This window comes from Nicotiana sylvestris, chromosome 6, assembly GCF_000393655.2.
Source record: "Nicotiana sylvestris chromosome 6, ASM39365v2, whole genome shotgun sequence".
Lineage (NCBI taxonomy): Eukaryota > Viridiplantae > Streptophyta > Magnoliopsida > Solanales > Solanaceae > Nicotiana > Nicotiana sylvestris.
Genome location: NC_091062.1, coordinates 185,288,365 through 185,360,453, shown reverse-complemented (window position 1 = coordinate 185,360,453; position 72,089 = coordinate 185,288,365). Strand labels below are relative to the sequence as shown.

The following is a 72,089-nucleotide window of genomic DNA, read 5'->3' as shown; positions in this document are numbered from 1 at the left end:
AACTGGTTCTGTTTCTTCCCAAAAGCATATTTTTTCCATAAAAAGTCTAGTTAATAGCCTATTTGGCCAAGCTTATTTTTGGCCAAAAGTGCCTTTTTTTGGCCAAAAGCACTTTTGGCCTCAATTTGAGGTGTTTGGCCAAGCTTCTGGAAGGAAAAAAAATGCTTTTGAGGAGAAGCAAAAGCAGTTTTGGAGAAGCAGACAAAAGTAGTTTTTTTCCAAAAGCACTTTTTTGAGAAGCACTTTTGAGAAAAATACACTTAGAAACAGTTTTTTAAAGCTTGGCCAAACACTAATTGTTGCTCAGAAGTGCTTTTCAAACTAATTAGCCAAACACAAACTGCTTCTCACCAAAAGTACTTTTGAGAAAAGCACTTCTCAAAATAAGCTGATTTTTGCAGCTTGGCCAAACGAGCTATAAACACCTTAACTTAAAAAAAAAAGTACTTTTAAAAAAGAAAAAGAAACTCTTGGCCTCTTGAGGAGGTTGGCCAAACACGACTTATATGTCTGGTGACAATTAACCGCCGGGGATTAAATTTACAATAACGAACCGTCGTAGTTGTTTGCTTTTATTTTGAGTCATCTGTATCAAGACACGTGGCAGATTATTATTGGCTTGTAAGAGATGAGAAGCAATCTAGGTAATCGATGTTGTGTGGCTAACTCGTGTCGTTGCATTAGCTTAATGTACGTGTCTGTGTAATGTTCTCATGTCTGAATCAAAGTAAGTCGAGTGTGTATGAAATACCAGTGAAAAAGCTGTCTCATTTCTGAGTGAGAACAGAAATGGCGACCATCACTGCTTGCACCGCGGCCTCTTCAGTAGCCCGTGTTGCTCTCGTGCACAATGGTTCTGTATCTCGCCCCTCCTCTGTTCTTGGTATGTTGATTTTTCACATATCGCTCTTAATCTTGATAATAAGAGTTTAACTGCTACAAAAGGGAAAGTTTCTTTTTGTTTAAGCTTTCTAGCTAGGATTCAGCAACTAATTTATGAAAAGAGTTTTAGTATAACTGGCAGGGGCCGAGCTAGGTGGACGGAAGGGTTCAGTCGAGCCCTTTTCGTCCGAAAATTACATTATATATATAATTTCCTTAGCTTATTCGCGTATTAAAAATCATGCTCTGCCACTAATAACTGGTGTAAGCTATATACGTATGATACTGCTGATAGAGTTGAGCGAAATTATTATCAAGGATCAGTAAGAAATCTCAAAATGGTATTTGATGTATATATATACTTTATTGCGCATTCTCAAAAGGTTAATGTGTAGAACTAGTCTCGTACCATTTGGTCATTCTCCTGATTTTGAATGGGAAGCGTATGAAATCAAAGATTGAGTGTGTTAGTTGACTCAAAATGAGTATATATAATTTTATCATATGTATACATATTAAATTCCTATTTTTAAGGTATACAGTCACACAGAGTTTTGAGCCAGGATTTCAAATTTATGGATTCGAGATTATAATCGTTTAAGCTATTGGATTCTAAATTATAACTTATATATATTCAATAAATTTTTAAGATAAATATAAGGTTTGAACTAAAGCTATTGGGTTTGGCTGAACCCTCTCGGGGCAGTACTCTAGCTCCGCTCTTGCAGTCAGAGCTCTCTATAACAACCATCATCTATAACAACACTTTACTATGATGGTCAATTTTCTTTGGAACCAATTTTCCATATTATGTTATAATATATGTTTTCTATAGTAGCACTTCACTATATCAATCAAAAAGGCAACGGAAAAAACGAGATTGTTATAAAAAGGTTTAACTGTACATAGCTCGAGTCAAAAAGTTTATTAACTGAACTAACAAATTACATCCTAAATGTAACAAACAACAACAACAACATACCTAATATAATCCCACAAGTGGAGTATGAGACATCTATATAACAACCGGCTCATAATTTCACAGGGTTGCCAGCCATGAGCAAGAATATGGGAAAGGTAAAATGTTCAATGGAAGGAAAATCAACAGGGCAAGAGAGTGAGGCAAAGTTAGGAATGGGTACATCTTTAATGGCAGCAGCATGTGCAGCAACAATGTCAAGTCCAGCAGCTATGGCTTTAGTGGATGAAAGAATGAGCACGGAAGGAACAGGGCTTCCATTTGGTTTGAGCAATAATCTTCTTGGTTGGATTCTTTTTGGTGTCTTTGGTTTGATTTGGTCTCTTTACACTGTTTACACTTCTAGCCTCGACGAGGATGAAGATTCTGGATTGTCTCTTTAATTTGAGCTTGTAATTAAGCAGTTCCCGCAATCCATCAATCCTTAATTCTTAATTGAGTGAATTTATGTAAAATTACTATGGTCACCAATTAATTAATTGTACATTGGTGCTGTATCAATTAATTTGTTCAATTGCTGGTAGTATATATATATTCCTTTTTTGCTAATTTACTTCATGTTGTTCTTAGCTCTTCCATGACATCTTCATTTTATTTGACGTAGTATTATTGTAGTTGATAGTTGATAGTTGATATTTGGCTATAATAAACAGCAAGTCAAATTGTCAATATGCCATACACAAGGTTTAGGCAGATAAAAAGAATCATTCATCAATATATAATATATAAGAACGTTTAAAAAAATTTCGCAACAACATCAACCATTAGCATTGGCGGATCTACATAGATGGTTAAGCACCCATTACCTAGGATTGGGGATTTGAAATTGTATGAAGTAGCAAAAATAGTAGATGGATGAGAGAGAACGAGAGAGAAGATAGCATCAGATGTGTTATTCTCATTAATTAAAAAATTGAATATTACAAGTGTATATTTATATAAGCTCCACCTGGCTAACTAACTTAGCCACTTTCTTCATTCCTATTGGTGGAGTCTAATAAGGGATAATACCAAAATGCCCTTATGTAACCCCTTTCTCAACACTCCCCCTCAAGCTAGGAGCTGTAAAAATGTTTAAAGTTCCAAGCTTGGAATTGAGATATTCATGATAAACTAGATTTGCTGCAATTTGCATAACTGCTTTGATATCACTGTACACACTAACAGGTTGTTTGACATTGATTTTCAGTTCTGTTAGTAGACCAACTAGCCAGATCAATTCTGCTAATGTTGAGGCAAGGCTCCTATATTCAGCTTCTGCTGAACTTCTGGAAACAGTTGTTTGTTTCTTTGATTTCCAAGAGACTAGAGATTCGCCAAGCTTAATTAAATAACCAGATATAGACTTTCTAGAATGAGGACAGGTTGCCCAGTCTGCATCGCAGTAGGCTGTAATTTCAGTACTGTTCTTACTAGATAATATAATTCCTTGTCCTGGTTGTTGTTTTAGATACCTCCCAATTCCGAGTGCTGCTTCCATATGATATCTTTTTGGTTTTTGTAAGAATTGACTCAATGTTTGAACATTGAATGCAATATCTGGTCGAGTCATTGTTAGATATAGCAATTTACCAATTAGCTTTTGATATGGATTCAGATCTGATAGTTCTTCGTCTCCATCAGCCACTTCTTTTCCTTTGTTTGTATGTTCATCATACTCCTTTGTTGTTAGCTTCATATTGAAATCAAGAGGAGTTATAGCAGGTTTGGCTGCTCCTAAACCTGTTTCTGAAATCAACTCTAAAGTGTATTTTCTTTGATGCATTAGGATTCTTTGACTAGACCTTGCAAACTCAATGCCTAAAAAATATTTAAGTTCACCCAAGTCTTTCATTTTGAACACCTGTTGTAAGCCAGCCTTAGTTTCTTTTATTAGTTTTAGGTTGTCTCCAGTAATGAGCATGTCATCAACATATACTAACACCATAGTGACACCTTCTGAGGTTTTCTTAAAAAACAAGGAGTGATCGTATTGACTTTGAACAAATTGAGCTTTTAACAAGGCCTCAGTGAGCTTTGCATTCTATTGCCTTGGTACTTGTTTTAATCCATACAAGGATTTAATCAGTTTACACTGTGGTCTTGTCTCCCCCTGACTGTTAAATCCTTGAGACAGTTCCATATATATTTCATCATGTAAATCCCCTTGAAGGAATGCATTATATACATTCATTTGATGTATATGTCACTGTTTAGTAGCAGCAATTGCTAACACAGTTCTAGCAGTTTTCATCTTTACTACTGGAAAGAATGTTTCTTGATGTTAGAAACCAAAGAAGTTCTATATTTCATATCTAGAAGAGAAGATTACAAGGCCTATTTATAATACTAATTCACTTAATCTATTAGTTGACATACACCTAATTACACCTACTATACAACTCATATACATGTGCTAGCTATGATGTAGTACATGTGCTACACAACTTGTATTACACCTACTATACAACTCATATACATGTGTTAACTATGATGTAGTACATGTGTATACATGTGCTAGACAACTTGTATGTCAACACTCCCCCTCAAGTTGGAGCATATATATTGATCATGCCCAACTTGTTACAGATATATTCAACTCGAGCTCCATTCAAAGCTTTTGTGAAAATGTCTCCCAATTGATCTCCAGTTCTAACATGACCTGTAGAGATGAGCTTTTGTTGAATCTTTTCACGAACAAAGTGACAATCTATTTCAATGTGCTTAGTCCTTTCGTGAAATACAAGATTAGAGGAGATATGAAGAGCAACTTGATTATCACACCACAACTTTACTGGCAATGTAGTTTGGAAGCCAACTTCACTTAATAATTGATGTACCCATACAACCTCACACAGAGATTGTGCCATAACTCTGTATTCTGCTTCCGCACTAGATCGAGATACAACATTTTGTTTCTTAATCTTCCACGAAATCAAGTTTCCACCAACAAAAACGCAATATCCTGTCGTGGATCTCCTATCGGCTTTTGACCTTGCCCAATCTGCATCTGTGAAACACTCAATGTTAGTTGTAAGCACGTGATTTTTTCCCTATGAAAGAATTACTCCCAAAAATTCAAAATAAAATGATTTTCCTTTGTGTGCAATTTTGAGAATTTTTGTGACATTTTGGATAATTATTTGTATTTTTCTGTGCATGTTTATTTGTTAAATTAATAAAAAATACAAAAATATGTCGCATTTGCATTTAGGATTTAAATCTACAACTAAGAATAATTAGGTTTGTTTTACAAGAATGAAAATTAAAAAAATATGCATCGTTTGCATTTTTAGCATTTAATGTCCAATTGTATAATTTTATGCTTAATTGTGTGTTAATTGTTATTGGGAGTTAATTTGCCCTTTCATGAATTAATTTAGTTCTATATGATAATTTAAGGATTTTAGAATTTAGTTTCAGTTTAAGAAAAAATAAAAGAAGAAAAGAGAGCAAAAAATATAAAGAAAATCAGAATTGGGCTCTTCTTCAAATTCAAGCCACAGGCCCAAAAAATACCCAACCTTCTCCACGACCCGGTCCATTTCAAACCGGGTCGACCCAGTTCATAACCCAAATACCCAACACCCCTCCTAATCTTCATTTCATTTCCTAAACCTAAAACTAAACCATCCGCCCCCTCTCTCTTCCCATCTTCTTCTCCAAAACTCCCAAAAAACCCTCCAATGGATGCCTCACCTTCACACACACGCACAACCCCTCCATCGACCACCCTTTACCAGTCGTCGAACCACAATAGCCATTCGTTCGTTGCTTCTGCTTCGTCTCCAAACGACCACCTTCTTCAGTCGACCACCAGCGTCCATCACCAAGACCACCCCCGGAAACGCAGCTGCTGTCTCACCGTTCTTCAGCTCAACCAGTCGCCCAGCCCGCACCCTCACGTCCATACACGACCAAACAAACGAGCCACCTCCCCTCCTTCTCTTCTCCGCCGAGCACCAGTTAACCCATGGTTGCTGCTTCCTCGTCGATCTCCAGCAGACCCAAACGTCTCACCTTCCATGCTGCCTCATCGAGCATCTGGTTCAAAACCAAACTCCATCGAGCTCCAGTCACAAGCTTCACCATGAGTGACCTCATGCCACAAAGATCCTCCATAAACGACTACCCTCGAGGTCCAACTCCTATGGCTGCCCCTTTGCTGCTTTGTCTTCTCCATGGCGAGCTCAGGCTCGTCCATGGACTGCCCTCCACCACCATGTCCCTTGAACCCACGGACATTCCAAACGACCACTCATCTTCACCTCATCGACGACCATGGCTACTGCCCGTCCAGTTGAGCAGCATTTGTTGCCATTGCTTCAAGCTCCAGCCATGAGCAAGCAAGCAGCGACAATCCAAGCTCAAGCTCAGTCCGTCAAGCTCCGGCTCAGCGACGCAGCAACAGTCAGGCCCGTCGTCGTTTTTCGTCGTCGAGTTATTTTGGTGCGATAATCGTTTCCGGACAGATTTGTTTTCATTCAAGTTCTTCGTCGTTTCGATCCGGTTAGTGGGTTTGAATTTCATTTTGTCCGTATTTTGTTTTGATATTCTCGGATATAAAATCGATGAATGTTTGATTCTTGTTTTGTTCGTGTTTATCGTTTTTGTTAACTGGTTTCAGTTTGTTTCATGTGTTTTTATTTATTTTTTTAAAAGAAATTGTTAGTTTAATTTTAATGTTATTAGATTCAAATTGAAATTTAATTAATTATTTCTTCAGTTTGTTTCATGTGTTTTTATGTATTTTTTTAGAAATTGTTAATGTTGTTAGATTCAAGTTGAAATTCAATTAATTATTTCTTCTTCGTTTAAATAATTTAGTTGTAATATAGAAATATGTTAGTTTGATCACTTGAATCATCCATCTTTGTTGATTAGTTTAGATTTAATTCGTGTTCATCTTTTGTTTGAAGTTCGTTTTTAATCCACTGATTTAATGTGAGTTCATGTTTTGGTTTTAATTTTTTGATTTAGTTTGAATCATGTATCTTTGTTGTTAATATTGTTGTCTCTTTGCTCGTTCAGTTGTGTCTAAGTTAACCAGGATTGGTTCCCAATATGGTTAACTTATTCCCATTAATTTGATGTTGTTCAATCTGTGTTCATGAGATTTGTTGTTTGAATTTGTTTAGAAATTGGTCATATTTGTTGTATTTTGGTTGAAATTGATTAGGTGAATTGGTTATAGCTGATGGGGGTAGATTGGTAAATTGCAGTACGTTCAGGGGTAAAATGGTAATTTCAGTAAGGTCGGAGGAGTATTTTGGAATTGAACATTTGAACAATTATTTAATCTGAGTGCTCTGTCCACTAGACATTAACAATATTAAAAAAATACATTGTGGGGGACAAGACATAAATTAGTGGGGAGATGATATAATTGTTTAATATAGTGGGAGACAAGACATAATGTAGTGGGGGGAAATAATGTAATTATTTAAGTTAAGCATGGGAGACAAGATATAATGGGGTGGGGTTGATATATTTATTTAATGTAGTGGGGGACAAAACATGTGGGCATGGGGGACAAGGGTTTAAAATAAAGAAGACATAGGGTAACGGGGAACAAAACATGCAATTAGGGGAATATTTCGGGTTGGGGGTTCAAGACAAGAGCCTTGTTATAAATAGAGTCATTTGACACATTTTAAAGGGGACATTTTTTTTAGGAGAGAACATTTTAGAAGGGACTTGGACTTGGACTGAGAGAGAAAAAAAGGAAGAGACTTTTAGAAGAAGAAAAAAGTTGAGAGAGTTGACTGAATTTTGAGAAAACTAGAATTTGAGAGCAAAATAGAAAGACAATTTGAACTTTTACTTGAATAATTTCCGTTTGTCTTTCCTTGAGTGTTATTCAAAATCAGTAAACTACTGCATCTTGTATCCGTCTCTCTTCTGCTTTGACTGCGATTGCATTTTTGTATTGCTGATTTTTCAATCTGTTACTGGGTTATTCTACTGGTCGTCACTGGTTTTGCTGTATTGCTGAACCTACTGTTGCTGTGTATTTACACTACTGCTGCTTCTACTGATCTTCATCTTCTTTCCTTGCTTTCCAAATACCAGGTACACAAACTGATACACTGGTTCATCTTGTAAGCTACTCGAAGCATGAATGCAAAAATGAGAAAGATTTGAAGTTGTAGTTTAATGTGGTCTTTTCTTTCTTTTATTGTCTGTATGTAGAACATTCTATGCGCTGCCCATGTAAACTCTTTAAACGACTCACTTTCGAAACTTAACTATAATAACTCGAAAGTATGTAAATAAAGTAGGACCTTTTCTTCATTTATTTTAGAGAAAAACGAAAAATTAAAAAATGTAGTCATTCTAAGATTATCCCTTTTTAAAAAAAAAAAAAATAATGAGACGAGCCTCGCCAAATAAAAATGCAAATTGCGGGGCCCTCAATAATTGGTCATAATAAATACTTAGAATTTGGGATGGACTGTTTAGTGAATTTCACTGCCTTCCCCAAAGATAATAACGTGTTAGACTCTTTAGGCGCGATTTAATTAATCTTACCTTCTTAAAACTCGGGTGTGCATTTCATGCGATCCAAATCCAAATCCCAAAACATTGAATAAAAATATGTTCCGGATTGCGGGTGAATTTCATGTGACGCAATCCAAAGACATGTTTTTAAACGATGTTCACATTCCTTTAAAAATATAATAAAAGCGGTAAAGAGTTAAAATTTGCACATGAGCTCATAATTGTGTAAAATCAGATAAACAAGCCGAATTTGACAGTTGAGCGACCGTGCTAGAACCATGAAACTCGGGAATGCCTAACACCTTCTCCCGGGTTAACAGAATTCTTTATCCGGATTTCTGGTTCGCGGACTGTAATACAAAGTCATTCTTTTCCTCGATTCGGGATTAAATTGGTGACTTGGGACACCCTAAATCTCCCAAGTGGCGACTCTGAAATAAATAAACAAATCCCATTTCGATTGTCCTTTAATTGGAAAAACTCTTTTACCCCTCGCGGGGGCGAAAAAAGGAGGTGTGACACCAGGTACACAAACTGATACACTGGTTCATCTTGTAAGCTACTCGAAGCATGAATGCAAAAATGAGAAAGATTTGAAGTTGTAGTTTAATGTAGTCTTTTCTTTCTTTTACTGTCTGTATGTAGAACATTCTATGCGCTGCCCATGTAAACTCTTTAAACGACTCACTTTCGAAACTTAACTATAATAACTCGAAAGTATGTAAATAAAGTAGGACCTTTTCTTCATTTATTTTAGAGAAAAACGAAAAAATAAAAAATGTAGTCATTCTAAGATTATCCCTTTTTAAAAAAAAAAATAATGAGACGAGCCTCGCCAAATAAAAATGCAAATTGCGGGGCCCTCAATAATTGCTTTAAAATTGCTTAGACTTCGGGATGGACCGTTTAGCAAAATTTCACGGCCCTACCCAAAGTAAATGATACGCTAGTCGCTTTAGGCACGCCTTTTAATAATTTAATTTTCTTAAAACTCGGGTGCACATTTATGTGACCCAAATCCAAATCTCAACAGAGTTGAAATGTGCCAACAACCACGGGTGCATTGATGTGACGTGGTTGGAGATGTATTTCCATGATGTTGCAATTCTTGAAAAAATATATAAATAATGACGAAAGCGGTTAAAAGTTAAAACTTGCACATTAGCTCATAATTGTATAAAATCAGATAAACAAGCCGAATATGACAGTTGAGCGACCGTGCTAGAACCACGGAACTCGGGAATGCCTAACACCTTCTCCCGGGTTAACAGAATTCCTTATCCGGATTTCTGGTTCGCGGACTGTAATACAAAGTCATTCTTTTCCTCGATTCGGGATTAAATTGGTGACTTGGGACACCCTAAATCTCCCAAGTGGCGACTCTGAAATAAATAAACAAATTCCGTTTCAATTGTCCTATAATTGGAAAAACTCCTTTACCATTTTACCCCTGAACTTACTGCAATTTACCAATCTACCCCCATCAGCTATAACCAATTCACCTAATCAATTTCAACCAAAATACAACAAATATGACCAATTTCTAAACAAATTCAAACAACAAATCTCATGAACACAGATTGAACAACATCAAATTAATGGGAATAAGCTAACCATATTGGGAACCAATCCTGGTTAACCTAGACACAACTGAACGAGCAAGGAGACAACAATATTAACAACAAAGATACATGATTCAAACTAAATCAAAAAATTAAAACCAATACATGAACTCACATTAAATCACTAGATTAAAAACGAACTTCAAACAAAAGATGAACACGAATTAAATCTAAACTAATCAACAAAGATGGATGATTCAAGTGATCAAACTAACATATTTCTATATTACAACTAATTCTTTAAACGAAGAAGAAATAATTAATTGAATTTCAACTTGAATCTAACAACATTAACAATTTCTAAAAAAATACATAAAAACACATGAAACAAACTGAAGAAATAATTAATTAAATTTCAATTTGAATCTAACAACATTAAAATTAAACTAACAATTTCTTTTAAAAAAATAAATAAAAACACATGAAACAAACTGAAACAAGTTAACAAAAACGATAAACACGAACAAAACAAGAATCAAACATTTACCGATTTTAGATCCGAGAATATCAAAACAAAATACGGACAAAATGAAATTCAAACCCACTAACCGGATTGAAACGACGAAGAACTTGAATGAAAACAAATCTGTCCGGAAACGATTATCGCACCAAAATAACTCGACGACGAAAAATGACGACGGGCCTGACTGTTGCTGCGTCGCTGAGCCGGAGCTTGACGGACTGAGCTTGAGATAGGATTGTCGCTGCTCGCTCGCTCATGGCTGGAGCTCGAAGCAATGGCAGCAAATGCTGCTCAACTGGATGGGCAGTAGCCATGGTCGTCGAGGAGGTGAAGATGAGTGGTCGTTTGGACTGTCCATGGGTTCAAGGGAGATGGTGATGGGGGGTAGTCCATGGACGAGCTTGAGCTCGCCATGGAGAAGACAAAGCAGCAAAGGGGCAGCCATGGGAGCTGGACCTCGAGGGTAGTCGTTCGTGGCGGATCTTTGTGGCATGAGGTCACTCATGGTGAAGCTTGTGACTGGAGCTCGATGGAGTTTGGTTTTGAACTAGATGCTCGACAAGGCAGCATGGAAGGTGAGACGTTTGGGTCTGCTGGAGATCGACGAGGAAGTAGCAGCCATGGGTTAACTGGTGCTTGGCGGAGAAGAGAAGGAGGGGAGGTGGCTGGTTTGTTTGGTCGTGTATGGACGTGAGGGTGCGGGTTGGGCGACTGGTTGAGCTGAAGAACGGCGAGATAGCAGCTGCGCTTCCAGGGGTGGTCTTGGCGATGGACGCTGGTGGTCGACTGAAGAAGGTGGTCGTTTGGAGACGAAGCAGAAGTAGAAGCAACGAACGGATGGCTATGGTGGTTCGACGACTGGTGAAGGGTGGTCGATGGAGGGGTTGTGCGTGTGTGTGAAGGTGAGGCAGCCATTGGAGGGTTTTTTGGGAGTTTTGGAGAAGAAGAGGGGAAGAGAGAGGGGGGATGGTTTAGTTTTAGGTTTAGGAAATGAAATGAAGATTAGGAGGGGTGTTGGGTATTTGGGTTATGGACTGGGTCGACCCGGTTTGAAATGGACCGGGTCATGGGGAAGGTTGGGTATTTTTTGGGTCTGTGGCTTGAATTTTAAGAAGAGCCCAATTCCGATTTTCTTTATATTTTTTGCTCTCTTTTCTTCTTTTATTTTTTCTTAAACTGAAACTAAATTCTAAAATCCTTAAATTATCATATAGAACTAAATTAATTCATAAAAGGGCAAATTAACTCCCAATAACAATTAACACACAATTAAGTAATAATTAAGTATAAAATTGTACAATTGGACATTAAATGCTAAAAATGCAAACGATGCATATTTTTGTAATTTTCATTCTTGTAAAACAAACCTAATTATTCCTAATTGTAGAATTAAATCCTAAATGCAAATGCGATATATTTTTGTATTTTTTTATTAGTTTAACAAATAAACATGCACAGAAAAATACAAATAATTATCCAAAATGTCACAAAAATTCTCAAAATTGCACACAAAGGTGGATCTCCTATCGGCTTTTGACCCTGCCCAATCTGCATCTGTGAAACACTCAATGTTAGTGTGTTCATTATTCTTATATACTAGACCCCGTCCTGGAGATCCCTTTAGATAACAAAGAATCTGCTCCAGAGCCGCCCAATGCCTGACTGTTGGGGAAGACATAAACTGACTCACAATGCTGACAGAGTATGCGATATCGGGACGAGTTACTATAAGATAGTTCAGTTTCCCAACCAATCTCCTATATTTCTCTGGATCTTCGAATAACTCACCGTCTTCTTTCACGAGTTGTGTGTTAGGAACCATTGGCATGATGCATGGTTTAGATCCCAACTTTCCAGTTTCAGCTAACAAGTCAAGAGTATATTTCCTTTGGGACAAGAAGATGCCTTTCTTGCTCCGTGTAACTTCAACTCCCAAAAAATACTTTAGTTGCCCTAAATCTTTCGTCTGAAATTGAGTGTGAAGGAAAGACTTTAGAGTTGAAATTCCTGTAATATCACTTCCAGTAATAACGATGTCATCAACATATACTACCAATAAAAGAATACCATCATCAGACTTTTTATAAAACACCGTATGATCGCAATTGCTTTTCTTCATCCCATATTCTAGAACAGCCTCACTAAATCTGCCAAACCAAGCACGAGGACTCTGTTTCAGCCCATAAAGAGATTTTTTAAGACGACATACCTTTCCACACTCCCCCTGAGCAACAAATCCAGGTGGTTGCTCCATATATACTTCTTCCTGAAGATCTCCATGTAGAAAAGCATTCTTTATATCAAGCTGATGCAGAGGCCAATCATAAGTAGCTGCCATGGAAATGAATAATCGAACAGAAGCTAACTTGGCGACCGGGGAAAAAGTATCCAAATAGTCGACTCCATAGGTCTGTGCATACCCTTTTGCAACAAGGCGTGCCTTAAGGCGAGCTACTGTCCCATCGGAGTTAAACTTAACAGCAAATACCCACTTACACCCAATAGCCTTTTTGTTAGTGGGCAGATCGGCCAACTCTCAAGTACCATTCTCATCTAAAGCCATCATCTCTTCTATCATTGCAGCATGCCAACCTGGGTGGGACAATGCTTCACGAACAGTTTTAGGTATCCTAGCAGAATCTAATGATGCAATAAACGAGTTAGAAGAAGTAGACAAATGGTCATAAGACACAAAAGAAGAAATAGGATAAGTACATTGTCGTGTACCTTTGCGAATGGCAATAGGAAGATCCAAACTAGGATCTGAAACACAGGAGGTTGGATCTACCGACGAAGCAGAAGTAGGTAAAAGATCGGGTTCTGAGGTTTGTTGTCGCCTGGTATACACACGAAGAACAGGTGGCTGCTCAGATGGTCGATCGAGGGAAACGGGTGACTGAGGAAGAGGTGTTGGAGAACTAACTGGATGTGTGACAGTGTAGACCAAAGTATCATCTTCTTCCTCATGACTGTTATAAACATATGAAGAAAAGAACGGATAATTTTCATAGAATGTGACATCGGCAGACACTAAGTACCTTTTGAGATCTGGAGAATAACACCGATAACCTTTCTGAAGACGTGGGTACCCTAAGAACACACACTTAAGGGCCTTTGGATCTAATTTAGTTACCTGTGGATGAACATCACGAACAAAACAAGTACAACCAAATATTTTGGGTTAAATAGGAAATAATGGCTTAGAGGAAAAAAGAATGTTGTAAGGAATATTACCATGAAGTACAAAAGATGGCATACGATTTATTAAAAAACAAGTTGTAGAGACGATATCAGCCCAAAAACATTTTGGCGCTTTCATTTGAAAGAGGAGTGCTCGGCCTACTTCAAGAAGATGTCTATTTTTTCGTTCTGCAACCCCATTTTGAGAAGGGGTGTCAACACAAGAAGATTGATGTAGAATACCATTTGTAGCCATATAATCTTTAAACAAATCCGAAAAATATTCTTTTGCATTGTCACTCCTTAAATTACGAACGGAAACATTAAAATGAGTTTTTATTTCAGCACAAAAAGCACAAAAAATTGAAAACAACTCCGAACGATTTTTCATTAAATATAACCAAGTAACACGAGAATGATCATCCACAAAGGTAACAAAATATCTAAAACCAGTTTTAGAGATAATAGGACATGGACCCCAAACATCGGTGTGAACTAACTCAAAAGGTAAGTCGACCCGTTTATTGACTCTAGAAACTTTAGGAAGGCGATGGTGTTTAGCAAACTGACATGACTCACAATCTAAAGAGGAAATACTCTGAAACTGAGGATATAACTTCTTCAAACTAGACAAGGATGGATGACCCAATCGACAGTGTACATCAAAGGGAGACAACACAGTTGAACAAGAAATGGATTTCGACACCTGTGATTCAAGAACATAGAGACCCCCAGACTCAGAACCTTTACCAATAATCTGCTTTGTCGTAAGATCCTGAAAAAGACAATAATTGGGAAAAAATGAGACATAACAATTTAGAGTACGCGTAAGTTTACTGACAGATATTAGATTGAAAGAGAAATCAGGCAAATTTAAGACGGAACTAAGGGAAAGAGAAGATGTTGGGTTAACAGTGCCAGACCCTAAAACATATGAGGTAGACCATCGACTAAAGTAACTGTGGAACATTGGGTATGTGACTGAAAAGTGGAAAAGAGTTTAGAGTTACCTGTCATATGATCTGTGGCACCAGAATCAATGACCCATTTAGATGACGAAGAGAGGAGACACTTAGTGATTTTACCTGACTCAGGGATAGTATTGATAGGAGGAGATGATGACTGAGATGGTGAAATAGTCTCGGAAGTGGCAATGTTGGCATACTGAGATCTTTTGTTCTTATTCTGAAGCTTCACACAATAACGTATGGTATGACCGAGCTCATGATAATAAAAACATTCAACTTCCCCTTGCTTTAGGTCTCGACTATCGCTACTCCGATTGCGATTACTATGACTCTTATTCTTTTGGACGCGGCTAAGCAGAGCACCACTATCGATCGTGGCTGTCGGACCTGGATGAGACTTTTCAGTATGAACACTCTTGTAAAGGCCTCTTTTAAGGAATATATAGCAGTCCCAGATAAAATCTGCGATTTGGCCCCTTCAAATTCAGGAGAAAAACCAGAAAGGAAACTCATGACCATCAGTTGTTCACGCTGAGCCTGTTGTACCTTCACATCTGGACTAAACGACAATATAACATTAAGCTCATCATACACCTTCTTAAACTCTGAGAAGTAAGTGGTGAGAGAGCGATCTTGCATGTATGGATGGTAAAATGTCTGGCACACATCATACATACGAGACAAGTTTCCTTTGCCAGAGTACAAAAAATCTAAATAATCTATTAGATCCTTCACATAATCACAATGAGAAACTAGATCATTTACCTCACTGTGCATCGAATTCTTGATTTGGAGAAACAATTTTGCATCCTCCTTTAACCAGACTGATTTAGTCTCATCCTTGGGTGGATCATCAACCAAGTGGTTCTCTTTGTCGATGCTCCGCAAATAGAGACGGATCGTCTTACTCCAATCCATGTAATTGGAACCCATGAACTTATTCTCCGTAATTTTGGACATAACCGGAATGACATCAACGGTAGGTTTCGTTTCAGTCATCTTGCACCCGAATAATAGCAGAATCAAATAGTCAAGAATAGTGCAGTGAAATTTGAACAGTTCAGTGAACAGTGATATTTGAATAGTACAGTGAACATTGAATAGTAATATTTGAATAGTGAACAATGCAGTGAACAGTGAACAATATAGTGAACAGTGCCGGAACAGTGATCTTGGAAAATGAAAGTTGTCAGGAAAAAAAAATTCTGACAGTACCACTTTGGTCGGAATAGTGAGTAGAAAAATCTGTAAAGAAGCGGCCGGGGCAAAAAATAGCCGGAAATAGTGAAATAGAATCAAAGCAGCGAAATACTGTTCTGAACAAAAATAATTCGAACGGGGAAAAAAAAAATTCCAACAACAAACTGATGAAAAAACTTCAATGCTCTGATACCATGTTAGAAACCAAAGAAGTTCTATATTTCATATCTAGAAGAGAAGATTACAAGGCCTATTTATAATACTAATTCACCTAATCTATTAGTTGTCATACACCTAATTACACCTACTATACAACTCATATACATGTGCTAGCTATGATGTAGTACATGTGTATACATGTGCTACACAACTTGTATTACACCTACTATACAACTCATATACATGTGCTAGCTATGATGTAGTACATGTGTATACATGTGCTAGACAACTTGTATGTCAACACTCCCCCTCAAGTTGGAGCATATATATTGATCATGCCCAACTTGTTACAGATATATTCAACTCGAGCTCCATTCAAAGCTTTTGTGAAAATGTCTCCCAATTGATCTCCAGTTCTAACATGACCTGTAGAGATGAGCTTTTGTTGAATCTTTTCACGAACAAAGTGACAATCTATTTCAATGTGCTTAGTCCTTTCGTGAAATACAGGATTAGAGGAGATATGAAGAGCAGCTTGATTATCACACCACAACTTTGCTGGCAATGTAGTTTGGAAGCCAACTTCACTTAATAGTTGATGTACCCATACAACCTCACACCAAAGAGGTGGTCTCTTGTCTCTACTTGATTTTCTCAATAAATTAGTCTGTTGTATATTAGTGACTTCTGAAGGTGAAATATCAGTAGTTAGCTTAGTTGACGTGTATTGTTGTAAGGCTCCATAAGTAGTGCATTGTATAGGCTCAATTATTAAACTTGAGGTTTGCTGATTTGAACCTTCCATGTTGTGAATGCCCTCAGCTTGTCCTATTTGAAAATTAGTATTCCCAGCTTCATTTGTTTGAACAATGTTATGATTCTCAATGTTGAATTGGTCGAATGTATCATCTGGTATTGACTGAAAGCTATTATTTGTGAACATAGGTAGACTTTGTCTTTGATTGAGAGTTTTGAATGAAAAACATCTTCTTTAAAGATAACATCTCTGCTAACAAAAAAGATTTTGTTATTCAAATCATAGAGTAAATATCCCGTTTGAGAAGTTGCATACCCCATATGTATAACTGCCTTGGATCTTGGCATTAATTTATCTTGTTCTTGCAATGTGTTTGCAAAATATAGGCATCATAGAACCCTAATATGTTTTAGAGAAGGCTTCTTTCCATATAACTTCTCATATGGTGACATGTTATCCAAGACAGAACTTGACATTCTATTAATCAAATAAGGTGCAGCCAACACACAGTATCCCCATAATTTTATAGGTATATGCCCTTGAAATCTAATTGCTCGTGTGACTTCTAAAAGATGTCTATGTTTTCTTTCCGCAACAACATTCTGTTGTGGCGTGTATGCTCGAGTAATCTGATGAACTATTCCAAAATTAGTAAATATTTTGTTGCAGTTTGTATTGCCAAATTCAGTACCATTGTCACTTATAGTGACTTTAATTGTTTTGTTGAACTGAGTTTTTACAAACACTATGAATTGTTGAAGAACAGTGCATACATCAGACTTGAGTTTGAGTAAAAACAACCATGTATTTCTGGAGAAATCATCTACCACGGTTAGAAAATACTTGTTGCCATCAAATGTAGGCACTTTATAGGGACCCCAAATGTCTACATGTATCAGATCAAAAGAAGCAGTAGACTTAATGCAACTAGTAGGAAAAGGCTGCCTTGTTTGTTTTGCACATGGGCATACAACATATCTATTTATTCTCTGCCTTGTTTGTTTTGGACATGGGCATACACCACATCTATTTATTCTTTCTGTTATAACCTCTACAGTAACAGGTAGTAAATTTCTAAGGACATTTGCTGATACATGTCCAAATCTTTTGTGCCACAACTCTATATCTTTTGCTGGTTTGATCTCATATGTAATTGCACCTTCAGTAGCTGCTAGAGTAATTTCACTAGAATTATTTCCTTCTGATTGACTTCTTAAAATGTACAACCCATCATTTTCTCTACTAATCACTTTCACCTTCCCAGTGAAGAGTTTCTGAAAAATGCAAAAATCAGGGAAGAAAGCTACTAAGCACCTCAATTCTTTTGTCAGTTAGATACTGAAAGAAGATTAAATTTGAACTCAGGGATAGAGAACACATTAGTTATTGTGTCTCTACTAGATATTGTACTGGCTCCAGTGTGAGTGACCTGAGTAATATTCCCATTAGGCATGAATACTCTTTTTGGATACTGAGTTTGTACTATAGTAGACTTATCCAACAAGCCTAAATCTGCTACCATATGGTTGGTAGCCCTAGTATCTATTATCCATTCTTTAAAATACTTAGTTGTACCTGCTACATTTGCACTATAAGTTTGTCCAGTATTGTTACTGTTTAGTAACTGAAGATTCTGTTCGTACTGCTCTTTGGTGAATGTATAGCTGGATAGCTGACTATTTTTTTTCCCACAAACTGATTTTCAACATCTATTAACCCAGAGAATTGTCCAAACATATCACCAGTGGCTTGACTGCTCTGCATATTGTCCTCATTTAGAACATTGTAGGCAGCTGCATTGTTGAATCTTGCATTTCCTGCATTTCCATTGTTTTGAGTTATAGACTCAGCCATTGAGTTATGAGCATTGTAATTCCCAACTCCCCCTCTCTTTCTGAGTTTAAACTTTGGTGAATATCCCACAGTCTTGTAACATTTTTCTTTGTTATGGCCTTTGAGTTTGCAAAGATCACATTGAACATTATAATTTTTCCTTGTTTTCTGATTGAACCTTTGATTTCCACTTGTTGTTGAGTACATAGCCACCTCATATTGATCAGATATATTTGTTGGATTTGCACCTAATAGCCCTGCTGAAGCTGCTAGTGTTTTCTGACTCTCATCGCTGATTATCATAGCATATGCCTGATTCACAGTAGGCATTGAACTCATTAACAATATTTGACTTCTTGCTTGACTATATAAGTCATTCAACCCCATCAAGAACTGAAACAACTTCAGTTTCTACAAATGTATTATAAAATCCCTCGATTTTTCACAATCACAACCCGGAGATGGGACCACTGCTTCAAATTCTTCCCATAAATCCTTTAATTTTGAAAAGTAAACAGAAACACACGCAGTTCCTTGACATAAGGTAGCAATTTCTTTGTGAAGATTAAAGGATCTTGCACCACCAATTTTATTAAATCTTTCAAACAGATCATTCCACACAGCCTATGCACTTGAAGCATACATAATTCCACCTAGTAACCCACTAGCCACAAAATTCATAATCCAAGAAAGAACAATTGCATTAACTCTTTCCCAATGATTCCATAATATTTCTGGGAACTTTTCTTTAGTACAAGAACCATCTACCAACCCCAACTTGTTCCTCCCCAACAGAGCTACCCTCATTGATCTAAACCAAATAGAGTAGTTTTCAATACCTGTCAATTGAAATAAGATGATTTGAATTCCACTAACATCTGCCGGAGATAGGAATAATGGGTGATTGTAATCTATTCCAGGCATTTGATTCACCCCTAATACAGGAGCCGGAGGAACTGGAGTTGTTGCATGTACCTCGTTTGTTTGATTTGAAGGAATGGCCATTATTGATCAAGAAGTTTAAGAATCAATTTAAAGAAGGAGACAGAGACAAAGAAAACAGTAAACTTAACTAATAAAGAAATGAATTGTAATGGATCGTAAGCTAGAATTTACTAGCTATGCTCTGATACCATGAAATTGTATGAAGTAGCAGAAGTAGTAGATGGACGAGAGAGAATGAGAGAGAAGATAGAAATAAGGAGGAAGAAGATAGTATCAGATGTGTTATTCTCATTAATTAGAAAAATTGAATATTACAAGTGTATATTTATATAAGCTCCACATGGCTAACTGACTTAACCGCCTTCTTTATTCCTATTGATGGAGTCTAATAAGGGAAAATACCAAAATGCCCTTATGTAACCCCTTTCTCAACAGGATTATAAAAATATTTGGATAAATATTGAGTGATCACTCATAACTAAACTCTTTTTCCTTCTTCTTTTGGAATTTTAATTGGCTAGCACACACGAATTTAAAATTTTAGATCCGCCACTAACCATTAGACTACGTAAGTAACAGTATAGTGTATACAATGCACAAGTCGTAGAGATAATTACAAATTTACAATCCCAAAAATAAAAAGTCTCTTGCGTGTTACGCACACATTCATAATTATTCTTTTTTGTTTCAAGTAGTGTAATTTTACTTAATTAATTAAATTATATCCTTATAAAACTTATTAATACTCCTATATAAGTATTGAATTCTAATATCATTCTCAACTCTATTCCTGGTTGGTTTTTTGATTTCAGGGCCATTTGAGGAGGGTATATTTTGGTTACCATCGCCTCACCGGTCTAATAAAATATATGACTGAAACAAAATAAAAGAAAATTATATTCTATTTTTCTAATTAATATGGTAATGTTTGGCCGAATACATAATTTAAGATATTAATTCAACTTATTTTAGAGTTATATAGGATCCGTTTGGCCAAAATAAACTTGAGTTTTATTTGGCAAACACATGTTTGGTCATAAATTTTGCCTATATTTTGACAAAATCTCAAATCCCAAAACTAGCTCAATAGCTGATTTTGTGCCAAATCCCTAATAATACACATGTTTTTCTAAAATAAAATTGGGAAATATGTTTTGAAAACATATGTCCAAACATATTTTCATTTTCATACCAAATTTCACCCAAATAAGATTTTTCAAAACAAACTTAGGAATCTATGGCCAAACGCTAGCATAGTGTACCTGGATAGGTTGTACAATAGTTTCCTTATATTGTGTAATTTTGCTTTAAAATTCACTTGTTTTTATATAGGAGGGTGTAAAATGATATAATTATCACATCTCACATAAGAGTACTTATTTAAGAGTTCCTGCACAAATTTATAAAAACTCTGAACCAGACCATTCTTTGTATTTAAGTTTTACCTTTGATAATCAAATTCTTTAACATTTATATATTTTGTTAGTGTTACTAGTAAATAAAAATTACAGTAATTACTAAAAAGAAAATTGGAGAGATTTCAGGCGCCAAAATGCACAAAAAGCCCGCGCCTTTCTCCCTCCATGCACTAAACACCCCCGCCCTTTATTTCAAGTTTTCAACTCATTTCTAACCTCATTTTCACCTACACATTTCACAGTTTCATTGTCGCCGGCGAAAAGTGGCGGATTCCAAATTTAGACACCATTATTTCTGATTTAAAAGCTGAAATATATATATATATATCTAACACTTCAATAACTGCAAGTTATTTTGGATCCGTCACTTGTTCTAAGCGCCGGCAAAGTACAAATGCAGGGTCGCCTACACCACCCCCACACCGCCACTCCTATCGCCGACGTTATCCTCCCTAAGCGAGGCAAAAAACGGGGTAGTTACACCTGTGGTCGTTGTGGTGTTCCTAAAAAAGGCCACGTTTGTAGTTTTCCTAAGGACCTTAATCCTATTAGTAATCCAAACCCTAATCTCACTCCTAGTCCTAGTTCTAATCCCAGTCCCGATCCTGAATCATTCCGTTTGCCTTCTCCACTCTCGGTCGTCCGTCCTCAGTCGCCGCCACCTCCTCCGCCGCCGCAGCAACGTCTTATACTCCCGCAACTCCGGCGAGCACTTTCATTCGATGACATTGATGTTACTGACTCATGTAAATCTGATGACGAGGAAGATGAGTTTTTTTTGGATCCGGATAATGAATCGGATGTAATCGGGTCCGGAAAGTTGCCGGGGTATTGTTTATGGGAGGTGTTTAAGAGATTGCCGCCTCCGGCGTTGCTAACGGCGGCTAGGGTTTGTAAAGGGTGGAGGGATACTTCTAGAAGGGTCTGGAAGTCTGCCGAGGAACTTAGACTTCGGGTTCCGGTGAAGGCCCAGATTGGACTTGTTGGATCGGTGTTGAAGAAGTGTCCTGGGCTTGTTAAGCTTTCTGTTACAATGGAAAGGTTGGTTCTTTCAAAAAAATGGAATGGCGGGTCGGATCTAGGATTTGTCAATCGGATCTAGGAATAATAATATAAAAGGACTAAACTTTTTCTATTTAACAAATGAAGTTTGATTGAACAATGAAAGTAAATACTAACAAAAAAAACTGTAATTTGTTTAACATTTGATAATTTGCAATGAAATTGCTGTATAATGTTATAACCTTGAATACAGAATTATTGTCAGTGTGTATAACTTAAATTCTTTTAAAATTTGTAATAAGTTTGGAATGCAAGTTTTGTGCGGTACTAGGTTAGATTTGAGTTAAATGATGTTGTGTAATACGTAGTAACAGAATGTACATTTGATTGATTATTACTGATGGTCTCTATTTTACAGTGATGTTGATGCTACCATGTTGGCATGCATTGCATTTTCCTGCCCGAAATTAGATTCGATAGAGATCTTCACATCTGGTACCTCAGTCAATCGGATCACGGGGTATGCTACTATGCTTTAGTTCTCTAATTTGCTATAAGTCTTGTGAGTTATACCCTTTGTTTTTGCCAATGGACATGTTTCTTGCGTAGTTAATCTTGTTCAATTGCAATATATTGAGTTCAATGAACTCGGTTTTGGGAGGAAAGGGGTATGCTAGGTTAAAAAACCTCGTCTGTAAATCATAGTTTCTGCAATCTTGGGAATTGATGCCATGAATTATTCATAAATGCCTTTTCTGCATAGTCACTTATTTGGTACCCCAATTGGAACGTTTGTTATTTTGTGATAACTAATCATTTAGTTAAAGTCCTCTAGCTGCATAGTGGGAGTGGCCTATCTAATATTTAGGTTCATGCAATATATAGTTGCTAAGGGGATGCAAATTGCATTCTCTATATATTTTATGAAAGCCATGCCATCTAATGCAGGGATGAGTTGGGTCGTTTTGTTGCTGACAAAAGATGTCTTACTAATCTCAAGATGGAAGGCTGCTCTAATCTTGGGGGTTTTACTCTTTGTTCAACCAGTCTCTCCACTCTTTGGCTTTCAGATCTCTATTGTCACTCTAAGATGGTAAATAGCGTATGATGTTATGGTACTTATTCTGGGCTGCAAACATATGCGTGATGTGTGTTCACCTCTCTAGGTCTTTAACTGCCCCAACTTGAAGGAAATTTCTGTGGATTTTTCTCGGCAAGAAAATGATACCACTGATCTAACTCTCATGGTGGATGGTCTTGGAAGGAGCTGTCCTAGACTCCAGAGCATTCACATTGCTTCCATCCGGCTTACAAATGCTGTTGTGCTTGCTTTAACAGCAGCAAATTTAAGGTTTGCAATGTTCATCCACTTGGATCTCTTATGACCTTCTTTTCTGAAAGGCACCTTGATTTTCCCTTGATAAAGCTTGTTAATAATTGTTTTACTACCTTGCACATCAGGGGGTTACAAATGCTTTCTCTTGTACTGGGGTCAGAAATAACTGATGCATCTGTTGCAGCTATTGCTTCAAGCTACTCAAGCCTAGAGTTGCTTGATTTAAGCGGGTAAGTTTTACTTCCCTGAGCCATTTTTGTGGTTCCTCCACACTGTGGGTGATAACAAGTAAATGAATGTCGGGTAATCGATACACTGGTTGAGTTTCCTTCTTTTGGTTATTTGCTTCCTGGTATGTCTGCAGATCCACAAAGAATAGTCAGCCCCTTAAACAAAACAAACTGGAGCTTAACAGCTTGTTTGGATTGTTGTTACATATCGTTTCATAATGTATCTATCATATTGTATTGTATTGTATTGTTTGATAAATACAACGTTTGGATTGATTGTATCGTTTGCTGTCGATTCATGATGTCACACACTAAAAATATGAAGAATAAACTTGCAACATTATTAAGAAAAAATAGAATACAAAGTAGAATTATTATATAAAAAAGTAGGTTAAATAATAAAATATGATTTTTCAATAATAAGGAAGGGCAAGATGATAGGAAAAAGCAAGGAAACTACGTCACCAAACCAAATCTGCCGTTTCATAAATTGACACTTTTCATTGTTATGAAACGATGAATTTAACTATACGATACAATAAGATTTAAGTAACAATTGAAACAAACATTGTATTAAAAGTAAATATACAATACAATATAATGGGTAACAACCATCCAAAGAAGCTGTTAGTTGATATACTGAAAGCTGTATCACCAACCAACATAGTGGTTGCAATTGAACCATAGTTGATGGTTGACTAGGATATCAATTTGCTTTTGTGGATCTAGGCAATAACAACAACATACCCAGTATATTCTCATAAGTTGGGTCAGGGGAGGGTAGTTTGTACCTAGACCTTACCTTTACCTTGTGTAGGTAGAGAGGCTATTTCCGATAGACCGTCGGCTCAGGTAAGCACAATATCAGCAGTAAAGAAATGCAATATAAAAAAGTGAACAAGTCATGGAAAGGAAACATATGCAATAGGATCTAGGGAAGTTAGTCTAACGTGAAATTTGGATATCATCTTAAAGTATACCTTCAGTAGACATGGTTATTGGTCCTATATTGCATTTGTTTCTTTTTTTCGGAAGCAACTAATTTATTTGAATGGAAATTGAGGGTAGTATTTTCTATTGCTTTTTTTGTTGTTGCAGGTCCAGCATTAGTGATAGTGGCATTGGAATGATATGCAATGTATTCCCAGAGACATTGTCTAAACTTCTCATTGCTGTTTGTCCAAATATCACTTCAAGTAAACATTCATATCTGCTTCCTTGATTATCCAACCCAGCAACCTGTTGCATGTTCACTAATTTGTTTGGAATTTGTGTTGGATTCTTTTAGGTGGCATTCAATTTGCTACAGCTCAGTTGCCTAATCTAGAGCTAATGGACTGTGGTATGACCATTTGTGATCCGAATCTAGACAGTACAACTCAGGAAAATAATGATCTCCAGTTACAAAGAACTTCAAACAGTAAAATGCACCTTATATATCAAAAACTGATTATTAAACATACCCGCTTGAAGAAACTCAGCTTATGGGGTTGCTCTGGATTAGATGTGAGATTCTTCAGTCAATAGCATCTAAGCTTTCCTTGTCTCCTTTCTGCTTTAGCTGACTGAAATTTTCATGCAGGCATTATATCTGAATTGTCCAGAACTTAAAGATTTGAACCTGAACTCTTGTATAAATCTGAATCCAGGTCTGTTTTTTTGATGTTCCTCTTAAGCCTTTGAGCTTTATGGAAAATAAAGCATTTTCGCTAGAATTGACTTTAATCATTTTTACCTTTCCTTACAGAAAGATTGTTACTCCAGTGCCCCAATCTGGAAAGTGTTCATGCATTAGGTTGCCAGGACATGTTGGTTGAAACCCTTCAGAATCAGGTAAACTAGTGGATATTTCCCACGTTCTGAACTTCATCTTAATTCTGCTTTATCCCCCCTGGATGTGTGTTAACAAAAGACATACAGAGGACAGGGAAAGATAGTCTCTATTAAGTCTCAAATTGGTATTTAATGAAAGCTGTTGAAATACAATAAGTTCCCAACAGAATTACAGTAAAATCTGAAAGAGAAACTTCCTAATAAACAGGAATTACTCAACCAACAGAATACATCCCTAAAGACTAGGTATCCACAAGACTACAACTGAAAAAAAAAACATGCCTAAAGACTAGGTATTCACAAGACCACAACTGAAAAATCGTAAGACTAGGTAAGTCCACAACTGATAAATCGTAAGAGTAGGCCCACGACTGAAGAATATCTAAAGTATCTTCTGCAATTAAAAAAAAAGCTGCTTCATCATCATGCCAACTCAGCATCTTGCATCAGCTCATCAAACTCACAGCTCATGAGTTATATTGCAACGGCCTTCTTTACCAGTATGCCGTTTGAACGTGGCCACATTCTTGGTGGCAGAGCAATTTCACTCTTTTCTTATTGGCAAGTCAGTTTGTTTCTTATGATTGTGTTCGACTCTTGCTATTTAGCAATCAAACCTCCTTTGTGTTCTCTTCAAGACACTTATTACTATGTTCCCTGCTTGTTATCTTTTGATGTCTTTCGGAATTGTGAACAAAAATTTCCGGGTGAAACGGAAACATTTGCATGAAATAGTGATCTAAAAGTAACCCTTGGCCTGGTGGCAATTGACTTGAGCCTTGGGGTTTACTCCCTTTCAAGGTGTCAAGCTCGAAATCCACTGGGTGCAAACAATTTTTGAGGGCCATCGGATTGGGTAAAACCTGAATTAACCATGGTGCACTTGCGGGAAACTCCTTGCCGAGGGCCTGTATACCCCTGGGATTAGTCGGACTCTTAGAGACTCGGACACCCGGTGCAAATAAAAAAAAAATAGTGATCTAAAAGTTTCTAGGGAAGTTAAACGAAGGGCACTTCGATTATATTTCTAGAATGTGTTTATTAACTCTGATTCCCCTTTTTGTTGCATGCAGGTTTGCAATGATTTTATAACTGCAGAAGATCATTTTCATTGCAAACGTCTTCCTGATGGCTCGAAAAGGATCATGGTTCCACATTTATTCAGTCCACAGGTAATACTAAGAAATGACTTACTGGATGCTATGTTCCTCATTTCATATATTATTTATCCGAATGGAACTAAAGACATCTGTTTAGTACTGTTCCCATTTCTATTCTAGTGAAATAATGGGTAGAAGCTTATTTCTCTTTTCAAATATCTATCAAAGAGGGTGACATGGTTTACTTGTTTTGCAGCCAATTGACGGGAAGAAAAAGAGGATTTCGAAGCGCCGCCGTTGTACTGTGCTTGTAAGTTAGTCTACAGTGCCTGTTTTCTGCTGCCATTGTTAGTTTATAACAATTTGTTGTATGAAGAGAAACAGGAGAAACTGCTCATTGTATTCCCTTTCTCAATAAACAAGTAACTCTATGAAACTTGTGGTAAAAAGACGTCACATATTGCGAAAACAAAAGACCAAAGTTTCCCCCACAATAAATCCATTGTTTAGTATCGTTTTGATATGGCAAATGTGGCATTTCTACTTTAGACTATCTTGTATCTAAACTTAAAGTGACTTTCTTTTGTTCTTTTTCTATTTTGAGTTCGAGTAAAATTAGTTGAAAAATTAGACCATTATTTAAATGTCCAATAATTTTTAATCTTTGAAGGGTCTCTCAGCAATGATGATGTGCATTCAATTGCTTCAAATCATTAACAGATTTTTCTATATATCTATACTTTAGTTAAAAGATAAATTGTTGGACGGTGGTTTAACTAATGGGATTGACAAGAAATTACTTCGACCAAATAACTAATCATGAAAATTATAGTTTTGGACTTAATTCACTTATTCAGCATAGAATTTCTTTTCTTTTTTCTTTCTCATGGAAACTAAAACGTTGCTGGAGTAAGTTCATTTTCATCTTGATATAAACAAGTAATCATAGAATGCTGCACCTTAAGCGTTTTTATGATTGAAAGATTCAAACCAATTCCTTAGAAGGGAGAAGTGTAGCAATAGCCACTTTTAAGCTTGCTATTTAAAATATATCTACGGTTTATAATGTATTTAAAGATTAGCTAACTCACTCAAACTTCAAAATAATAATTGTCCTGAATTTGGAAATTTAAGATTTATTGTCTTGAATTTTTGAGCTCTTAATTTGAAATTCACGACACTAGTCCTGGACTAATTTAAAATTTAGGAGATAAGATTCGAACTTCTAAACATAATTTTTGAACTTTAGAACACGATATCCTGAAGTTTGAATTTTGAAGTTTAAACTCTAAGACGCCTTGTCTTGAAGTTTGAACAAAATTGGCTAATTTTTAAATATATTGTAAATTGTGAATATATTTTAAATAATGTGCTTGGCTCTACCTGGCATTATTTCCGCTCTTTAGAATGGACCTTTAACAACATAGTGGACGTGTTTCGTGTAATAGTTGGCTCATTAATAAGAGTGGGTCCCTCAAACCAAAAGTTATGTCAATTAAAAAAAGATTTATATAAGTTACTTGGTATCTATTGCTGATACGAGGTGGTAGGTATTTTGTATAATTAGTCAAGTGCGCACAAGCTGGTTTGGTCACCACAATTATTAAAAAAAAGAATTGTACACACACAACTACAAGTTTGTTATGATAAATATCACATTATGATGGATGTTTACTCTTCTTTCATGATCTTCATCTCAAATGCTTAATGACATATTCAATGACATATTTTGTATGTTCAATGAAATATTCCATGACATATTTTCTTCATTTTTTATGCCTATATAAAGGCCTTGTAATAGATAGGAAAATACACACAATTGAAGAAGAAATAAGAATCTCTCTTCCTCTCTTTCTATCTATATCTCTTAGTTTGTTTTTCTTGTTCTATATTGTTATTTTGGGTTATATTTTATAACATGTTATCAGCACGAGGCTCTACCATCTCAAGAAGATCTTTGAGAAAATTAAGGTATAATTTTTCTCAAATTTGTATTTTTTTAAATGTCTGATATTATGAAAAGAAAGTTCGTTGCCCTTGAAATTTCGGGCAAGAACTATATGACATGAGTATTGGATGCTGAAATCCATTTAGATGCAATGGGTTTTGGAGACGCCATTAAAGATAAAGATAAAGCATCTACACAAGACTGTGCTAAGGCTTTGATTTTCTTGTGCCATCACCTTGATGAAGGGTTAAAAATTGAATATCTCACAGTGAAAGATCCATTTGTTTTGTGGAATGGTTTAAAGGAAAGATATGACAACTTAAAGTTGGTCACTCTTCCACAAGCACGATATGATTAGGCTCATCTTAGGCTTCAAGACTTTAAGTCTGTTTCTGAATATAATTCTGCTATGTTTAGAATTACTTCTAAATTGAAACTCTGTGGAGATAATATCAGTGACTATGATATGTTTGAAAAAACATTTACAACGTTTCATGCCTCCAATATGGTCTTGCAACAACAGTACCGAGAGAAAGGCTTCACAAAGTACTCTCAGTTGATTTCTCTTCTACTTGTGGCTGAACGAAACAATGAATTTGACATCACCCACTTGGATGTGACAGATTTTTTTTGAGTACCCTAATGAAAAAATAAACCACTTGATCGGTGATGGATCTGTGTTTAGAGATGATTTAGCAATTTAATTTTTATGCTTTTTTATTCGTAGTATGTAATGAATAAACATCTTGAAATTTTTATTGCACTCTATAATTCTTCTTATGTAGTTCTTAAGAATATTTTTATTTTCGAAATTTTATAAATTTCACAAACAATGAGTAATATCCTATTAATTAGTATTCTAGTCTCAATGATCTTTTAACGATTTTAACTTTCCTATACATTGCTTTAATTCTCTTTAAGAAAAGGTTTACAAGCACCCTGGAACAACTTTTGTTACTTTACCCTAAATTTTTTTTATGAGTATGTTCTTTTCTTACACGGATCAATTAAGTTTCATACAATGTGTAGGAAAATGCAAATAATTTATACGTGTAAATAAATTTGTTGTAGTTGTATTAGTCATATGTGTACTTGTATTATTTTTTTTGCGTAATTATTTGTATAATAATTAGAATTTGCCAGAAAATGCATTAAAGACTATTATTGAATTATTGGTTTAACTTTATTTCTTTTCCATTTTTCTCTAAAAATACTAATATTTATTCATATACTTCTTTTGTATGTCAAACTATGAGAAGCAAATATGGATATCTTTCAAAGCAAACTTGGATCAAAGTTCAATTATAAAAATATTTGCTTAATTGATTCATGTACGACACATACAATATTCAAAGAGAAGAAATATTTCTCTCATTTAAGTATGTGTAAGGCAGATATTACTACAATTTCTGGTAGTAGTAATCTAATTGAAGGCTCTGGAAGAGCTACTATAACTCTGCCTATGGGAACAATAATTATCATTGAGAATGCAATGTTCTCCTCCAAGTCCAAGAGGAACTTGTTGAGTTTTAAAGATATCCGCAAAAATGGATTTCATATTGAGACAATAGATGAGAATAATATGGAATATCTCATCGTTACCAAGAATGTCTCTGGCTAGAAAAGAATTATTGAGAAGTTCCTATCTTTATCTTGTGGCCTGTATTGGACAAAAATTAGTGCAATTGAGGCACATTCTACCTTAAACCAAAAGGTTACTGCTTACAATACTTTTGTACTTTGGCATGATCGATTGGGCCATCCTGGATCAATTATGATGAGACGAATCATAGAAAACTCAAATGGGCATCCATTAAAGAATTTGAAAATTCTTTTAAATAATGAATTTTCTTGCACTTCTTGTTATCAAAGCAAGTTAATTATAAGACCATCACCAACAAAGGTTGGAATTGAGTCCCCTGCGTTTTTAGAACGTATACAATGGGACATTTGTGGACCTATTCACCCACCTAATGGGTCGTTTAGATATTTTATGGTCTTAATAGATGCATCCTCTAGATGGTCTCATGTATGCCTATTGTCATCTCGCAACCTCGCGTTTGCAAAATTAATGACACAAATAATCTGATTACGGGCACAATTTTCCGATAATCCAATTAAGTCTATTAGACTTGATAATGCTGCTGAGTTTTCATCCCAAGCATTTAATGATTATTGCTTATCAATTGGGATAAAAGTGGAACATCCTGTAGCTCATGTTCACACTCAAAATGGCCTTGCAGAGTCTTTAATTAAACGTGTGCAATTGATAGCAAGACCGTTACTCATGAAAATGAAGTTGCCCACTTCTGTTTGGGGTAACACCATTTTACATGCAACAATGCTAATTCGTCTCAGACCGATAAATTATCACAAATATTCCCCGTTGCAATTAGTTTTGGGTCATGAACCTAATATATCTCATCTAAGAATTTTTGGATGCGCTGTATATGTGCATGTAGCACCCCCATATCGCACCAAGATGGGTCCCCAAAGAAGGTTAGGAATATATGTTGGGTTTGAATCACCCTCCATTATTCGTTACCTTGAAACATTACCGAGAGATTTGTTCACTGCTCGTTTTGCAGATTGTCGATTTGATGAAACATTTTCCCCAAAATTAGGGGGAGAAATTAGTGAAACAAAACGTGAAATTTTGTGGAAAAATACATCATTGTCTCATCTTGATCCACGTGCATCTATTTGTGACACAGAGGTGCAAAAGATTATCCATTTGCAGAAAATAGCAAATCAAATGCCAGATGCATTTACGGATTTGAAAAGGATAACAAAATCACATATCCCTGCAGAGAATGTTCCAATCCGTATTGATGTCCCTATTGGACAATCTTCTAGTGTCATAGCTAATGAGTCAAAAGCACGCCTAAAATGTGGCAGACCATTAGGTTCTAAGGATCGAAATCCTAGAAAAAGAAAAACAAATGATCAAGATGACACTACGAAAGAGTCTCATAAAGAAATTCACGATTTAACCAATCCTGAGATTCATGAGGAAATCAATGAGCCTGAGACTCAAGAAAATAAGGAACTATCAATAAATCCAATCGATATTGAGACAAATTTGAATCGAATGGATATAGTGGCAGATTACATCTTTGCATATAATGTTGCATCTAGCATTATGCAAGAAAGTGAGGATCTTGAACCTCAATCTGTTGGAGAATATCGACAAAGACTTGATTGACCAAAATGGCAAGAAGCAATCCAATTAGAGTTAAGTTCACTTGCAAAACGTGAAGTTTTTGGGCATGTAGTCCAAACACCTAATGGTGTTAAGCCTGTTGGCTACAAATGGGTCTTTGTACGCAAAAAGAATGAGAAAAATGAGGTACAAAGATATAAGGCACGCCTTGTTGCACAAGGATTTTCACAAAGGCCTGGTGTCGATTATGAAGAGACATATTCTCCTGTTATGGATGCTATAACATTCCGTTATCTCATTAGTTTTGCTGTCCATGAAAAGCTTGACATGCATTTAATGGATGTAGTTACAGCCTACCTTTACGGCTCACTTGATAATGAGATATACATGAAAATTTTCGAGGGATTTAAAATGCCTAACGCACAGAATTCAAATTCCCGGGAAACATTTTCAATCAAATTGCAAAGATCTTTGTATGGTCTAAAGCAATCAGGAAGAATGTGGTATAACCATCTTAGTGAGTATTATATAAATGATGCCATTTGTCCATGTGTTTTTATAAAGAAAACAACATCGGAATTTGTTTTACTTGCCGTATATATTGATGGCATAAACCTTATTGGAACTCCTACAGAACTCCAAAAGGCAACTGATTATTTAAAGAAGGAATTCGAGATGAAAGATCTCGGAAAGGCAAAATTATGTCTCGGTTTGCAAATTGAACATTTGACAAATGAGATTTTTGTTCATCAATCGGCCTACATTAAAAAGGTATTGAAATGGTTTTACATGGATGGAGCACATCCATTAAGTACTTCGATGATTGTTCGATCACTTGATGTGAATAAGGACCCGTTTCGACCTCAAGAAAAGAATGAAGAGCTTCTTGGTACTGAAGTACCATATCTTAGTGTAATTGGTGCACTAATGTATCTCGCTAACACTACAAGGCCTGACATAACTTTTTCGGTTAATGTCTTAGCAAGATATAGCTCTGCTCCTACAAGGAGATACTGGAATGGGATCAAACACATATTGCGATATCTAAAAGGGACTACCGACATGAGCTTATTTTATGGCAATGATTGCAATCCCGATCTTGTTGGTTATGCCGATGCTGGGTATTTATCTGACCCGCATAAGGCTCGATCTTAAACAGGTTATGTGTTTACATATGGCGGCACTGCCATATCTTGGCGATCGACTAAGCAATCAATCGTGACTACTTCTTCTAATCATGCTGAGATAATTGCTATTCATGAAGCAAGTCGAGAATGTATTTGGTTGAGGTCTATAATACATCTTATCCGAGACAAATGTAGTTTGAAGTGTGAAAAACTACCCACAATTTTGTATGAAGACAATGCAGCATGCATAGCCCAATTGAAGGGAGGATTCATAAAAGGAGATAGGACAAAACACATTTCCCCAAAGTTATTTTTTACACATGATCTTCAAAGAATGGTGATATCAATGTGCAACAAATTCGTTCAAGTGATAATATGGCTGATTTGTTCACCAAATCTCTACCAACATCAACCTTCAAGAAACTGGTGTACAAAATTGGGATGCGAAGACTCAAGGATGTGAGTTGATGCTCTCATCAGGGGAGTTAATACGCGTTGTACTCTTTTTCCCTTACAAGGTTTTGTCCCACTGGGTTTTCCTTGCAAGGTTTTTAACGAGGCAACCAAAAGGCGTATTTCTAAACATGTGTACTCTTTTTCCTTCACTAGGATTTTTTTTCATAGAGTTTTTTTTCCTAATAAGGTTTTAACGAGGCACATTATCTTTGGACATCCAAGGGGGAGTGTTATGATAAATATCACATTATGATGGATGTCTACTCTTCTTCCATGATCTTCATCTCAAATGCTTAATGACATATTCAATGACATATTTTGTATGTTCAATGACATATTCCATGACATATTTTCTTCACTTTTTATGCCTATATAAAGGCCTTGTAATAGATAGGAAAATACACATAATTGAAGAAGAAATAAGAATCTCTCTTCCTCTCTTTGTATCTATATCTCTTAATTTGTTTTGCTTGTTCTATATTGTTATTTTGGGTTATATTTTATAACAAAGTTCCAATTTTTACCTTTTTAATTATATAATTTTCATCTTTACTCAAATAAAATAGAATGCTTTGTGTCTGGGAAGTTTGATGTATGAATGGACATGAATATGAGGTGGAATATTGAAGAATAAGTGGATAAGAATAAACACAAGAACATGCTAATGGGCCATGGACTGACCCAAAGCCAACCCATACCTACAGACAAGAAAGTAAGTATTCAAATGGTACCAAAGTCCAGAACTCAATTACACGTGCGGCTAGGCCCACATCTCCCTATCGCTATTTAATACTTCATACGTGCGTGCCTTTTCGGATTCAACTCATTCCTTTTTCTTTTTGGGATTTAACTCATTCCACATGTCTTGTTCTGGTATAGGTTTTGTCATTTGTGACCCCGATTAATATAGATTCGTATTAAGTAAGACCGATTAAAGGAAGTATCGCTCGTTATGAGGATTTTTTTTCCCTTGAACTCGAGATTTCTGATCAAGGATAGAATTCTACTCATTCTACCGTAATCCTCGGTGGTATTTCACATGCATTGTTCTCTGCAAAGTTTTTTTCCTTTTGCTAGTTGCTACTCTTGTTTCGTTTGTCTTACAAATTATCATTCAAATTGCTCTAGTTTATTTTGTGGGAAGATTTTGTAAATATCTATTGGATTGAAATGAGATTAGTTAGTGAGGGTCATTCAGAATTTATATAATCGATTCAGGCTTACTTGAGATTGAAATTCAGTTAGTTGTTTTTTTTCATAGAAGATGCTTTATGTTGCTTTGAGAGCAATTAATATTTGCAATTGAGACTGTTTATACTGTCTGCCAATAGTTTACAAAATTTATCTCCATCTCTTTTGTCTGGTTTTTGTGTTAAGCAATTTTTTTTAGCAATATTGTAAAGATGAGCTGTCGTGGGTAGTAAGTAAACCTTTATTTTTAATTAGAAGTTTCGAATTAAAATTATGAGAATGTAGTCGCTTTTGATATGAAACACTTTTACCTTTAAAGTGAACTTCCCGATGAGCACAATTTTGTAAAGGAATAACCGACTTGTTTCTCGAGAAGAGAGGGGAAAATGCTCAATATCATATGATTTAATAGTTCACATAATCTTTTGCTATTTGAAGGAACTCTCCACTTCTATTGGTATTTTAAATTCAGTGTATGATTAACATAGTCTTGAAACTACTTATATACCGGTATAGGTCATATCATAATTTACAAGAATATTTTGTAATCTTTTTGGATATTAATTATTAATAAAGGTAATAGAATATATTTTTGGTTCTAAAGCAGATAACAGACTCTAGGTGAGAAACCAAAAAAAATTGGGTAAAGGTGTGGGGGTTCAATTATATACGAGCTAAAATTGGGTAAAGGGGTGGGGGTGGAGGGGGAGGGGGAGTTATATACGAGCTATTAGGGGTATACAAAGAAAATCGACAAATCGCACCAACCCAATAATCCGAGTTAAATCGAGAAAAAAACCCCGACTATAATTTGGTTTGATTTGGTTTGATGTTGGAAAAAAAACCCCGACCATAAGTGGTTTAGTTTGGTTTTAGATAAAGAAAGTCAAACCGAAACCAAGCTAAGCCGACATTACATATATAGAAATTTTAGATATATTTAATATATAAATATACTTATTGTGATGTAATTTATAAATATTTCTTAAATTTTTTTCATAATTTTATCTTTTAAGGTACTATTTCAAGGTTGAACTTAAAACTTTTGAATGTTCCAATAAGTTTTATAGCTATTAATATTAGTAACTTAAATAATGCTAACAAAAGCCCAAACCAAAATCAAATCAATAATAATGCTAACAAAAGACATTCAATTCAATACTACGAATGACAATGTATTGAATATCTATTTTTTATTTTGCAATAATTTAGATAAAAATGCATAACCTATTTTTATTTTTTATTTTGCATTTAGTGATGTAATTAATAGTTCCTTATTAGTCTACTTATTTTAGCATGATTTAGTACTTTTAGATTATATTTATTTTATTATGGCTTTTTAATTAGCAATATTTATATTACATAATTTTATTGTCTTTATTGTTGGATATTTTAGGATAATGCCATGACACATCTTATATTTTATATTATTTTCTTAGGAAACACCTTATATAGTTGTATCTTACTAGGATTAACGAAATATTTTGAGCACAAGTTATATGTTTTGTGCTACGAAGATTTTATCGGAAAATCCCCCGAAAAAACCCGAATAACCCTAGAAAAACCGAGATTGAAAAACACAAGTTTTATTGGTTTGGTTTGGTCTTTAGATTTAATAACCTGACACAATTAGTTTGATTTGGTTACAAAATTTGAACTAACCCGACCTATGTACACCCCTACCAGCTATCATACAGGTAATACTAATTAAGCATATATATATATACTAGTCTTAGGGTACGCGCTTTGCGCATGTACCCGTATCAATGAATATATAAGTTTTTAAGAATTCCGTAAAAATATAAACTAAAAGTTAAAAAAAAATTGAAAATGACAAATATTATTCCCAGTTAGATAGATCAATAAATAAAGATGCCATATACTACAAAAGTTTCAGATGCCTTATTTGTTATTTAAAAAGGACTTATCAGAATTTCAAAATTAAAATTCAATCTTTTGGTCTTTTAGAAATTTAGGATGAAAAAATTGGCGCTATACCTCCTAAAAATTGATAGTGATAATGTAAGGTTTAAAGAATAACTAATTTTGAATAATATTTTATAATAAATTACTCATATTTAGTATATATAAGAAATAGAGGATAAAATGTATTATAATATATATATATATATATATATATATATATGTCACCTATTGGACTGAATTTAAGAAAGGGAAAAAACAAATGGTAACTCATTTTTAATACATTTTATCCTCTACTATTTCGTCCTTATTGCTTTAAATTTGCATTGTTATCAATTTGACTCTTAGTTTAATATTATAATCAATTTTTTTTTTACTTTTTTCACCATTAATTTATGTACCTTAAGAGTTTTATCAACTTGAGTTTTTTTTTTACTTATACGATGAATTTAAAAATAGTTACATCGAATTATTTTGCTAATCAGTTAATTTAACGACTTAATTATTTGTTCTCAATATTTTGAATTCGCTCATCCCAAATTTATATACTTATTATAATTATAATTTTATTCAATAAAAATTCTACTTTCAAATAGTTAAATAGTATGTCAATTTTGAATTGTTGTGCTCCAGGAATCATTGTGCTTTTGACTCCTACAAAATTTTGCTAATGCATAATTTCTAAAGTTTCTAAAAGTAAGAAAATCGTATAGTTTAAGATAGCTTTAATAATAAGGGACTTCAAATAAGGAAATTCATATATGGTAAAAAGTTAAACAAATTTAATGTGTTAGATATTGGGATTTTCTACCTAAAAATTAGAAAAGCAACTTAAAATTATAAATTTATCTAACGTGAAATCTATTTTTAAAGGATAAAAAAGACAATTTCACTAAAGGGCTTTGTACTTTGCGCATATATCTCATATTAATTAGTATAAAACTTTACTAATCATATAAAAATTATTAAACTATGTACAATTGTTAAGTATCATTTCCAAAATATTTTTAGAATTTATATTGAATTAAAGGGTATGATAATTATGGATATTGAAATAATTTATATCAAATAATAATATCTATTAGAATGTGTATTTAAATTTTAGTACATAAAATTTATAGATTTGATTAAAAGGCAATGGACATACTATTATATAACCTGAGGATCAAACATGCTTTTTCATAAATAGTCTTTCTTTCTTTTTATTTTTTATTTTTGCTAAGATAATTAAGTCATATAAAATTAATTGATTTTAATTGTATTACCAGTTATAAATTTTTAATTGAGAAGGAGTGGCAACGAATTATCAGCTTTAGTTATAGTTCGTACTTAGTCTTTTTTTTACTAAGATAATTAAAATACATAGAATAAAAATATTAGCTAATTCAATATTTAAAAATAAATTGTAATATCCAACATTTAAAATATTAATGAAAATTATAATTATATCTATGCAATGCATATTTATGCTGATATATTTGTTTCTTATAATTTTATATATATTTATCACCAACAAATTTATTTTAATCTAATTTAGTCTAAAATAATTAATTAAAACTAATGAAAAAGAAAATATAGATAAAACACAACGTGTGCATGGAGAAAACATGAAGAGAAGCAATATTATCACTAAATTTGTAACGTGCACCATAAACTAATATAGTAACATTCTTTTATTAAGGTTATGTTAGTTCAAGTAAGAAATAATTTAGTAAGAAAATCTCGGTTGATTATAAAGTTCTAAATATTAAAAAGATTAACTTAGATTATAATTTTATCCAATATAAAATTTTATTCAAAGAACCCCAATAAATATCTGGATGCTCGAAATTTAACAGAAGAAGAAATTTAAACATATACAAAGGTTGAAAATAAACAGAGTTCATCAACATATTATGATAGATGACAAAATAGTTTCTTGCAAACAAATATTTGTTATGTGAAAGCAAAAGGCAATAGCTAAAGGTGAACTTTAGAACAAATACTCCTTAAAAAATTATATAAAAAATAAATAAAAAGGAGCTCTACATAATGACTTCGATAATTTTGATTGAGTTGATAGGATTTTTGCATTATAACTGTTTATAAAAATTTAGTTATTAATTTCAATGAGGACAAATAAAAAAGTGGTTTAAATCACTTCTAAAACTTTAGAATCCTAACGAATCAACATTTACTTTGTTGGACGTTCTAGGAAATATGGGTAATTTCAAATAAGGAAGGAATTATTAAGTAAAATTTAGTTGAGTTAAAAGTCTTTAAAATTAGTAGTTTCTACCTAATTCAAGTAAGGAAAGAGAATTTTAGTTGATTTCAAAGCCTTAAAAATCAAAAAAATTATTTAATTACTATTTTGTCCAATATATAATCTATTTTTAAAGGATAAAAAAGGTGAACGACATTTCGCTAAGGGGCTTCGTGCTTTTAATATACTATAATTTTAGTGTACGTGCGTTGCACGTGTGCATCACGTTAGTCAATATAAAATATATATGAATTATAGAAACATAGCGATGGAGGTTAAATTCAATGCAATATATGTTTAAATGATGAAAATAAATATTAGTACATTGATGCAATATATAGTTGAATTCAACATTTCTGAAAGAATTTAATGTAATTAGTTCTATAGTATTTATAATTATAAATATTTAATTATATAAGATACAAATATGATAGGTTGTTATTTCATCTACCAACTCTTTGTAAACTCTACGTTCATAATGTTATTATACAAAAAAATAATTGTTCATTCAAAGTTAATCAAAATTATAGACAAGCCAAATGAACCTCTTCTTGTGTAAACAAATTATCTAGATTCTTATTGATCTAAGTCTAAATTCCCTACTTTGCACGTTTATCCAACACCAAATAAAAGTTAATACTATCCTAAACTCACTCTAAATGCACTATGCTATTGACAACTTTGAAATTTCAAGAGTTCACATTATTAAGGTCAATTTTTTAAAATTATGGGGGGGGGGGGGGGGGGGATTGGGGGGAGGATGACAAATATATAGCTATTTCAAGAGTTCCAAATGCATTAGTTTATCTTAAGTTTAAAAAATGAAACGTAGTTACAAATTCGCATAGTATGACTGTAGCTTAATTTATTTCTAAATTAACATCATTTTAGTTCAATCTTCTAGAAATTTAAAGTTGAGATAATCAAAACTCTTAAATGTTAACAGGAAAAAGGCGAACATGCATTGTTGATGGATGTTTCATATTTTAGGCAATCAATTATTGATAATTTAGAGAGAGAAACATACTATTATATACCTCATAGGCTAAGAATTAAAATAACTTTAATGAAATGTACTAAACTCCAAAAGAATATTTATAAAAAACTGATCAAATAAGGAATGATTTAATAAGTTAAAATTTAATTCAATTTGAAGTCCTAATTGTTAGGATCTTCGTAAGTAAAATTCTAGTTGATTTGAAGTCCTAAATTAGGAAAATAATTAAATGACTATTTTATCTAGAGTAAAATTAGCTTTTAAATAGTAAAAAAGATATTTCAATAGGGATTTCGTGCTTTTAATATAGTATAGATAGATAAACAATTTCCTACATAGTTTAAGTGAGAGAAAAAATATAATAAATAAATTTTTATTAATTTGAGATCCCAATTATTCCTCATAATTTGTATTTCTTAATTTTAATTTAATATGAAAGTAATAAAATAATTAAAAATATATTATTATTACCCGCACTGGATGTTTACACATAACCAATAGATACATGGCATGTGTCTTGCATATGGATTTCAATCATTTAACCATAGTAAATTATATTCATTCTCATCTAATTAAATTAATTAACCATAGTGAGTTAATATAGTTTGGTGTAAACACATGGTGTGAGTAAGTATTTACCCAACTATGATAATATCTTGGTTGAACTTTGTATAATCCTTAAGAAATTAAGAATAATATATCTCAGTTTGCATTTAATAAATAAGATATCATATTACTTAATTTAATCAAAATATAATAGAAAATTATGTTAAGAAAATCATTCTTTTCCATTCTAAAGTATTGTCTTGTTATTAAATAAATTCCTTAAATTGAATTTATTTTAGTTCTTAGATTTTAAATTGATACGACATCTAGGGTCAAACTTCCAAATATTTGGTAAGAGAATATTTAAGTAAAATCGTTTTTAATATTTAGCTAAGAGTTATTGCTTAAATCTTTGGTGTTAGAAGTAATGAATTTTAAAAGGAAAGAATTTATAAAGCTAAATTTTTTCTTTATTTTAAATTCTTCGATTATAGAAGTTTTGTATATAGTTTGAATAAGGAGTGATTTAATATCTAAAATTTTAATTAATTTTGAAATCCTAAATATTAAGAAAATAATTAAATGATTATTCCTAAATATAAAGGAAACAATTAAATGTCCATTCCTAAATATTAGGGAGATAATTAAATAAATATTTTTAAATATTAGGATAATATTTAAAAGACTATTTTGTCTAGTCTGAACTCTAGTTTTAAAGGGTAAAAAAGGCGAACGACATTTCGCTAAGGGCCTTCATGCTTTTAATATAATATATATATATATATGAGTTTCTACATAAACACGTAACGTGACAAATACTTTAATAAAATGCTTCTCTGTTTTGATTAGTTTTGCCATGTAAGTGTGTGGCCTTTAGGGAACCCAAAATATGTAAGCTTTGCTGGATATGAGAATGTCTTAGCCTGTTTCTTTTGGGGTTTATAATTTAATTTTCTGACCAAAGTCTCAAAAGTTTTAGGCTTGTCGGTTCATGTAAATACAATGTTAAACATAAAAGGACGATGTACTGTGTATTATATTTTCAAGTCATATATTCTTGTATTTCTATAACCTCAAATATTTGGAAATAAATTGATTCCTCAAGATGACTAATAATATTTGAGATCGGGGAGTATCATTTTACATTTCCCTTTGAAATCCTAAAACAAAAACAAATACACTATGATTAATCGAATCCCAAAATAAGTCCCGGACATCGGGTGCAGAAGCGTATCTAGTATTCCGAGAAGATCGGTGTATTATTCCGGGATGGGAAAATCGAGTAAACGTTAGGCGTGTGGGAACTGAGAAATTGGGAATTGATTACTTTAGCGATTTAAAGAATAAAAAGAAAAATTACGTTAGTAAAAATAGAAAGAAAAGAAGTTAAGAAAAAAATGAAACAAAACATTTGGTAAGGGATTCAATCCCTTGACCTTAGGCTGCCGGAAATAAGGTACCAAAACTAGTGAACCACTTCGCATCTTTTGATCATGGGTTCCATTAAATATGTATATGTATTTTTGCCAAATTATGCACATTATATATTTACTTTAACTCGAGGATCACGAATTTATGTGAACCACATTTATACCGTGGATCCGCCCCTGATTGGGTTGGAAACCAAAAAAATGTTATACGCATTGTCGAAGAGAAAATGAGGTGAGAATGTAGTCATAGCTACAGCTATATTATGCTGAAAATTAGCTGTAGGGACTAAGAATTCATTTGCATAATGACCAAAAAAGTTCAGTGTGTGGATGAAATTGGCGAAGGTACGATCAATGCATTTAAACCTAGGGACATCAGACTTGTCCTGGTTTCTCACTCGTTTCCTAATTCTTCCTCTTTTCATATTTATTTTATGAGAAGAACGTTCAACGTTATATGAACAAAGTTAGGTATGTCATTAATTCTCAAAAGCTTAGCAATTTGATGAGAATGATGTATCTCTTCATTCTCTTTATCGCTTTTTTATTTTCCACCTAACATATTCATATTTTAACTTCGATTAATTTAATTTCATGCAAATAACTCGAACTCGAGATTTATGTTAAAGATTGAGGATTCATATATATTAATCCTGCCGTATTAATCTTTGATGGTTCTTCGATCTTTTTTCTATTACACGATTGTTAAATGAGCTGGCAATAGATTAGTCTGATTAGCAGGAATCTTGTGGACAAAATACTTGGTTAAATTGCAAACAACGGCGGCTAGCAGTTTCATTAGTGCTTTTGTCACTGTTCTACATATTTTGAATGGAATACGATGAATTAATCCCATGGTTTTGGAAAATTACTAGCAAACTGTGGGCAACAAAAAAGAAAACCCAATAGCAGCACACTCTATGTGAAAATAGCGCGGATAAGTCAGTTTTCGGAATGATAATTGAAAAATAGCCCGCGTTTGCAAAGTTATTGAAAAATAGCCACTATATTGCTAAAACACTGAATTTTTCAGCATAATTTGCGGGATTATGGAGCTCCTGCGTATAAACTTCCAGCATATTATGTTGGAACTCCAGCACACGGAAAGTTCCAGCATAATATGCAAGATTATGGAGCTCCTGTATATAAACTTCCAGCATATTATGTTGGAACTCCAGCACACGGAAAATTCCAGCATAATACTCCTGTGTATAGACTTCTAGCATATTATGTTGGAATTTCACACAGAAAGTTCTAGCATAACATGCTGGATTATGAAGCTCCTGCATATAAACTTCCCGCATATTCAGGGGCGGAGACAGTGTAGTAGCTACGGATTGAGACGAGCCGAGTAGTTTTTGCTTAAATCCTGTATTTGTATTAAAAATTCATTAAATTTATAGAATTTTTTTTTGCGAACCCAGTAACTAACACGAGCTAGGGTTCAATGATGTCATAACCCATAACCTTCAAATCCTAGTTCCGCATCTGCGTATGTTATGTTAGAACTCCAACACATTATGTTGGAAGTTTATATGTAAAAAAATTTGAACTCCATTATATTATGCTAGAATATTTCTGTATTTTTAAAGGTATTTTTGTTTATATTTTATCTTTACATAAAAAGTGACTAAATTTCAATTACTTTTAAAATTGTGGCTATTTTTCAAGTACCGGCCGTAAATCTAATTATTTTTTATTTTTTCCCACACTATCTCATGTTCATCAGAATTCCTTGAACTTGGACCTTAAACAAATGATTCATGTTACTAATAAATTTAAGGTGATAGCATATGTCATTTGTTTATATGGTAGTTAACTATGGCTGGATATTAATAATTATAGTTAAATAAAGCATAGTTCATCCATGTAATTTCTGCTAAATAGTTACACAATTATTATCACTTCAGAGTTTATTATAGTTAGAATTAATATAATAAACTATACTAGCAACAATATAAAATTCTAAACAAATTTGAAGGTAGGTCCACTAATTATAATGCATAATTCATGTAACTTACATTCACTATTATGATGTGGTAAGAATAATAGAATTCCTTCACTTTCGTTAGAGATTTTGGGTCCAAATTCTAGCAATAATTTTTTTTGGTAAGGCACAGGAAGCATTTCTCCATTAGTGAATTTTATACTGAGTGGGTATCAATTAGTCGGAGCTCGACTGCAGATATCAAATATACGAGATGAGAAATAAAAAAGCAAGAGGACACCAAAGCTTAGCTTATGTTAATTTTCTACATGACCGCAGGTTCCTGCTTGAGGCAGTGGGTCAACTGCCCGTTAGGCACACCTGCCGTGAAAGGAATCAAGTCGCACATATTTTAGCAAAATATGGGAGTACCTTGGACTCACATATAAGTGGTGAGTGCGAAGACGCATTTTGAAGTAAACAACCTTTATTTATTTTTTTACTATTTTGCAAAGACTATTTAGGGATAACGATGCAGTTCCATGTTGTACTGATATTTTTTAATTTCCTACTTTATTAATAACAAATCCTTCTATTTAGCCAAAAAAAAAGTAAATGAAAAGCAATATACTTTTTTTTTTTTTTGGAAAATTAAAAAACAATTGTAGCTTTTTTGCCCATACCTAAAACCTCATCAAACCAAAATGCTTGGGACCCACCTCACATGCGGGAAGTTTTGACCCACTACCCTTTAACGATTTCCGCATGATCCAACGCTCCTGAATTCACTCGGTCAATCTCAGTACAACAAATCTGGACCGTCCATTTTCTGGACCACCACCTTAAATACCTCAAGTTGTCGGTGTCTGTTCCATGTTCCCTCATCTCACTTCAGTCGACTCATTCATGTCTCTCATGTGACCGACAAATTCACTTACAACCCGTGTTCTGGGACCATCCTACGCCAAACGCGCGTAGAACACACGTGCCACCTCACTTTTCACTCTTACCCGTTTTATTTAAATCTTTAAAAAAAACTAAACTTGTTATTCTAATATGTTATATACTCCCTTCCCTTCGTTTTAATTTATGTGTTCCTATTTGATTGAGTACGAAATTTAAGAAAAAAGAGAAGATTTTTAAACTTATAATATAAAATAAGGCACATATTTTGTGTGACTATTAAAAGAAAACAAGTTCACATAAATTGAAATGGAGAGAATATGTGTTTTTGTTGCATAATTGTTTAAATTAAATAGCCCAAAATTTGTATAAGGGATCATTTTTATGAAAATATACTCTTTCCGCTTTAATTTGTATGGTGGCTTTTGATTGGGTAAGGAATTTTAGAAAGAAAAAGAGAATTTTAAATTCTATAATTTTGAATGTTTCGTATTATTTATATGACTATAAAAGTATGTTATTAGATAAAATGATAAATTTTTAAAATTTATAAAGTGCATATTTTAAATTAAATCCATAAGTAAAGAGTATTAAGTAGATGGACCAGAAAAAGTGCTAAAAAGATAGTCACATAAAATAAATTGAGAGAACCAACACAGGGGCAGATTTAGGATTTCTAGTACATGAGTATATTACTAAAAAAAGGAGAAAAAAGTGTATTAAGTGAGAATTTATCTCTATTCTCTTGTTAAATAAACTCAACCTTCAACTAAGTTCACCATCCGGCCTTCATAGAGCATGAGTGCCAACAATTGATATTATACCAATTTTAAAAAATATGTACGTAAACTATCTTATTTTACATAAAAACTATGGGTTCACGTGCCCCATAATCTCTGAACTAACAAGGATTGTGGTCCAATTCATCCTAACTAAATTTCTCGAGTTCAAGTAGTTAAAAAGAATTCTAATATGAAGTGCTTTCCTCCTTTAATAGCCCTTATAAGATACAAATTTAAATTATTTGGGACTCGAAAGCGAATACCTAGTGGGCGTTTGGACATAAGAATTGTAAAATTTTAAAAAAATAAAAAAATAAAAATTTATGTGAAAATGATATTTAAAAATTAGAGTTGTGTTTGGACATGAATATAATTAATTTGTAGGGAGCGCGTGGGTAGAAAGGGCGTGAAGAAGTAATAATTGGCGTGTTAGGAAATTCATGCACAGAGAGAATAAGTCGTCTACGGATTGTCTCTCTTTAATCATCCTATAAAACATTGAGTCCTACGTTCCCTTCTCATTCATTATTCACAACAATTGCAAACTATTCTTCATCTCGTTTTTTTTAATTTGTCATCGGAACTACTTCAAGATTTCATCGGAAAACTCACAAACAAATAAGTTATCATCCAAGAATAGAAATGGCAGCTGTAACGTACGAGAAAGATGATCTGAATTTAAAGGCAACTGAGCTAAGATTAGGTTTACCTGGGTCAGATGATCAACACGAGAAGCCATCATCTTCTACTAATTTTGGTGCTAAAGTTAGCAACAAAAGACTTTCATCAGAGATGGATAATGGAAATACTGATGAGCCCGTGCCAAAGTAAGTCAATTTATGTGACAATATTTTCTTTTAGAATATTTTAATGATGTATTAACAACTTTTGTTTTGATAATTCTCAGAGCACAAGTTGTTGGTTGGCCACCAGTTCGATCTTACAGAAAGAATGTTTTACAAGCAAGCTACGTGAAAGTGAGCATGGATGGAGCAGCTTACCTTAGAAAAATTGACCTTAATCTTTACAAAAGCTACTCACAATTACTCGAGGCTTTAGAGAACATGTTCAAGTGCTCCATTGGTAAGTTAATATTTCAAAATTTAGAGAGCGAATTCATTAGATGTATATATGTTGTCCTTTTGTTCCAATTTATATGTCAAATTTTGACCGTATATTAGGACGCAGAATCTTAATTTTGACTGAATTCTGACATAGAATCTGTTTTTTTGGAACAAAATTTGCATATTTGAAAATTATGTAAAAGTAATACAAGTCACAATAATAACAGTTCAAAATAATTAAAAGACATATGAAATTTTTTATGATCAACGAAAAACTTGTTTGAAACTTTGTACACCGCCACATCAATTGGACGAAAGTACTTTTTTTTTTCTACATACATACATAGATTGAGCTGAAAATAATGAATCAGTTGAATCCACATAATTAACCCGCCATAGATCTGCCTCGCATTTAGTCCTATATGTAATCGTACCTGCTGGATCAAAGTCTTACCTTTTCTTTTTTATTTATGAATTTCAGGAGTATACTCAGAAAGAGAAGGTTACAATGGATCTGATTATGTACCAACTTATGAAGACAAAGATGGTGATTGGATGCTTGCTGGGGATGTACCTTGGGATATGTTCATCAACTCTTGCAAAAGACTTAGAATTATGAAAGGATCTGACGCTAAAGGTTTAGCATCTTTGTAGACAGTGACGAATTCAGAATTTAGACGATGTTTTCGTGTCTTGCGTTCGAAGAGTTCTAAAATGTTTATCTAACTCTATGTACTTGTGTTTTCACGACACATAGTATAAGGTTCGGCCTCAAAGTACTGGATTAGATCTGCCTAATCTTCAAACTCATTGTTGGATCCGTCATTTCAGAAAGACTAAGCCTGTGAACTCATTGTTGTATCCGCCGCTACGTATAAAATCCTAAGCCTAAGCTGGGAAATATACTCAGATCTGCAATCAAATCAACGTGAACAAGAAAGAGAGAAGGCTGGGGATTTATATCTCCATGGTTTTAGTCTTGTATAGAGAATGTATAGCTTCAGTTTTTCTTGTACAAAGAGTTTTTTGTATTTGTTTTTTTGAAGAATTTGCTATATATTTTCAAAGAGTATATACATATACATATACAATATGGGGTCAGAGATTAAAAAATTAGCGCAATATCAAATGTTATGTTGAATGTTAATTGCTAAACTGAATCCGAGAAAAGCAGTAAATCATTTAAAAGCTCAATTAGTATTGTAGTTTTTTTGGCCAAAACAAGTGTTGTAATACGGAGTTATAAGCGCAATTTTTTTTAAGGGTATACTCAATTTTAGAGTAAACGTAATTTTCCCATAAACATTTTAAAAATGTATGACTAGAGCAATTACCACAAAACTACTCAAGCAATAGAAGACAACTAAAAAAGTAGAACTCTATTCAAAATGTAATTTATTTCTACCCTCTTAATCCCTCCAGTAAAAGATACTTCCTCAGTTCCAATTTATATGTCTTACTTTTCATTGTATAATGACAGCAAAGGCGTATTTACAAGCTAGATTATAGGGCATGTGAACCCATAGTCTTTGCCAAACTACGTATTTTATGTATGTATTTTTCTAAAATTATTCTAATATTATTTGTTGGTATTCATACTCCAAAAAGACTGAATGGTGCACTTGATAGAATACTAAGTTATTTATCCAAAGGAATAGGGATCGATTCTCACTTAATACTTTTTTACTCCTTTCTTTAGTGGTGTATCGATGTTCTAAATATCCTAGATCCGCCTCTGAATAACAGTAGTAAACGAAGGTTACAGGTTGGAGGGAAGTAAACTGTTGTGTATTGTTAGTGTTAAAGAGAGAATGAATGATAGCAATACAACATTTCCAAATGTTACAATTTTGGATTGAAGGGTATAAAGAGAATTGAAAATGAAAAGTTTGTAACATTTGTATATACCTAAGAAGCTACTGATCAACTACTCTGATCTTCGACTATCTTTATGACTGCTGTACACAGGTAACAACAACATGGAGCTAATGTTCCTTCTCCCATAACATCGCCAACAAACCACAAGTATCACAGCTATCACACAAATGTGAATTGCCCATCTGCAGCACCAAACAAGTGAAACTTTTAGAAACCAAAATATTAGAATATCCTCAATCGTCATTAAATCCGCTGCTATAACACTACTTCCTCCGTTTCAGTTTATATTGCAATGTTTGACTAAACATGGAGGTTAAGGAAAACACAAAAAACTTTTGGCACATACAAAAGGACCCTCAGTTTTTGTCATCTCAAACATCCCATGACATTTCTACGACTATAAGAGTATGTCTTTAAGGGTAGAATGAGAAATTTAAAGAGTTTAAAAAAATAAAAAGATCATTCTTTCAGAAACATACTAAAAAGTTGGCGTAACTGGTAAAGTTACACCATGTGATCAGGAAATCATGGATTCGAGCCGTGGAAACAGTCTAGAGAATACTACGTACAATAGACTCTTGTGGTCCGGCCCTTCCCTGGACCTTGTGCATAGCGGGAACTTAGTCCATCGGGTTGTCCTTTACTAAAAAAGAAATGTCATATAAAATGGAACGGAGAAATTACTTTTACTTCAAGACTACAAAACTAAAATTCTTTTACAGTTTGAGCTTCAAAATGAAGTAACTACAAAATGTGCCTAGTTGTCATATGACAATGATACACAAGGATGGCCATATCTAACACATCATGAATGACAATAACAGAAAGCAACTCTGCTTAATGGCTCCTACAATACTCTTGTACTATGCTTCGTAGAAACAGAAAATTAGAAATTCACAAAGATACTTAAAAATGATACTAAATTTAAGCAATAAAAGGTAAAGTTAGTTCACCTGTCCAGATCAAGGATAGGATTATACACAAGTGTTTCCCAAGTTGCTAGAAAAGAATGCCAGACTGGATTGTAGTAAAGTGACTCAGCGGACCAAAACATCCTTGTATATGTTTCTAAGAAGATAAAAAGTATCCATGCGCCAATCTCGACCAAAAACAACTTTATAACGAACCGCCCTAACACCACCATAACAAGTGAGAAAACCACCAGCCAATTAAATAGTCGCTGATTGTATTCCTTAATGAATAATGATTTTGATTTCCTCAACATCTGCATAATTATAAGATATATACATTTTTTACTGCTGAGAGTAGGTTACATTAAACACAACAATTAAAAATAGTAATAAAAAAATCCAATGATGAAGTTAGAAAGAGCTAAAAACTAAGTGTGGGAAAACCTTCATCATTCGCTGTTCATAGTTGCTTTTAGAAGGTCCGACACATTCTCTTGCAAAACTTTGGTTGCATTGGAGGAAGCCAGCGTTGAATTTTGCCATTGAAGGAAGCCTGAGGGTTTGAAGTTCGTCCATTTTGTCTTCACATCTAGTATAAAAAGCCTCACACACCTTTGAGGATTGATATTCATTTGCCAACATGATATTCTCATACTCCTGCAAATACATGAAATTAAGCAAAATTTATAGGGATGCATAAAAACCATGCTTTGCTACTCTAAATCTTAACCTTTTTAATCTCCTCTTCCATTTGATCAACTGATCTCCTTGCATGCTGACGACCAAAATGCTGTTCGTCAAAAACTTTCATTGCAGCATCTCTCTGCTCTTCATGAGCTTTTTGCAAAGACTCTGCTCGCATAGGTAAAACCGTGTTAGCCATCTGGTCAGTGTACAGTTTTAGACATTGTTCTAAGATACCCTTGTTAAAAACCTCCACAAGGGAACCCGTCGCTGGGATCTCTCCTTTATTCAAGGCATCAAGTATCTGACACCAATTTACCATTAAAGAGACAGGGTTAGAACAATCGCATCAGTTCTCAAAAAGCAGTTGAACGGAAAGAAGGAAAGTTAACAGATAAGAGACAAAAACCTGCTCAAGAAATGATACGAACTCCTTTCCATTGAGAGATTTACCCTGGACAATCTTTGGACGAATAATAGATGCTACAACTTCTTTCAAATGCTCCCTCTTCTTGACATAATCAGGATCCAGCTCAGCGTCCTTCATGTGACAAAGCTTCGTACGCTGAAGATGAGGCTGCAGAAAAGCTAAGAGTGTTGATGCATCATTCCAAGTTCTAATAAGAAAAATGCTTAGCTGACAAGATATCAAGGCTGCTACAATATCCTCAGCATGCATCTTTATTATTCCACAAAATAGGATGGGGGTGGGGTGGGGGGTGGGGGGGGGGCTAAGCTCCTCGTGTTTCTTGATGAACACTAAGTTGGAATTGTAATATAGATAGCTTAACCACAGATACACCTGCTTACGGATATTTAAACAAATTCTAGTACAAAGAATTTATTTGTTTTCCCCTTCCCTACTATCCCAAACCTTCCTCCACCCACACCTACCTCCAAAAACAAGAAGATTATCTAATCTATTTTGGAGCAACAGAATTGTTGGAGAGACAACAACTGCTAACCATAAGAAGAATAATGAAGTGCCTGGTGTCTACCACTAGGTAACAAATAACATCAAGAAATTAGTATACAGGAATAATATAAGAGCATACAAAGAAAAAAATCAATGAACAAAGATTGATGTCTAAATGAATCCAAGTCAACTATTGTCATTGCGGTAAGTTGTGAATTACAAAATCAAGAAGAAAAGATTGATGCATTGTACGGGGTAAATTATGTTCATATTTAATGATCGCATGAGAAAGCGACATGTGGAACCGAAGACAGAGGATAGCCAAACCTGGAGGCAATGATCCCGCTTGTCATCGGAGAGAATGATACTCATAAAGACAAAATAAATGTCGCCATCTGGTAGTATTCAATGAAAAATATTTACAGCATTAAGTGCATGATCCGTTACAGAGAATATGACATTCACTGTCCACCGTTACACATTCTTCAATGGCCATCATAATTGTCATTAAAGAGGAGCTTAATCCTAGGACCTTGTTTCCTAGGTATAACTATAAATAGAGAGCTCTATCATCATGGTAAAGACACGAATTTTCTGACAAACAGACACTATACTTCATCAAAAGCTCAAATAACATTTTACTTTCTTGTTTATGTGCATTGTTCTTATTGCTCCTGGTAGCTTTGCGTTCGGAACCAAGATATCTGTCGTTTATCTCGATTTTATGGCTAAGTCTTATATTTTTGTCTAATTTTTTGGATCAAATTAATTCACTTGTCTATAAACCACATATAAATTTAACTATACCGTTTTACGGGTAATAATTCATAGCAAAGGTAAGTTCATACTTGTGGTAAGCTGAAGGCGGTGCTATTGTCGCCCATTACAGCTAACGAATCTCGAATCTGATTCACCTGATATGATGAAACGAACAAGTAAAACATACCTATTTATGCAAGTATCTTTATAATTTGCAGAATGCAGTATATAGAAGTACCTTATCAATATTTTTATTACCTGCAGAAACATAAAGATAAAACCATAGTTAACTTTTCAATAGACACTAAAGTTATTTATTATACGTGCAAATAAAGATAAGCGAACCAACCATCACTATTGGGGACTCGTTGCAGAGCTTCGTTGACCATTTCTTGCACAGATTTTCCTTCTGTTGATAGTAACAAATAGATTATATTGGAGGCTGTATTCCATAAACACACGACATCCACATTTATTAAAATGCAGTTAGGAACATATATGGCAATTTTTCTCGACTTACGTAGAAAATCACGCTGGATAAGCCATAGGAGTTTTGCAGGTTCGAAAGCGACGCCTTGCCCCTACACAACATCCACCCCATAAGCATGTCACTTATCTTGTTAAGAATCTGTTTCTTCCTTTCTTTCTTTGGCCCTTTGTTGAGGTGAAAGATAAATCAAAGATAAATGCTTACCTTCACTCTGGAAAGTGATGAACATCGATGAAACAACATAGTCAGAAAAGAAAAGAGGCTGTGAATAACTTAGAAACAAAAAAGTCATAACATGAGACTGAAAACTTTTGAAACAATTGATTAAAAATTGGACCTTCCATAGAACTCTTCAGCAAGTTCATGTGCAAATGACAGTCGGGATATGTCAGCTTCACGGATCTAAAACATAAAACAAATGCACAAAACACCATTAAGGAAGTCGATCTTTCTTGTACCGAGAGGCTAGTATATAAGCTTCCGCCCATAGAGTCACAACCTGAAGCATATTAATTAAGACACCAATATTCAATCTATTTAGACATGAATATGTGGGGCAAGGACTGTACATCTTCAGTACAATCTTGTTCTGTTAACTCTGCACGTGCTGGCCTCTCACGTGGATTATATGAATGACAGAATAAAGCATTTGCTTTTGCACAATAGTAGCAGATACGATTTTGAATCAGCTAAGATACTCTTTATAACAGAGCAATACATATCTGACTCAACCAGTTTCAATATTGCTAAATGCAACAGAGCTTGAAGGAGACTCTAGATTAAGATTAATTCTATTCATTAACTGTTCTCAGCAGAAAAATACTCACATTTGTATCATGATCTATTAGCCCTTCTTAATTATTGCTCTTGTCAATTACCTCACAAGAATTACTCTACCATAAGAGAAAACCTGATTAAAGGAACTAGGTCACCGGCTCACCGCAGACAGTATTTTTATCACATATATATATAATTGTGGAACCCTGCATATTCTTTCCAGTAATACACAAGCCCAAACATAATGCGTACATCTTCTAAAGCATTTTGTTTGTCAATATATACATCATGCTTGCACTTAAAACAAAGTTTTGGTGGGCATTGATTTAAACTTTGTTATGTAGCATCATTTAAATGAGCATCCTAACCTAACACAGCATAGATTTGCACAAGTAACTTGACGCAACAACCAATCTCTCATCCATTGATTACTAATATCTTTATTCCACCACTCAGTATTATGGATATCTAATTCTTTTTTCTGTTGCAACAGAAGATGAAAAGACTAAGAGATATCCACTCCGAATATCGCAAACAAAGAGAGTGGAAGTCATAGACAGAGAAACGAACCGTCTCAGGTAAATTATATATAAGCACGGAACTCAGAACAGTTGCAAGGGCAAAAATCCTGCATAACAGAGAATAGAAAAACATGACTAGTCACACATTATTGTAGAAATATTATCTCTCAGGGGTTTCATATTACCGATCATCATATATGTTTGACTTTCCAATACTTTCAAAACCCTCAGTGTCAAGGTAGAAAACAGAAGTTTTTACTCCATTGATGTCCAACTCTATTGGAGTACCCCAAACCCATATCCCTGGAAGAAAAGGTAAACATCATGTTAAATAATGTCTACATCTCCCTAGGACAGACAGCACCCAGCAAAATCTTGCATACTCACCTTTTGTCTTAGTATCGCGCATATGCCCAACACCAAAACCTGTAAACATAGAGCTCGAAAAATCAGTTGCTTATGAAAATGCATGAAAACCTAAGGCTGCCCAATTAGCAGAAACCTAACAAGTAAAAACAGAAGTGGGAATTGAACTAGCAATCATTGAGGAATCACCTTCATTACAAGAAAGGGAAAGAAGCTGATTAAGGAGGAACGATTTTCCAGAACGATATGGGCCAATCACCTGGTGAAATTCTTAGCAGCAATGTTATAATACAGAAAGAGAAGGTGCAACAGGAAATTTAGATAACAAGAACAGATGTTTAGCAAATGCTTCAGCGTAAACATATTTCGCCAGTGCAAAAATTATTCAATAACTCAAATCACCAAATAATATCAAGGTGACTCATATTTCAAAGCTTTTTGGTCACATAATATTTTTAGTTTGGTCAATAACCAAGAGATTAATGCAAAACATACAGCAACAGCTGCAATGGGTGTTGTTATCTTCTCTATTGCCTCTAGTCCTTCTCTTGAAAGGCGAAGTTTCGTGTGACCGGTATCAGGCTCTACAATAGGAAACCTGTCAAATATAACCATAGCAATATCTAGAAACATCAAAAAGACATGAAGCAATTCAAAGATAGCAAAAGTAACAGTCTCAATATGTACGAAAAAAGAAAAAACTGAAACCAAACAAAGTAAAGTTTAATGAAACAACATCAACAGTTCCACTAAGCCACAAAATGGCATAATCTTATCAAAAGTTGAAGCCCTTCATGCTCAATAAACATTATTGGTCCACACTACATAGATTTTTAATAATAAAATAGCTTCTTTTTGGGGATAAATTTCATTGATATAACTCTTTATCATACTAATATGATACCTCAAAAAAACACTATTTTAAGTTATATACACTGATAATATAAAGTAGTGAATTTAACCTGTGATAGCAGGTCAATTACGATTTTTATCAGAGATTTACTTGTAATTACCTAGTATTTGACCTGATTGTGTAGCTATATTTTACGCCAGCCGATGCACAAAAAACTATATGAAATGCTGATACCAAGACTAAGAGGCAACTGCTAAGTGTACCATACAAATATCATGGAACGAACCACACACTACTAAAATAGCAACAGACAAATTATGTAGCTAAACAGAAAATCCGTTGCTACTCCTATTTAACGACGAATTAACAAAAAATTATGTTAGCTACGAGAGACTTAACACCAAGTTTATAGCTAATTCCAGCTTTTTTTTTTTTTTTTTTTTGTAGTGACATTACTAATGCCACTCCAAGATTATAAAGAAAGCAAAAATTCAAAGTTAAAGAAGTAAATTTTAAGATGCATGCAGAAAAGGGCATGTACAAAATTCAGTAAAACGGCTTACGCTTGATGAAAATTATCAATAGAAAAGGACCCAGTTGCAAGAACACAGAAAATGAAGGAGAAAACGCTGATTTGATAAAAAAACTTCATTTATTTTGGGTATTACTTGTTATCTTGCAAATGCCTTAAAGTTACAAGTGGATTCAGCTAAAAAGAGCATTTGAAGGACAAAATGAAGAAAAAAGAACAACTTTTTTTTTTGTGGAAATGTTTTGAGAAAGGGAAGCGTGTGATCTTAAGAAAAAGGAGAAGCCATGTCCGAGGATGCAGGTTAAGGATCTTGGTCTGTTTTTTGTTTATAAGAAATTGTCTGTATTTTGATGTTTCAGAAAACAGCAGGTGAGCGCAAAGTAGGAGATTCTTGCCGCCCAAATTTGGAATGTAAGAGAAATTTAGAGAGAGAGAGAGAAGAAATCGTAATAAGGATTTGGGATGACTTTGCTTCTAAGTTCGTTAATCAGCAGCTTTATTTATCTTTTTTTTTTTAGTTTGCTCTATTTTATCTTCGTGCTAAAAGTCAACCCCCTTACGTTGAACAAATATGTTTTTCAACTTTTATGTTGGACTAAATATTCCATCTGTTTTATTTCATGTAAATCTATTTGATTTGATTTAAAAGACAAAGTAAAATTTTTGCCATTTGATTTGATACATGTCATGAGATATGTATATGAGTCAAAATCTATTTCTAGAATATAAGTTAAAATGATATCGGTAAAGCATCTCCAGGTCATCATGGGTCGGAGTGATCTAATCAACAATGAAGGTCGTGGTCGAAGAGTCACCAACGATCAAAGTCGAGGAGTCGTCAATAATCGATGCCGATAGGGGTGTTCATGGTTCGGTTTGGATCGGTTTTTCTCTAAAAAGAAACCAAATCAATTAAGTCGGTTTTTCAAATATTAGAACCAAACCAAACCAATTAAGTCGGTTTTTTCTCGATTCGGTTTATGTCGGTTTTTCGGTTTTTTTGGTTATTTGTCGGTTTTTTCTTAAATATAAGACATACACTACCAAACACACATTTCGGTGATCACATTTTCAACGTAACACTATTAAATCAATTGTCCTTTGAGAAGTCTATTATTTACCAAGATATATTGATGATAATTGAATCAAATAGTGATGAATAATTGAAGGACTCAATTAAAAATATATTATTTTTAACATAAAATAGATTCTTACACTTAACAAAAGAAAACTACCAATTAAACTAGAATGTAAAGGTAAAGAACTGTACTAAAAGTGCAAACGATTAATATTTACTATAATTTTTTTAAAACTTTGTATAAAAGTACACACACACGCACACACACACACATATATATATATATATATAGGTGTAATAATAAATTTAAAATAGTTACTCCTATATTCGGTTTGGTTCAATTTTTTTAATTAAAACCAAAACCAAACCAAATTTGATCGACTTTTAAATTTCAAAACCAAGAGCAAACCAAACCAAAAAGTATCGGATTTTTTGGTCGGTTTGGTTTTCGGTTTGATTCGAGTTTTCGGATTTTTATGAACACCCCTAGATGCCGATGTTGTATGCCCTTGACAGAGTTATAATGGCTAGCTTTAAGATAGGACTTGAAGGAGAATATTGTTAGTAGATATTCTCTGCACTTGTACTATTAGGGTTTCTACAAACATGTTCCCTATAAAAGAAAAGAGAGACAATGACAAGAGACATGTGATATTCATTTTGTAAACGGAAAAGGGTCAAATATATCCATGCACTATCATAAAAGGTGTAAATTTACCCCTCGTTATACTTTGGCTCCATATATACCCCTGTAATTATACTATTGGTTCAAATATATTCTTTTTCCGTTAAGTTTGCCCAAAATGGACATCTAATCTTGCATGCTACTGACATTTGATGAGGTGGATGCCACATGGCTTGCCACCTCAGCGCCCTAACCCATTTTACCCTTCTCTTCTAGTTTTTTTTCTACCACTAAAATTTCCTACTCCTCTACCACTATTCTCACCATTATCCCTACCATGAAAAATATTGGTATTTCAAATTTTAGTCTTTTATATATAGATTAGGGGTGTTGAGGTGGCGTGCCATGTGATATCCATCTCATCAAATATCAGTGCCGCATAGGATTGAATGTCCACCTTAGATAAATGTAAAAGAAAAAGGGTATATTTGAACCAATAATATTATGGTAGGGATATATTTGGATCCAAAGTATAACAAAGGTTATATTTAAATATATTCTCATTGTACAGGGATATATTTGGCCCTTTGCTGTTTTGTAAAAGACACTTTTGACTTGAGAAAGAGAAAACCAGGTTTCAATTATAATCACACAAAAATAACCCTTTTTCGAAGATTCTTGCCTACACTTTTCCACTAGATCCGAGAATATCTATGGCACTCAAAGATTTATTCATCATTCTGGATTGTCAGAGAGAATTTATTACTTCCATCTTGTCTCGGGTGACTCCTTTACATTTATTTATATAAATACCATTTATTATTGTTCATCAACATTCAATATTGCATTACTTCTATTTTGATTCTTGACTATTGACTATTGCATGATGTCATATATATCTGTTGGAGCAGATCTGCGCATCATTTGTTACACCACTAGGAATTTCTTTTTAGGATATTATTGTTAACAAAGATTAACCTTCATTTATATAAATTTAATTAGTTAAACCGAGATCTACATTTTTATCAAATAATTTAACGCCGTCTGTGGTGATTTCTTTGTTAATTTTATAGTTTCCTTCAGATCCGTAATTAACGGAAGTCACTAACCTCGCAAACCCCAAAGATCTTCTTCTCTCTTTGTACGTACAGAAACCAACATGGCACATAACCAAGGAGAGAGGACGAGAATAACAAATGATCTCCCCAGCAACCTCATGAATGCTATCAACAAGAGCTGCGAAACAGTAGGCGAGGACGTGCTGCCCAGCGCTTCCCCTAGGCGTGAGAGGTCCCCCCCCGCTGCAGCATAACAAAACCCAATGAAAAAGAGGCCTCCTCGAAGCATGGCTAACCGACACGCTGGTGAGCATCCTCAACAGACCCGGTCCAGGCATGACTACGAAAACCACAAGAGCTTGCATGATACAACAAACGGACGAGCAGTGTAACCGACCAAGCCCTCCGATGATAGGTATAACAAACAATAATACTAATAGTGCAAGCGAAAATGACCTCGCTATCATTCTAAATAGGATGGAGGAAATGGAGAATGAAAACAAAGCTCTCTGAGATCAGATGAAAGAACACTAAGAACGACTCGACAAGATACTGGGCGCTCATAAGCTATTGCCAAAAATCGATGCTGGCAGGTTCGAAGAGCAACCGTGCATTGTTAATGCAGCCCCTCATGCCATACCAAAGACCTTCAAAATGCCGTCCTGCCTCAGGATATACAATGTGACGACCGATCCTGAGGATCATGTGACCCATTATGTCACCACCGTGAAAGGCAACGACCTCACCAAGTAACAAATGTCCTTTATTTTGCTGAAGAAGTTTGGAGAAACTCGTACGGGAGGGGCATTTACATGGTATTCAAAACTACTGGCTCGCTCTGTAGAGACTTTCGAGGAAATGGCCGATAAGTTTGTAACTGCTCATGCTGGAGCTAAAAAGGTCGAAGCAAGAGTAAACGACATATTCGCTACAAAGCAGTCCTTGGGAGAGGGACTAACTGACTTCCTTGCCCGATTCAACAAAGTAAGGATGACTCTGCCAAACGTATCCAAATGGATGGCGGTCGCTGCCTACCAGAACGGGTTGAATAGAGATGGTTCGAGAGAGACTAGAAAACTATTTAACCAATTGATGAAATCTCTAACCACTTGGGACGAAATCCATAATGTCTATTGTGTTGAGGTCCGAGCATATGAAGATGACCTCAATGGACCAACTCACCAAGTAACCTCAGTACAAATTGAATCTAGAAAAGAATAAAGAGACAAACATCAGGAGGGATCACCCAGTTTTGCGACTCAATAGGGAACAACATCACCATATATTAAGGCGGTCGCCGCACCTTCCCCACGCTATGAAGAATGCCCATCCTGGCAAAGAATAGGGACTCACCGGAACAAAAAAGGTATGCACCCTTTATTATCCGCACACAATTTTTGTGTGTCACCTAGAGAAATAGTCTACGCTCTTGAGAAACTTGGACCAAAGTTGAAGTGGCTATAGAAGATGAGATCAGAACCGACTACCAAAAAATTAGACGCCATCTGTGAGTTCCACTAGGAACGTGGCACAAAATAAAAGATTTCATTGTCCTCAGACAAGAAGTTGTAAATATGTTACAACAGGAACACCTCAAAGAGTTGCTAAGCGACAAGGGTAGAAACAACTTTGTCAGAGGACGCGAACACCAAGGCCCACTGAAGCCACCATCACCATCTCGTACTATCAATATGATCATCGATGGTGGCGTTGATGCCTCTATCAACGTCGTGAATTTCACCACCACTCACAAGCTCAAGCAATTTATCACCCGCAAATGATACGACGAACTCGAAGAAAGTATCATCTTCGATGACGGATGCCGACGATTTGACTTTTCCTCATAATGATGCCCTCGTTATTACTTTACGAATTTTAGATACCGATGTCAAATGTATCATGGTGGATGATGTAAGAGGGGCATGCATTATCCATCATTAAGTCCTTACCTAAATAAGACTAGAGGATAAAATAGTGTCGCGGTCATCACGCTAACCGGTTTTGATAATGCAGCTTTGCAAACATCAGGGGAAATTACACTCTCCGTCTGGCCGGTGGCATAACACTGGAGATGACACTGCACATTATGGATCAGGCCACCACATACAATGCTATAGTGGGATGACCATAGATATATCCTATGAGAGTCATCCCCTATAGTCTATACCAAATAATTAAATTCCCAACACTATAGGGAATATTCAACGTATGTGGAGAACAGCTCATGTCCCGGGAATGCTACTGTATTGCCATAGACAGCACGACAACCCAACAGAAAAAGACAAGGCAAAAGAGGCATAATAATCAGCAAGACCGAGGTCGATGCAAGGAGAGACCGGAGACGTGACCATGTATCCCGCAATGGTCGAGGCCACAAATTTGACCATAGAAGACCTTGACGCCATTCAATTGGACCTCAATGACCACAGAAAAAAGGCCTATATTGGTTACAAACTCTGGGAACCAGGTAAATTCAGCTATGCAGATATGTCGAGCATCCCAAGGGAAATTGCCACACACAAATTAAACTTCGACCCGTTCCACCCCAGTAAGAGAGGTCGGGCATAAATTCACCCCCGCCATCAACTGTAACGACCCGATCGGTCAATTCCCTTTCTAGATCCTTGTTCTCCTAAATAAAATTCCCCATATGTGCTTTTAGTGTTTTATGACTTGAGGGGATGGTTATTTCGGGTTTGGAAGGGTTTGGATTGAAATTGGAACACTTAGTTCCTTAGTATTGGCTTTAAAGGGTTAAGTTTGACTTGGATCAACATTTCTAGTAAACGACCTCGAAATCGGGATATGACGGTCCCAATAGGTTCTTATGATAATTTTGGACTTGGTAGTATGTTTGAATCGGGTTTTGAATGGCTCGACATAATTTCAGTGTATAAAGTTGAAAGTTGGTGCATTGAAGGTTTTAAAATTCTATAAATTTGGTTTGGAGTAGGTTTTGGAGTTATCGAGGTTTGTTTGGGATTCCGAGCCGGGGAATAATTTCGTACGGTGATTTAAGACTTGCATGCAAATTTTGGTGTCATTCCGAGTAGTTTAAGTATGATTCGGCGCGTTCGAAGCAAGTTGGAAGAACTTGAAGTTCATAAGTTGATTCGATTTGATTTGGAGTGTGATTCTTAGTTTTGGTGTTGTTTTCCATGTTTCGAGAGGTCGAGTAGGTCCGTTTTATGATTTAGAACTTGTGGGTATATTAGGACGAGGCCTCGGGGGCCCCGAATGCCATTCGGACTATGCACTGAACTCGTTTGGACTTGGAAAAAATGGCAGAAGAGCAAAACTTCTGGTGCAATCACACCTGCGATGGGCTAGCCGCAGGTGCAAGCTCGTAGAAGCGAGAAAACGACCGCTGAAGTGGCCCAACGTGGGCTGCCCAGTGATCACAAAAGCGAGGTAGGGACGACACCAGTGGAGGCGCAGGTGCAATGCAGGAGATCACAGAAGTGGGGAAGGTCGCAGGTGCGACACGCATGCCGCAAAAGCGAGCTCACAGAAGCGAGCAGTTTGTCGTAGAAGCGAATGAGGCCGACTTGGGCTTGGTCCGCACCTGCGAGGTTTTGTCTGCAGAAGCAAAACCGCAGGTGCAAAAACCGTTGGGCAATGAGGTTCATTTAAGTCGGGACAAAGACCATTTTTGACTCATTTCTTTCATCCCTTGGGCAATTTTGGAGCTTTTGGAGAGGGGTTTTCACCTAAATATTGAAGGTAAGTAATTTTTATCCAATGTAAGTTAGATACATAGATTATGGGTAGATTTTAACATGTAAAATTATGAAAATTTGGGTTTAGTTGAAAATTTTAGGTTTTGACAAAAATGGGATTTAACTACAAAAATGATTATGGAATTGGGTGAAAAGGATATATTTGAGTTCGTAAGGTTATGGGTAATATTATTCTTTGAAAATTTTCGGAATCTGGGCACGTGGGACCGGGGATAAATTTTAGGAATCTTCCAATTTGGGTTGGATAATTACTCTAATAATTAGATTATGAACTTTTGAGTACATATTGACTTATTTATATAATATTTGGCTTGTTTCGGGTTGTTTGGCGCCAAGTTGAGGATTTAGAGCGTATCTGTGGACTGGAAGTGAGCTTGAGAATGAGGTAAGTCTCTTTTGTAACCTTCTATGAGGGAACTCATCCCCTTAGGTATATTTTTGTTGTGAATTAGATGTGTGGGGAGCTACGTACGCACTAGATGACGAGAGTCCGTGCGTGGCTATATTCTATGAGATGTCCGGATAGTCTTAGATTTACATCATGCTTTAATTGTATTGTCATGTTTGCTATGCATATTAATTATCTCAAAATAGAGTTAAGACTAAAAAATTTTTAAAGTTGAAACATCCAAGTTAGATTTCTTATTTTCGGGAAAGAATTGAGGAATATTTAATAACTCTGAGAAATTCATGTCCTCTCGTGTCACAAGTACTTTCACGAGCGAGGTAAACTTCTCTATTCTCATGGGAGCGGGTTGTTTGCCTCAGCAAGTTAATAGATGCATCTATGATTCGTGTCATTCGACCCTCGACAGTGCACGCAATATATTATTGGGATCGAGCCATACGACCTCGGCATAAATCATGCGTGAAAATACTCGGAGCCTAAGTATACTCGATATTATATTATGGCTTGAGAGGTTATAATTATTTAATTACAAAAATTGACTTGAAATTTTCTATTAGTTGAAGAATTATTTATTCACTTCTTGTTATTGAGTTATTATTATTGTTTACATAATCCATGCTTATTTAGAATTTCTATATTTTATTTGTTAGCCCATAGTAAGTGTCGATATCGACCCTTCGTCAATACTTCTTTGAGGTTAGACTGGATACTTACTAGGTACATGTTGTTTATGTACTCACGCTGCACTTCTGCACTAATCGTGCAGGATCTGAGGCAGGTGCATCTGGCAGTAGTCCCGGCGTGCACCCCTGGTACCCAGAGAGTTAGTGGTGAGCTGCTTTTGCGAGCCTGTTCTGCAGCACCTGAAGTCTCTCTCTCTCTCTCTCTCTTTTGTATTTAGTTTCTATCTACTCTATTTCAGATAGTAGTTTAGAGTTTTAAATATTCTACTAGTAGCCCATACACTTGTGACACCAGGTCTTGGAAAATATGCTAGTAGACATTTGATGACTTTTGAGTATTTATTTCACCACACTTGTTCTTATAATTGTTTACACTTTATTTTTATTAAATTTCTCACCTTTTACTTATCTAATAATTAAAAATTAACTATTTCTAAATTGTTAAAAGGAAAAATCACATGGTTAGTTCACCGTTAGCTTTCCTAAAGATGACGTTGGGCGCCATCATGACCTATAGGAGAAATTGGTCGAGGGAGGGATCCAGCCCGAGGTAGAGGACAAGGGCATCCTAGAGTTGCTCCAGTGGTACCACCAGCGGATCCAGTTGAGGATCCAGTCATTGAGGAGCAGGGGAGGTACCTGCAGTAGGGCCAACCCTAGTGGATTACATGTCCGCACCAGGGTTCCAGGAGGTCATGGGTCGTATGATGCAGTTCATGGATTCTATGACTCAGGTTGGTTTTTTCCAGCAGACCCATCCACATCTCAGGCAGTAGGGGGAGCACAGACCCCTACCGCTCAGGCTTCTGGGGATGCGACTACTGTATATTAAACCCCCTGTGCACTACCCATGGGCGGAGCCCATCCAGTTGCAGCAACTATACATAAGCCTAGACCAGTTGTGACCGGCGAGCCGCAGAAGCTATTGGATAGATGGACTAGGATTTATCCTCCTGTCTTTGGAGGTGAGAGACATGAGGACCCCTAGGACAGGGACAGACTGCACAACATGAGGATATTGGAGTCCCACGAGTGGACTTTACCACCTTTCAGCTAGAGGGCAGTGCTCGTAGATAGTGGCAGTCCTATCTTCTTGGAAGACCAGCAGGTTCTCCTTCCTTGACTTGGGACCAGTTCACACGTATCTTTTTGGATAGGTATATTCCACCCTCTAAGAGGGAAGAGTTACAATTTCAGTTCGAGCAGCTCTAACAGGGTTAGATGTTAGTGACCGACTATGAGGCGAGATTCTCTGAGTTGTCTTGCCATGCACTTATGATACTCCCCACCGATGCATAAAGAGTGTGGAGGTTTGTTACGAGCTTACTATCATGCCCCCTTTTCCTCGCAAAGTCTGGGTTTTTACATTCATTGGGAATAACTCGTTTCCTTTTGGGAATTAGGTATTTGAAGAGTCACCACCTAATAGATTTGCGTTAGAGCACCTAGAGCGATTAACTCATGGACTAGTTTGCATTACCAGAGATTAGGGTGAGGACTCGAAATAACTTTAAGGGGAAGGTGTTAGGCACCCCTCGCAGTCCACAACGGTGGGTCCCGGCCGAACTTAAACTATGTGAATTAGTCCCTTTACAAGTAAATAATTCCAACACATATTCACAAATAAAGGCATGTTTTCACATTCTAAATACATGTACAATTCAGATAAGGGAAGTAAGGGAGAGTTTTGGACAACTTGCCTCTATATACGTAAAGAAAAGGAAGTTCATTTAAAACACATAGGAATTGGGAAAGAGGGATCCTAGGTTGGTTAGCCTACATGATCATACCCATGCAATGCCCGGTAATCACTCCTCAATGAGGGTCTACACGTGACATTAGCGCGCAGTCATCATATCCTTACTACCCAATTCCCTTTTCGTTGGTCATAGCCTAAAGTGTTCTAGCAACCTTAAAAGATATCCTATGCGTGCACTACCCGTACCTTCCTTGTGGCCCTGGAGGTATTTAGGACCTCTAATTTAGGTAGTTCTAGACTATCCTAAGGTACTTAAAGGAGAAAAGTCTAGGCGACAACCAAAACAATTAGGACTGAACTTAAAGAGATAACAATCAAAAGGCTCATTACCTCCACAAACAGAGCAAGCAAGTGCACGTCTTAAACACAATTTCAGGTATTTAAGAGAAGCCCTAGAACAGGATATCTAGATGAGCAGAGAATATGCAGTATTAAATTAAAACCAAAGTGTAAAAGAATTTAATCCATTTGCCTACTGATTTTAACCTGTTGAATATGAGCAGTCACAAATAACAAGGCGTAGTTTTACAGTTTGCAGAATTTTAGTCGCCCTGCAGGCTTGCCTAGGCGTATAATAGTGATGTCATATGAGTATGGTATCTAATCATTGATCAGGAATGTAGTAAAACAGTAAACGATTTTAAATGGACAATTAAAATCCTATAGGCATGCTTTTTAGTGATATTAATTAACACAACGTTAAAGAGATGAGCGAGTTAGTTAATTAAACTGATTCAGAATCTACAAGCGTGAGTTAAACTGACTTTTAGGCCTAACTAAAACTGATTTTAGATCCTATAGGCATGATTTCTATAGTTAAGCTGATTTTAGACCCTATAGGCATGACTTCTTATTATGTAAAAGTAAAGCAAGCAGAATTTATTCGAACCAAAGTAGATCCTATAGGTATATTATCTAATAAAAACATTTGAACCAAATGAACCCCTATAGGCATGTCATCTAACAAAAACACATTTGAGTCGAAATGGACCCTATAGGCATGTTATCTACCCCACTTTACCCATAGTATAAAACTACCCTCCCTTTCACTAGTCACCCTAATATTTGTTTACAATAATTATTACAGACCAATGATTGAATAAAAATTACATAAATAGAATAGAAGTTAAGCTATAGGGAGCCTGAAGAAGGCCCAAAGCAATCCTGGTGTACCAAGCCTTCACTAGTCTCAAATGCCCAAAGTTTTATAGCCTAATTCATGTCTAGGTGCGTCAGAGTTCCCTAAGGACCTCAAGGATCTCGGGCAGTGCTCACACCCAGACTTTCCTCAAACAAAGACTGATTATGTGCAGTGTGGAAGTGTCAGCCCTGATATGCCAGAGTTCAGAGAGATCTCAGGGACCTCTAAGCAGTACACATACCAGAGGGGTAGAACTTAATAACCTAAGAGTAAGTAAGAGTACCTGAAAAAGTTTTGGTAAACAGTAGCAAGATGGCCTTAGGAGTGAAAAGATTTTCTGAAACCAGTACTAGTTTGGGTGGTAAAATAGTTTGAGAAGAATCATGAATAACATTTTGAAATCAGAGTGCAAGTCACACGCAGTTTCAGAAATATTTTGGGGCAAACATGTTCCACACATGGAGAGAGAGGGGTTGGGGACACATAGAATGCAACCTAGTGTATAAGCAAACAAATACACAAATTTCTCAAGAGGTTGTGGAATTGATAAGTTAGTTACATGGATTACAACAAAGACATGCTGAGAACAATAAGTCTTAGACACACAATTGGAGTACTTTATAGGGCTATATGCTTTAACATGATATCAAAAATAGAGTAGGTTGGACTCAAATGTACAAACTAGGCAAGTACTTCATGAAGCATCTAAAATTTAGAAATACTAATCACATATAGACAAGCATGATGTAGACATGCTGGGCGAAACAATAAACAGACAATGTAGCTTGGACTTACTAGTGAACAGACAAGACTCATGCAATTATCTCAAAACAGAAACGAGCAGTTTGTTGCAGAAGTGAAGGAGGCCGACCTGGGCTTGGTTCGCACCTGCGAGGTTTTGTCTGCAGAAGCAAAACTGTAGGTTCGATAGTGGCATCACAGGTGCGAAAAACCGTTGGGCAATGAGGTCCATTTAAGTCGGGATAGAGACCATTTTTGACTCATTTCTTTCATCCCTTGGGCAATTTTGGAGTTTTTGGAGAGGGGTTTTCACCTAACTATTGAAGGTATGTAATTTCTATCCAATGTAAGTTAAATACATAGATTATAGGGAGATTTTAACATGTAAAATATTGGAAATTTGGGTTTAGTTGAAAAATCTAGGTTTTGACAAAAATGGGATTTAACCACGAAAAATGATTATTGAATTGGGTGAAAAGGATATATTTGAGTTCGTAAGGTTATGGGTAATATTATTCTTTGAAAATTTCCGGAATATGGCCATGTGGGACCAGGGGTAAATTTTAGGAATCTTCCAATTTGGGTTGGGTAATTACTCTAATAGTTAGATTATGAACTTTTGAGTACATATTGACTTATTTATATAATATTTGGCTTGTTTCGGGTTGTTTGATACCAAGTAGATGATTTAGAGCGTATCTGTGGACCGAAAGTGAGCTTGAGTGTGACGACCCGGCCAGTCGTTTTAAGAACTTACGCCCTGATACCCTATTAACTGTTTTCCCCAAGTTTATTTCTGCTAAATTGATTTGTCGGGATGTTCGGTTTTGAGTTTCAGTGAGTTTTGGGACACTTAGTCCCTAAATGAGAGATTAAGTGGTAGAAAGTTGACCATAGTCGGAACAGTGTGAAGACGATCTCGGAATGAAAATTCGATGGATCCGTTAGCTCCGTTGGGGGATTTTGGTCTGAGGGGTGTGTTTGGATTGTGTTTTGGAGGTCCGTAGCTAATTTAGGCTTTAAATGCCGAAAGTTGAATTTTTTAAGTTACCGGTTCGATAGCGAGATTTTGATCCGAGAGTTGGAATGGAATTTCGGAAGTTGGAGTAGCTCCGTAGTGTTGAATGTGACGTGTGTGCAAAATTTCATGTCATTCGGACGAGGTTTGATAGACTTTTTGATCGAAAGCATATTTTTAGTGTTTTTGGAATTCTTAGGCTTGAATCCGATGAGAAATAGATGTTTTGATGTTATTTTGTGCGTTCCGAAGATTGGAACAAGTTCGAATGAGGTTATAAGATATGTTGGTATGTTTGGTTGAGGTTCCGGGGGCCTCGGGTGAGTTTCGGTTGGTTAACCAGACCATTTCTTAATGTTTGAAGTTACAGAAAAACTGCTGGTGTGTTGCAGACCAGTTGTTCTTCGCATTCGCGACTGGACATCGCGTTCACTAAGGGATAGGACGTGCAGCTGAAGGTTTGGCCTTCGCGTTTGCGAGGGGGTCCCGCGTTCGAGAAAGGCTGGGGCCTTGATCTACGCATTCGCGAGATGGGGGCCGCGTTCGCAATGGGCTGGGAGCTGAGCCTTCGCGTTCGCGAAGAATGGGATGCGTTCGTGAAGAAGAAAAAATGGTCAACGTAAATTTGTGCTTCACGAACGCGGAGGTTTGACCGCGTTCGCGAAGAAGGAAACACTTGGACAGATTTTTAAAACCCAAAATTGAGGGTTTGAGCCATAATTCATATTTTGGACTTGGGAGCTCGGGAGATTGTAATTTTGAAGAGATTTTCACCTGGAAGATTTGGGTAAGTGATTCCTACTCGGTTTAGACTAATTTCCATGAATCTACACTTGAATCCATCCTTTAATTTTGAAATTGGGGAAAAAATTTTAGACCAAGAAATTGAGTTTTGATTGGTGATTTGACATCGGATTGGGATAATTTTGATATGGTTAGAATCGTGAGAGTGTGAGAATTCTGAAACTATAAATTTTACCCGATTCCGAGATGTGGGCCCGAGGGGCATTTTGGTCATTTTACCTAATTTCGCGTATTAGCTTAGAAATTAATTGTAGAATTAGTTACTTGAAGTGTTATTCATATTATGAAATTGAATTGAATAGATTTGGGCTATTTGGAGTCGAGTACTCATGGCAATAGCGTGGTTTCAGATTGATTTTTGAGCCGGTTCGAGGTAAATGGCTTGTCTAACCTTGTATGGGGGACCTTCCCCTTAGGATTGGTATATTTGGTAATTGAAATACCTTGTACGTGAGGTGACGAGTGCGTACTTGTGCTAATTGTTGGAAATTCGATTTTCTTTAAGTAATTACTAGCATGTTTCCTTTCCTGTTTCTATTACTGGCACTATTAAGCTTGTTGTTAGCTTAGGAAAGCATGTCTAAGTGACTTAATTGCTTTATTTGTTCAACCTGCCTTACTTGAATTCTCTGCAGCATGTTAGGCTAGAATCACACCTTAATATGAAACTGTATATTTTCTTGTTGCTGTTGTGTATTTATTTTGGGACTACGGATGTGGGATTCTGGTAGCTCCCCCTTGCCTACTCTAGAGACTTCGATGTACATATGTCGCATCCGCAGACCGAGAAGTCCCTTTTTATTCTAGTTGTTAAACATTGCCCTTTTGTATTTTCCTTGTTGTTAGATATTCTGGAGTTAGACTGTTAGATTTTCCAAAGGCTTGTGTTTCCGTGAGTTTCCGGGTTTTGGGATAGTGTACTTGGTTTTGAGAATGTTGCGTTGTATATGCCGAGTGGCATTATAACTATTGTTTACATTCAGTTATTTTGGTTTTGAATATTTCTTTTGCAAGTTTCATTTATGTTCCGCAAAAGAAATGCGGAACATAAATCCACTTCATTTGTCACGGAGGGCAAACTGGGGTCGTGACAAGTTGGTATCAGAGCTCTAGGTTCATTGGAGTCATGGATCACAAGCCAGTTTATTAGAGTCTCGCTGATCAATACGAAGACGTCTGTACTTATCTACGAGAGGCTATGTAACTTTTAGAAAAATTCCACTTCATTTGATTTTCTTGTCGTGCGATATTTTGACATCACAATTCTAAACTTCTATCTTCTATTCTCTCACAGATGGTGAGGACACGTGCTACCCAAGATAATCAGGAACTCGCACCTCCTACTACAGCCGTCAGAGGCCGAGGTCGGGGTAGAGGTCAAGGACGCGCACATGGTGCAACCAGAGCACCTACGCGAGCTGCCGCCGAGGTACCACTAGTAGTTCCATCTAGAGTTCAGGCACCTGACACGCCTACTGATACTACTATTCCAGCTCTTCAGGAGATTTTGGCATAGTTTATGAGCATGTACACCACTCTGGCTCAGGCAGGGTTGATTCCCCTTACTATAGCTACATCTCAGGCTGGGGAAGGGGCACAGACTCCCGCCGCCCGCAGTCCTGAGCAGCGAGTGCATGTTGAGCAGGTCCCTGAGATTATTCCTGTATCGTCTGCAGTGCCAGTTCAGCCCGAGGACAAGGCAGCGGCTTCCGAGGAGGAGCAACTGAGGCTTGAGAGGTTCAAGAGGTACAAGCCTCCTGTATTGTTACCGCATTCTCCGTACCATGGGTATATCAGGATCGAGCGGGGTTTCCTTCACTACTTTCCAGCTTCGAGGAGCCGCCTATGAGTGGTGGCGCACCTATGAGTTAGACAGTCCGGATGAGGTTGCTTCACTGACTTGGACTCAGTTTTCAGATCTATTCCTGAGAGAGTATATTCCTCAGAGCCTCAGGGATGCATGGCGCATAGAGTTTGAGCATTTGCGCCAGGGTTCTATGACTGTCTCAGAGTATGCTGTCCATTACACCAGTTTGGCTAGGCATGCACCAGCCTTAGTTTCTACTGTTTGCCAGAGGGTTCGCCGGTTTATTGAGGGCTTTATTCCTAGTATCAGATCTAGCATGGCTCGTGAGTTGGAGATGAATATTTCTTATTAGTTAGTGGTGAGCATTGCTAGGAGGATTGAGGGTATGCATGCCTGGGAGAGAGAGGAGAGGGAGGCCAAGAGGTCTCGAGAGTTGGGCCATTATTTTGGTGCCCGTACCCCAACTGCAGGTCGTCATGGTAGGGGTTCTATGAGTCGCCCTATTTATTTAGCTCTTCCAGTAGCCAGTAATGCTCCAGCTCATCCTAGGCCTCAGGAGCCTTATTATGCACCTCCGGTTTCTAGTGCGCCTCCTACGCGAGGTGTTTTCAGAGGTTATTCCAACAGACCTTGCTCGAGCCAGTCACAACCACCACGTCCTCCCAGAGCTTATTTTGAATGTGGTGACACACGTCATATGGTGAGGCATTGCCCCAGACTTGGGAGGGGTGCACTTCTACAGACCTCTCAGCCACAACGTGCCCCGTAGAGTTCTTAGGCTATGGTTACAGCTCCAGTTGCTACACCACCTGCTCAGTCAACTAGAGGTGGAGGTCGGGGAGGTAGAGGTTGCCCTAGAGGGTGAGGCCAGGCCAGATACTATGCCCTTCCTACCCATACCGAGGCTATTACCTCCGATTCTGTCATCACAGGTATTATACTAGTTTGTCACAGAGATGCACCGGTTCTATTCGATCTAGGCTCCATTTATTCTTATGTGTCTTCTTATTTTTCTCCACATTTGGGTGTATCTCGGGATTCTTTGAGTTCTCCTATTTATATTTCTACTCTCGTAGGAGATTCTCTTGTTGTGGATCGTGTTTATTGGTCGTGTTTGGTTGCTCTTAGTGGTTTTGAGACCAGAGCCGATTTATTGTTGCTCAGCATGGTAGATTTTGACATTATCTTAGGCATAGACTGGTTGTCACCCCATTATGCTATTCTTGATTGTCACGCCAAAACCGTGACGCTGGCTATGCCAGGTATACCGCGTGTTGAGTGGAGGGGTACTTTAGATCACACTCCTAGTAGAGTTATTTCTTTTCATAAAGCTCAGTGTATGGTTGAGAAGGGGTGTGACACGTATTTAGCTTATGTGAGAGATGTCAGTATTGATACCTCTTCAGTTGATTCAATCCTAGTAGTACGAAATTTTCCTGATGTGTTTCCAGCTGATCTTCTAAGCATGCCATTTGATAGAGATATTGATTTTGGCATTGATCTATTGCTGGGCACTCAACCCATTTCTATTCCCCCGTATTGTATGGCTCCTCTTGAGTTGAAGGATCAGTTACAGGAATTGCTTGATAAGGGTTTTATTCGACCCAGTGTATCACCTTGGGGTGTTGTTGTCTTGTTAGTGAAGAAAAAGGATGGTTCCATACGTATGTGCATTTATTATCGCCAGTTGAACAAGGTTATAGTGAAGAACCGTTATCCTTTGCCTCGTATTAATGATCTTTTTGACCAGCTTCAGGGCACATAGGTGTTTTCTAAGATTGATTTACGCTCAGGTTACCATCAGTTGAAGATTCGGGAGCCAAATATCCTGAAGACTGCTTTCAGGACTCGGTATGGTCATTACGTGTTCCTTGTTATGTCATTTGGGCTAACCAATGCCCCAGCAACCTTTATGCATTTGATGCACAGTGTGTTCCGGCCGTATCTTGACTCGTTCGTCATTGTCTTTATTGATGATATTCTGGTGTATTCCCGGAGTCGGGAAGATCATGGGCAACACCTGGGGACTGTGCTTTAGACTTTGAGAGAGAAGAAGTTATATGCTAACTTCTCGAAATGTGAGTTTTGGTTGGATTCAGTGTCATTCTTAGGCCACGTGGTATCGAGTGATGGTATTCAGGTGGATTCGAAGAAGATAAAGGCCGTGCAGAGTTGGCTCAGACCATCCTCAGCTACCGAGATCCGTAGTTTCCTTGGTTTAGCGGGCTACTACCGTCATTTTGTGGAGGGGTTTTCATCGATTGCAGCCCCTATGACCAGGTTGACCTAGAAGGGTGCTCCGTTCTAGTGGACAGAGGAGTGTGACGCGAGCTTTCAGAAGCTCGAGATAGCTTTGACCACAACCCCAATTTTGGTATTGCCTATATGTTTGGGGTCTTATATGGTCTATTGTGATACCTCGAGGGTTGTCCTCGGAGCGGTGTTGATGC

The 72,089-nt window shown here is 35.8% G+C and overlaps 5 protein-coding genes, 1 long non-coding RNA gene and 1 pseudogene across 6 annotated transcripts; 4 read left to right on the top strand and 3 right to left on the bottom strand.

Moving 5' to 3' along the window:
• The first annotated feature begins 660 nt into the window (after positions 1–660).
• LOC104216026 (photosystem II reaction center W protein, chloroplastic-like) lies at positions 661–2,410 on the top strand. The gene is made up of 2 exons (XM_009765985.2): positions 661–883; positions 1,928–2,410. The coding sequence occupies exons 1-2, from the start codon at positions 790–792 to the stop codon at positions 2,242–2,244; spliced, it is 411 nt and encodes a 136-aa protein (XP_009764287.1). The 5' UTR covers positions 661–789; the 3' UTR covers positions 2,245–2,410.
• A 472-nt stretch (positions 2,411–2,882) lies between these two features.
• LOC138871803 (uncharacterized mitochondrial protein AtMg00810-like) lies at positions 2,883–3,788 on the bottom strand. The gene has a single exon (XM_070149707.1). It carries the CDS (start codon positions 3,786–3,788, stop codon positions 2,883–2,885), a length of 906 nt encoding a protein of 301 aa, XP_070005808.1.
• Positions 3,789–15,524: 11,736 nt separating this feature from the next.
• Positions 15,525–15,843, bottom strand: LOC138872143 (uncharacterized). The gene is made up of 2 exons (XR_011400584.1): positions 15,790–15,843; positions 15,525–15,573 (listed from the first exon to the last, which is right to left on the bottom strand). It is a non-coding gene; the product is annotated as an uncharacterized lncRNA (long non-coding RNA).
• Positions 15,844–21,105: 5,262 nt separating this feature from the next.
• LOC104219829 (F-box/LRR-repeat protein 17-like) lies at positions 21,106–26,917 on the top strand. Its single transcript, XM_009770571.2, has 11 exons — positions 21,106–21,927; positions 22,307–22,408; positions 22,837–22,981; positions 23,055–23,239; positions 23,350–23,454; positions 24,553–24,650; positions 24,743–24,960; positions 25,037–25,103; positions 25,202–25,287; positions 26,361–26,459; positions 26,644–26,917. The coding sequence occupies exons 1-11, from the start codon at positions 21,281–21,283 to the stop codon at positions 26,704–26,706; spliced, it is 1,815 nt and encodes a 604-aa protein (XP_009768873.1). The 5' UTR covers positions 21,106–21,280; the 3' UTR covers positions 26,707–26,917.
• Positions 26,918–28,486: 1,569 nt separating this feature from the next.
• On the top strand, positions 28,487–29,956 carry LOC138871802 (uncharacterized). Its single transcript, XM_070149706.1, has 3 exons — positions 28,487–28,659; positions 28,753–28,951; positions 29,726–29,956. Exons 1-3 carry the CDS (start codon positions 28,487–28,489, stop codon positions 29,954–29,956), a joined length of 603 nt encoding a protein of 200 aa, XP_070005807.1.
• Positions 29,957–45,458: 15,502 nt separating this feature from the next.
• On the top strand, positions 45,459–47,180 carry LOC104234683 (auxin-induced protein 22D-like). Its single transcript, XM_009788288.2, has 3 exons — positions 45,459–45,852; positions 45,933–46,108; positions 46,571–47,180. Exons 1-3 carry the CDS (start codon positions 45,668–45,670, stop codon positions 46,741–46,743), a joined length of 534 nt encoding a protein of 177 aa, XP_009786590.1. The 5' UTR covers positions 45,459–45,667; the 3' UTR covers positions 46,744–47,180.
• A 675-nt stretch (positions 47,181–47,855) lies between these two features.
• On the bottom strand, positions 47,856–55,207 carry LOC104234682 (uncharacterized; annotated as a pseudogene).
• Between the last annotated feature and the right edge of the window lie 16,882 nt (positions 55,208–72,089).

Coding starts and splice junctions, on each gene's coding strand:
- LOC104219829 (XM_009770571.2), top strand. CDS start 21,281: ATGCAGGGTCGCCTACACCACCCCCACACCGCCACTCCTATCGCCGAC. Junction 24,651..24,742: donor TTGTCCAAATATCACTTCAA/GTAAACATTCAT, acceptor GGATTCTTTTAG/GTGGCATTCAATTTGCTACA. Junction 26,460..26,643: donor CACATTTATTCAGTCCACAG/GTAATACTAAGA, acceptor CTTGTTTTGCAG/CCAATTGACGGGAAGAAAAA.
- LOC138871803 (XM_070149707.1), bottom strand. CDS start 3,788: ATGGTGTTAGTATATGTTGATGACATGCTCATTACTGGAGACAACCTA.
- LOC138871802 (XM_070149706.1), top strand. CDS start 28,487: ATGGGTTTTGGAGACGCCATTAAAGATAAAGATAAAGCATCTACACAA. Junction 28,660..28,752: donor GAAAGATATGACAACTTAAA/GTTGGTCACTCT, acceptor TGCTATGTTTAG/AATTACTTCTAAATTGAAAC. Junction 28,952..29,725: donor TTGACATCACCCACTTGGAT/GTGACAGATTTT, acceptor AGTATGTGTAAG/GCAGATATTACTACAATTTC.
- LOC104216026 (XM_009765985.2), top strand. CDS start 790: ATGGCGACCATCACTGCTTGCACCGCGGCCTCTTCAGTAGCCCGTGTT. Junction 884..1,927: donor TCGCCCCTCCTCTGTTCTTG/GTATGTTGATTT, acceptor ATAATTTCACAG/GGTTGCCAGCCATGAGCAAG.
- LOC104234683 (XM_009788288.2), top strand. CDS start 45,668: ATGGCAGCTGTAACGTACGAGAAAGATGATCTGAATTTAAAGGCAACT. Junction 45,853..45,932: donor ACTGATGAGCCCGTGCCAAA/GTAAGTCAATTT, acceptor GATAATTCTCAG/AGCACAAGTTGTTGGTTGGC. Junction 46,109..46,570: donor CATGTTCAAGTGCTCCATTG/GTAAGTTAATAT, acceptor TATGAATTTCAG/GAGTATACTCAGAAAGAGAA.